The 69,744-nt window shown below is 55.0% G+C and overlaps 2 protein-coding genes across 2 annotated transcripts; both read left to right on the forward strand.

Moving 5' to 3' along the window:
* Positions 1–20,473: 20,473 nt before the first annotated feature.
* On the forward strand, positions 20,474–31,555 carry CTSD (cathepsin D). Its single transcript, XM_012456230.2, has 9 exons — positions 20,474–20,618; positions 23,007–23,166; positions 24,787–24,910; positions 25,308–25,426; positions 26,794–27,026; positions 29,289–29,411; positions 30,032–30,176; positions 30,256–30,354; positions 30,680–31,555. The coding sequence occupies exons 1-9, from the start codon at positions 20,551–20,553 to the stop codon at positions 30,845–30,847; spliced, it is 1,239 nt and encodes a 412-aa protein (XP_012311653.1). The 5' UTR covers positions 20,474–20,550; the 3' UTR covers positions 30,848–31,555.
* A 4,610-nt stretch (positions 31,556–36,165) lies between these two features.
* IFITM10 (interferon induced transmembrane protein 10) lies at positions 36,166–48,390 on the forward strand. The gene is made up of 2 exons (XM_012456043.2): positions 36,166–36,496; positions 47,744–48,390. Exons 1-2 carry the CDS (start codon positions 36,254–36,256, stop codon positions 47,891–47,893), a joined length of 393 nt encoding a protein of 130 aa, XP_012311466.2. The 5' UTR covers positions 36,166–36,253; the 3' UTR covers positions 47,894–48,390.
* Positions 48,391–69,744: the final 21,354 nt, after the last annotated feature.

Raw genomic sequence — 69,744 nt, forward strand, 5'->3', positions numbered from 1 at the left:
CCTGGATTATCTGAGTAAGCAATGTGATCACATGGTGCTTAAAAATGGAAAAAAGAGGCAGAAGAGGAGGTCAGAGTGCTGGGATGTGGGAAGGACTGGACCAGCCAATGCTGGCTTTGAAGATGGAGATGGGCCGCCAGCCAAGGAATGCAGGCAGCCTTGGGAGCTGGAGGGGTGGGGACGTGGGTTTTCCACTGGAGCCTCCAGAGAGAGCACAGTCATTTCTGTTGACACCTTGATTTTGGCTGAGTGAGACCCATTTCAGAATTCTGGCCTCCAGAATTGTAAGGTAATAGATTTGTGTGGTTTTAAGCCACTCAGTGTGTGGCAATTTGTGACAGCAGCAGGGAGAAAGTGAGCACATTGATATATGCATGACATGGATACATCTCAGAATTATTATGCAGAGTGAAACAAACCAGATAAAAACAAGCACATGCCGTCTAACTTCATCGATAGAACATTCTAGAAACGGAAACTCATCTTACAAAAAGCAGAACAGCAGTTGTCTAGAAACTGGCAGGGGTGGAGGTGAGGAGAAGAGGGGAACAAGCAGGGATGGTCAGTGTGTCACAGTGGAGGCTGTGGACGGATGTTTCTTATCTCAACCATGGAGACGGTTCATTGGTGTGCACAGGTCTCAAACCTGGTCAAATCGTACGCTTTAGGCTCGTGCGGTTTACTGTGCATCAGTTATCCAATCATTCGCCACGTAATCACAGGGAGATGTGTTCTGAGAGACGTGTCCTCAGATTTCATGGTTGTGTGAACATTACAGAGAGCACTTACACAAACCCAGATGGTGTGGCCTGCCGCACACCAGGCCACGTGGTGGAGGCTACTGCTCCCAGGTGTCAGGCCTGCTCAGCTGGGCGCCGTGCTGAATACTGCAGGCAACCGTAACACAATGCCAAGTATTTGTGCATCTAAACACAGAGAAGGCAGCTCCTTGTGCTACAGCCTTATGAGGGCTGTGACGTCACTAGGCGGTAAAAACTTTTGAACCCCGTTATAATCAAACAGAACCACCAGGGTCTAGGTGGTCCCTTATATTTCAGATGAAATGATCAAAAGGCTGGGTGCTGTGGCTTACCCCTGTAATCCTAGCACTTTGGGAGGCCGAGGCAGGAGGATTGCTTAAGACCAGGAGTTTGAGACCAACCCAGACAACTTCGTGAGACCCTGTCTGTACAAAACAGGAAAAAACTGGCCGAGCGTGTCTGCTGGTGCATGTCTGTGATCCCAGCTACTCAGGAGGCTGAGATGGGAGGATCACTGGAGCCAAGGAGGTCAAGGCTGTAGTGAACTCTGACCGCACCACTGCACCCCACCCTCGGCGATAGTGAGTCTCCAAATTTAAAAAAAGGTAAAAAACAGTTTTAACCACTGGAACATAAGCTAGCGATAGTAAAAATGGGATCAGATGGTTCAGAAGAAATGTGCTCGATGTGGATTTGGGCTGGGGGTAGACCCAGCCTCAGGGAAGGCCTGGGAGCAGCTTCTGGGCTGGATCTGTGGGTCAGTCGCAGTCAGCGGACTGGGAGGAGGCGTCCACAGACAGTGAGCTGGGCAGAGGGTCAGGCCTTGCAGGGCAGAGGCCACATGGAGGAGAGTTCCAGGGTGAGCCGAGGCCACCAAGCTCAGCAGGGGACCAAGACCACAGGGGACCCTGGGGCCCAGAACTCTGTTCCTGTAGCCAAGTGTGCTGGAAATCAGTCCTGGGGTAGAGGAATGGGATCCGATGAGCCTTTCAACAAGCCCCTCTGCTGACTGCACCATGGCGAGCAAACTGTAAGGGCCCCAGGCCTGCAGAGGAGAGGAATGGCAGGCCCAGGTGGGCACCTGCTAGGAGAAGGGATCTGGGAGGGGGCGGTGTTGAGGGTGGGGAGGGAGTTGAGTCACTGAGACGGAAAGAGCACTGAGGCCTGCCGGGCTGCCCGCGGAGGTCAGGTGAGTACAGGGAGAATCCGCTACTGGGCCTGGGCGGTGCGGGATGCAGGAATAACCCGGGCAGAGGTGCTGGGGCCCTTTCACTTGTGTTCCCCAAAATTCATGTGTTGGAGCCCCGACCCCCAAGACTTCAAATTGCCTTTTGAGGTCTTGGGGATTGGGGCTCCAACACATGAATTTTGTATTTGGGGATGGGCTTTCACAGAGGTGAATCAGTTAAAATGGGTATTCAAGGTGGGGCCTCATCCTCCAGGCCTGGTGTCCCCGTGGAGAGTGGAAATTAGGACACGGACACGCACAGAGGGGTAGCCCTGTGGGGACACGGGGAGGAGGAGGCCTTAGGAGGAGCCAGCCCTGCCCACACCTTGATCTCAGACTCCAGCCTCCAGAATGTGAAGCAATGGACGTCTGTGGTTTAACCCGCGCAGTCTGTGGTCTCTGTTCGGGCAGCTCTAAGGGAACTCCCGCACTCAGCTGCTTTTCTGAACGAACTTCTGAGAGCTAGCTGAGCCCATTGCTAAGTCCACGTATGACTCTGTGGCAGGCCCATCAGAGCTGGGGACCATGAGGACCCAGCTGAGCCTGGGCGCCTGACTGTGCTGTGGCGGATGTGGGTGGGGAGGAGGGACAGCGTGCGAGGGGACAGGCCCTGAGCAGGGCAGCTGGGAGAACTGGGGTTCATCTAGGGTAGAGCGTGGGTGGGGCCCGCAAGAACCTGCAGCATGGGACACAGGGCCACCCTCAGGCCCTGGTGGACGCTGCTTGTGTCTCTGGGCCCAGGGACAAGGCCACCTAGTCTGCTTCTGGCTGTGCTGCCCACCTCAGACTGGGATGTGTCCGGCAGCATGAGTGTGGGAGCCCACAGAGCCACCAGCCGCAGCTCTGCTCCGACCAGTGGATGGGAAGGGAGAGAAAGTCACTCTCATTTCCTCCCTAGACAGCGGGGGAGGTGGTGGAAACTCTGTGGAGAACCCTGCTGGGCATCTCAGTTCCCTCCTCTGCCACAGAGGGCAGGTGGGGCTGGGCCCCAGGCCAGGGATTCCTGCATCGCCACTTAGGGGCTCTGCTTAGTGGCCAAGCAAGGAGATGGCCTGGCGCGATGGCTCATGCCTAGAATCCCAGCACTTTGGGAGGCTGAGGCGGGTGGATCACCTGAGGTTGGGAGTTCGAGACCAGCCTGACCAACATGGAGAAACCCCTGTCTCTACTAAAAATCAACATTGGCTGGGCGTGGTGGCACATGCCTGTAATCCAAGCTACTCAGGAGGCTGAGGCAGGAGAATTGCCTGAAACCAGGAGGTGGAGGAGGTTGTGTTGCCATTGTACTCCAACCTGGGCAACAAGAGTGAAACTCCATCTCAAAAAAAAAAAGAGAGGATAAGAACAGGAGCTGGAGGGGCCTGGGAGATCCGAGGAAGAGTGGCCACCAGGGCCCAGTCAGGGATGGGGCTGTGGGGGCTGAGGGCCAGAGCAAGCTGGGAGGGGAGATGCCTGCCCACCACATCACTTGGGGTAGGGGGAATCTCAGGCTTGGGCACCAGGCTCCAGGGTGAAAATCCTGACTCTGTGACCTCATGGCTGCTGGGCCTGCCCTGCCTCCATCTTCCAGCCTGTGAAGTGGGACCCAGCTTCCACCTCTCTCAAAGGTGGAGCAGATCCCGCATCCCCAGCGCTCTCCATGAGATATTCTTTTTTTTTTTTTTTTTTCCAATTAAGACGGGGTTTCACCATGTTGGTCAGGCTGGTCTTGAACTCCCGACCTCAGGTGATCCACCAGCCTTGGCCTCCAAAGTGCTTAGATTACAGGCGTGAGCCACCACGCCCGGCCTCCGTGAGACATTCTGCCACAGGACAGGGTAGACACTTGGGGGAGGACAGAGAGTCAGGGCTTAAGGCAGGAGAGGAACAAAGAGCGGAACAAGGGGAATGACTGCTGTCCGGCCCACCTGCGGATGAGAGGGGCCGGGACTGTGGGACTTGTGGTCTGACAAGGTCAGTTGGTCACCAGACACAAGGGCTGTGTGAGTCTCTGACGAATTAACTGCTGTGGCAGATTTCCACAAACAGTGGCTTAAAACCATGCAAATCTTGTCGTTTGAGAGTTTGCAAGTCCCACAAGGTTTTCATGGAGCTAGTATCAAGCTGTCTGCAGGGCGGTTCCCTTCTGGAGCCCCTGACAATACATCCATCTCTTGCTGTGTCTCCCATTCCCGGAGGCCACCAGCATTCCCTGGCTCACGGCCCCCTCCTCTGCCTTCAAGTCCAGCAGTGGCATCTTCTGGTCTCCTGTGGCTCTGACCCTCCCCGCCTCCTATCCTGATGCTTGTGATTGCCCTGAGCCTGTCTGGACTTTCCAGAACAATCTCCCATCCCATGTGCCTTGATTTAGCTGTATCTGGAGGCCCCTTTGTCACATAGGTCCTGGTGGTTAGAACGTGGACATCTTCGAGGACCCTCTTCAGCCCAGCAAAAGAATAGAGGACCGGGTGGAGAAAGGTAAAGACGTGGAGGGGCTGTGAGCAGGGGCTGGGTACAACTGAGGGGTCCAGAGACAGGAGGATGGGCGAACGGGGGCTCCTGCCCTGTTCTCTGGTGAGGTGAGGGCCTGACTCCACTAGGTCCAGAGGGATCCCTGCTTCGCTGGGCGTTGTGGCAAGCGCCTTCTCTTTGGGGCAGGCAGTGCTGTGTGGCTGGCACCCCTGGGGCGCTGGTTTTTCCCCAGCTGAGGACACGGAAGCTCAGGAGGGGCCTCCCCAGCTCAAGTGTGAGCCGCTGTGGGGAGGGGGCTGCTAGCTAAAGGGCATTCTGCCCGTCGGGGAGTGTGGAGCGGCGACCAGATCCCTCTGTCCACTGGGACTCTGTTCGGGACCAACAACCGTGGGGAAACAGCGGGGACACTGCCTGTCACCCCAACAGAGATGTGACTTTTGCAAAACTGGAAAGGCAGCAAAAAAAAAAAAAAAAAAGCCCGACTGGGAAGTGCTACACTTTCCTTGAGCAACCTCCTCTGTGGGTGCCGGTTTCCTCATCTGGGGCAAAGGATCAAGGCCCTGCCTGCCTCTTGGGGCCCGGGGGGTGAGACGAGGCAGGGTAAGAAGGGCTTGGGGGCAGCCTGGCATGGTGGCTCACGCCTGTAATCCCAGCACTTTGGGAGGCTGAGGCGGGCGGATCAGGAGGTCAGGAGATGGAGACCATCCTGGCCATGGTGAAACCCTGTCTCTACTAAAATAAAAAAAGTTAGCTGGGCATGGTGGTGTGCACCTATAGTCCCAGCCACTCAGGAGGCTGAGGCAGGGGAATTGCTTGAATCCGGGAGACGGAGGTTGCAGTGAGCCAAGATCGCGCCATTGCACTCCAGCCTGGAGAAAGAGCAAGACTCAGTCTCAAAAAAAAAAAAAAAAAAGAAAAAGAAAGGACTTGGGGACATGAAGCCAACTGCACAGGGGAGGGGCTGGGGGCCACCACCCAGCCCCTCCCAGCCACACACCCCAAGAAAGTCAGCCTCAGACACCTGCAGGTGACACTTTGGGACCACTGCCGCCTTCTTCCTTGCTGCTGGGGCCGCACTGGGACCTCGCCTTGGCCTGCGGGTGGACTCTCCCGGCTCTGTAATGTCACCCTCCCAGGCCCTCAGCCCGAGTCCACAGTCCCACCCCCTTGGGACCTGGGCAGCTCACAGCCCCTGGGAGGTGACAGCTCCCAGCGGTGAAATATCTGTGATGGGGCTCCCTCATGCTGTCTGCACCCCAGGATGGGAGGTCCGTCCTGGCTGAGGGAGGATGCCCCTCATCGTGGTCTCAGCAGTGGAAGGACGGGCTCGGCCAGGCCCAGGAGGCAGGAGGGCACTGCCCATGTGGCAGAACCTGTACACAGAGGCCAGGCAGCCGTACAGATGGGCGGGGCCTCTGCCAAAGGGTGTGGAAGAGCCGCCATCTGCTGAGGGGCACAGGCTCTGTGGCTGAGAAGAGGGGCTGCCTGTACCAGGGTGAGGGACCGCAGAGCTGGGAATGGGCACAGCGCCCGGGCCTCAGGGCCTGGAAGCTAAGGCCAGCCTCACATGACAACCCCAGCACAGGGACGCGGGAGCCACCTCTGGAAGGGGAAGGAAGTCGCTGGCTGGCCTGCAGGCCACAGGAAGGGCCTCGCGTCATGTGCTCAGAGGTCAGCTGGACCTGGGCCTCAGCGGTCGCTGGTGCAGGACACTCAGGGAGGGAGTGAACTTTCCACTGCCCCAGGGTCTCTCTTGCAGGCCAGGGCCCAGGGTTAGCGCCCAGCAATGCTGCAGACACGCTCAGTGGCCTTGCCTCTGCCTCCCCTCGCTGACTGTGTGGCAGCCCACCTTTCCCAGTGTCACAGCTGCCACCCTTTCCCCTGCAGGGATTGCTCCCCTGTGCCAGATCCTCCCAGCAGCTTCAAGCGCATCCTAGGGCATCCTGGCCACCACGCCGATCCCCTGCCCCTTCCCAGCTGTACACCCCTAGAGAGATAGCCTCAGACGCCAGCTCCTGGTACCTCCTCTCCACATCCTTCGAACCTGAACCGCTGGGAGCTGCCTCTGCAAGCTCCTGAGTGCTGCTCACGGCCGTGTCTGGGGATCAGAGTGTGGACGAGTCCCACGCTCAGCCCCAGGACCCCGCACACATCCTCCTTTCCCCACCGGCTGCTCTGTCTCCGGCTCCGCCCCCTCTCCTTGCTCCTCTGGGTCGACCCTGACCCCTTGACATTTCCTGCCATCTCCAGGCTGGAAATCCTCTTGGGCTGAGGGGTTCCATGCACATCTCAATCAGGGCGCTCCTCTGATCCCCAGACCTGCGTCCAGCTGCCCGTTGGCCACGCATGGGGGGCTAGCGGCAAGTCACCCTCAGTGGTTCTGACCACCCTCTTCAGACAGGCTCTTCCTCAGCCTCCCCTTCTGGGAGGCATCCCTTGTTACCACCACCACCTCCACCCATCCAGCCTACCAGCAAAATCTGCCACCCCACCCTGCCTTGTTGGCCAGCACGTCCCATACAGCCACCCCCTTTCTCCTCTGCTTCTCCCACGCCCCATTACACTCCTCTCTCAACAAGCGCCAGTGGCCCTGTTGGCCTGCTGAGGTGGTCCTCACCCTCCTGCTCTCAGCCCTGCAGACGCCCCCCGGGACACTCAGGATGCAGCCCGAAGGGTCCAGCTCCCTCCTCTGTGCGCTCTGGTGCCTGCACCACTGGCCTGGGGCACTTGTGCCTGCGGGGCAGGAGCCGGCTTCCTCCCTGCCTTCAGAGGCCTTCTCCAGAGGCCTTCCCTGACCCCAGGCAGCCCCAGCAGTGGCCCCGCCCTTCCCCTCGATGGCTCTTCCAGTCACTAGTCCTGTGTTTGTTACTATGTTGCCATGTCCCCCATGTCCCCCATCCCTGACCATCCGCTCCTGGAAGGCAGGGATTTCTGTCCGTTCTGCTCATCACAGCATCCACGTCATGCGTCTGGCCACAGGGTGTGCGGCACAAACCCTTGGCACACGGAGCAGCCAATGGACCAAGGAAGCAGGGGCCTCCTCATCCTGCTGCGGCAGCTCCGTCCCGGGCCAGGCAAGGAGGGCCTGTGCTCTTGCAGACAGGACCCTGCTGGGCAGTTTCCGTGGAGACTTGGGGAGCACGGCTCAGAGCCACGGGTAGGGCTGCCTCCCGCCTGGCCCTGGTCCACCCAAGAGGACCAAGCCTACGTGCATGAGGAGCAGGGGGAGCCACGGGCCCTGAGGACCCCCTTTCCCTCTGCCCAGCTCGCACTCTCCTCTGTTAGGGGTTGCCCAGAGAGGGGCGCAGTCCCTGCACACTCAGTGGGGTGAGCGAGTGAGGAGCAATATCGTGTCCCAGGTGGGACCCAGAGAGAGGAGCCTGCTTGCCAACACTCCCAGCAGCACCCACCCAATCGCCCGAGAACAGACTCAGATGCCCTCACCATGGCATCGAGCCTCTCCCAGCCTCCCTCGACCTCCCTGTCCAGCCTCCAGGGCTGCAGCTCCGCCTCCTCCCATGCATCCTCGGTCTGGCCAAGCCAGCAGGACGGCATGCTGGCCTCCCTGCTCCTTCCTGCTTCTGGGGGCATCCTGTCCCCTGGGCCCTGCCTCCCCCAGCAGGCTCCCCACCCTTTGGCTGGCCTCCTCTTGGAAGACGTCCTTCCTGCCTTTAATGAGCTCCGAAGCCTGGTCACCATGCTTCTCCCTCTGCCTGTGTGCCCTCCATGGCCTGAGGGGCAAAGACCCCTGGGCTTTCTTATGTGGCTGCCAAGCAGTCCAGAGCCAACGGAGTGGGGCAGGTTACACGGGAGCGCCTGCCACCACGCTCCCGCCCTTCACGTTACCATCCCATTTTACAGATTGAAGACTGAGGCTCAGACAGATGAGAAGTCCAGGTGAAGCCAGACACCTGGGGGACCTCTGTCTGCCACAGAGCCATGCTTCCTGCCACCATGACAGGGGGAGGTGCAGGGCATGGTGCTGGGTAACTCGAGAAACGTGGGCTCTGCATCCGCAGCACCCCTGACGAGGCGTGGGATCCCTCCAGGACTGGAAGCGGAGGCCTCAGCATCTGCCTCTGGGTGGGGCAAGTCCCACCCTCCCTGCTCTGCCCTGCCCCCACCTCAGCAACCCCATGCAGGCTGGAAGAATCAGGGCATTGTTCTCGGGACAGAGGGGCCACCTGTCCCCGCCCACCACTCCCTGCCCTTCTGAGTCACTGCTCCAAAGAGAGGGGGTGTCACAGCCCCAGACCCGTTCGTCCAGCTGCCTGGGAGGGGCAGGGTACCACAGAGGAGCTGGCATCCCGAGAATGGGCGAGGGTTGACCGCCACCACCGGCCCACCCTGGGGAATAGTCCTCTTGGCTGTGGGTGGAGGGTAGGCGAGGGCTGCAGGAGAGTGATAAGGTCTTTTCCTTGAATGGGACCAGATCAGGCCACAGCAGAACGAGTTCTTCCAGGAGAGGAGGGAGCACCCACGCCCAGGCTCCATGGAGCTCCAGCTCTCCTCTCCCTCTGCACCCCCACGATGAGGTCACGACGGGGTCAGCGTGGCCCTAGCCTGGGGGCTGGAGCGGGACTGGGGCAGGGATGTGGTGGCACTTCCGACTTGCTGTGGCTCTGCTGCAAGGACTTATTGGGGTGGACTGAGGAGGCTTGGAGGCTAGATGGCCTGGGTTCCTTCTGGGTGTGGAAGTCAGGGCCCCTCTAGAGTGGCTGGCCCGGTATGAGGCTGTGGGGTGGTCACTGGCCCCCTCTGGGGTGGAGGTGAATGCAGATGTTTGGACAGTGCCGGAGGGCCCCTTCCTCCATCACCCTTCAGCTGCTGAGGCATGAGTCATGCCTCTGTTCTGTTGCACATTCAGATAGCCCAAGACCCCTTTGGGGAAAGCCACAGGCATTGCCCAACTCTTCCTGACACTCACAAACCCTACACCAGAAACAAGTGTCTCAGACCAACCCAGCCTGGCTGAACTGGGGCAGAACCATCAACCACCAGGACCACTCTAGCTAAACCAAGCCGCCCATCCCACCCAACCCAACACCAGTCGTCCCATCCCCCCAAATCACCATGATGGCCCCATCCCACCAACTCAGCCCCTGATGGCCCCATCCTACCAACTCAGCCCCTGATGGCCCCATCCTACCAGCTCAGCCCCCACAATCCAGTTCCACCCAGCTCAACCCCTGATGGCCCCATCCCACCGGCTCAGCCCCCACGATCCAGTCCCACCCGGCTCAGCCCCTGTGGTCCCATCCCACCAGCTCAGTCCCCGTGGTCCCATCCCACCAGCTCAGCCCCTGTGGTCCCATCCCACCAGCTCAGCCCCTGTGGTCCCATCCCACCGGCTCAGCCCCTGTGGTCCCATCCCACTGGCTCAGCCCCTGATGACCCCATCCCACCAACTCAGCCCCTGATGGCCCCATCCCACCGGCTTAGCCCCCATGGTCCCATCCCAGCAGCTCAGCCCCTGTGGTCCCATCCCACCAGCTCAGCCCCTGATGGCCCCATCCCACCCAGCCCAGCCCCAGCTCTACAACTCAGCCTTTCTCAGTGTATCCCTCTCCACCCCAAGCTTCATCACCAGACACTCCGATTCTGGAGTGAGGGGCTTCAGGATTCAGGCCCCCTGCCGTCCTTACTTCTCTCACTTACCCTTGTTTTCACACAGATGCCACCACCAGCTGGTGACTTCCAGAGCTCTGCCTGGACTCCAGCAGGCTTGCTTCTGACCTCACCCTGCAGGCCCGGGGGACATGGGGACACCTCCACAGTCCACAGGCACTGCACTCTCTCTGGGCCCCAAATTGAACTCCTCTTCCTCACCCAACATTCTCCATTTCAACAAATGGCTGCGTTGTGGGTAAAATAACGCCCCCTCCAGAGAGTCCTCGGATGGAGATGGCAGGGAAGGAAGCGGAGGAGAAGGCTATGAGAAGATGGAAGCGGGTCAGAGTGTTGCTTTGAAGATATAGGGAGGGCCCAGCCAAGGCAGCCTCGAGAAACGGGCAAATCCAAGGAGCAGGTTTGTCCTGGAGCTTCCAGAAGGAGCCGTCCCTGATGACGGCTCGGCTTCCACCCAGCGACACTGAGTCTGGACTTCGGCCTCCGGGATTGTGAGAGGATCTGTTGTTTCAGCTGCTCCCTGTGTGGGCAGCTCGGCTCCAATGGGACTCGCACTGGATCCCGGCTGCCGTCCTCATTCTAGGAGAAGCAGAGGGGAAAAAGTAAATGCTGCCTTCACCCTCTCCCTCCCCTCTCCAGCCACCTCTCCCCAGCATCTGCCATCTGCTCTTTGTCCCATTCTTAATGCCAAATCTTAGTTCACCCCCTCGAACCCAGAGGACCCCGACCCCTGGCCGCACTACAGGGGAGTGACCCCCCACGCTCAGGCCAATCACTCCTCCATCCTTCTCCTTTCCTAGTTGACCCTCACCTGCCCTGCCTCCAAAGCCAGACGATTCAGCCCCTCCCCTCCACACACCTGGGGAGGCAGGCACCACGGGCCTGTCCAGCATGGCTGCCTGGCTTTCAGACCCCGGCCGGGCAGGGCCCTCCAAAGAGACAGAACCAATGTGGTGTGATATGTATATATGTGGAGAGACAGGAATTTGTTTCCTAAGTTGGCCTGTGTAATTACAGAGGCTGCAAGTCTGAAATCTGCAGGGGAGGCTGGAGACCCAGGGAGAAGCTGACGCCACAGCGTGAGTCCCAGGTCTGTTGATGGGAGAATTCCTTCCTCAGGGGTCTCAGTCTTTTTTCTCTTAAGGCCTTCAACTGATTGGATGAGGCCCACGATGATCTGCCTGGCACATCATCGGCTCTACCCGAAGCCTACTGATTTAAGTGGGAATGGGAATCACATCTGAAAAACACCTTTACAGAAGCATCTAGCCTAGTAGCGTTTGCAAATATCTAGGTGCTGTGGCCTAGCCAAGTTGACACAGAAAATTTCATCACAGAAATTGAGTCCATGCAAATTCCCATCACTTCCTGAGTGCCAGGCTGGTCTCCCCAGTAAGCCAGGGCAGGGCAGCTCCCTCCCTGGGCCTCTCCCCTGCCTGTTCCTGGCAACCCCTCCCCCTGCCCCACACCTGTGCCTGGGCAGCCCCTCCCCCTGCCCCCCACCTGTGCCTGGGCACCCCTTCCCCCTGCCCCCACCTGTCTGGGCACCCCCTCCTCCTGCCCCCCACCTGTGCCTGGGCAGCCCCGCCCCTCGTCTGTGCTTGGGCACCTCCTCCCCCTGCCCTCCACCTGTGCCTGGACACCCCATCCCGCTGCCCTAACTGTGCCAGCCATTCACAGCCCCACCCTTCCCCCACCAGTCCCAGTCCTGTCCAAGGTCAGCTGACAAAAAAGTAATTCCCTCCCTGGCCTCCTCAACTGCTCTTTCAGAACTAAAGCTGCCTGCGGCTGGAGCCCCAGCGTGCCACACTGCCCTTTCTCTTGAGGGTCACAGTGCCCCAGCTCTGAGAGTGGGGTGACTCAGGTCTAAGAGGAGGGAGGAGCAGGGCCGGAGCAGGGGTGACTCAGCATCTCAGCTGTTCCCACTCCTACCTCATGGAGTTGGCGAGAGACTTGGGAAGAATTCACTTCCCTGCTCCTCACCCAGCAGCCTGACCCCATCCATGGAGTCTGACCTCAGGCCATCCCTTAAGCTGTAGGGCAGCAGAAGGACCCCTTGTTCCCTTCCTTTCCCTCGAGGGACAGAAATCTCTCTCTCTCTCTCTCTCTCTCTCTCTCTCTCTCTCACACACACACACACACACACACACACACACAGACACACACACGGCCCCCATGATCAACGTCTTGCATTTCTCAGCACATTATGTTAAGTGATGATCCTTGGTAGCGGTGATGCATTCACCACTGTTACCTGAAGTTCACAGTTGACAGCAGGGCGCCCTCTCTGAGTTGCACATCTGCGGGTTTTAACGAATGCATAACGTCCTGTTCTACCACTACAGTATCAGACACGGCAGTTTCACTGCCCTAAAAATGTTCTGTGCTTCACCTATTCATCTGTTCTCCCCAAACCCTGGAAGCCACTGATCCTTCTACTGTCGCTACAGCTTTTCCTTTTCTGGAACATCGTAGAGTTGGAATCAGACAGTGTGCAGCCTTTACTAATTGGCTTCTTTCACTTAGCAATATGCACTGAGGTTCCTCTATGAATTTTCATGGCTTGTAGCTTTTTTTTCTTTTTTTTTAAATTAACACCGGGTCTCTCTGTTGCCCAGGCTGGAGTGCAGTGGGGCAATTTCAGCTCATTGCAACGTCCGCCTCCCGGGCTCAAGCAGTCCTCTCACCTCAGCCTCTCCAGTAGCTGTGACTACAGGCGCCTGCCACCAGCTGGGCTGATTTTTGTATTTTTTGTGGAGATGGGGTTTCACATGATGCCCAGGCTGGTATCAAATCCCTGGGCTCAAGCAATCCATCCACCTTGGCCTCCCAAAGTGCCGGGGTTGCCTGCGTGAGCCTCATCCCCGGCCTGCTCATTTCCTTCTAGTGCTGATAATATTCTGATGTCTGGATAGACCGCAGTTCGTCCGTCCACTCACCTCTCAAAGGACACCTTGGTTGCTTCCAGTTTTTAGTGAGGGTCCATAAAACTACTATACACATTTATGTGCAGGTTTTGGTGCGAACGTAAGTTTTCAGCTCATTTAGGTACACGTTGAGGCAGAGAGTTGCTGGAGGGTGTGGTGGAAGTGCATTCAGCTTTGTGACGAACCGCCGACCGTCTTCGAAAGCGGCTGTACCCTGTTGCAGTCCCGTGCGCGTGAGACTTCTGTGGCTGCACATCCACCCAGCAGCTGGCATCGGCAGTGTTTTGGATTTGGGCCACTCTAATAGGTGTGTGGTGGTGTCTCCGTGCTGTTTCAACCGCAGCTCCTAATGACATGCCATGTACTTGCCAGCTGCATTTTTTCTTTGGTGAGGTGTCTGAGCAGACGATGTGCTCACCGTGAGGGCTGACTGAGCCACGGATGCCATGGTGACCCCCATGACCCACACGTACACCTCTGGGCGGCCTCCTGGAATCAGAAAATCTGAAGTAACCGGAAGACTATGGAAAGGGGAAGAAATGATCAGCCCCTGCTGCGGCGCCTACTTAACTCTGAGGCATTCTCTGTTGTTCCTTATTCCAGCCCAATGGATAAGGCCATTGGACTTTGTGACCAACCTTGGTCAACCTTGTAACTCCAGATCTTACAACCCTTCCCAGCTTGAAAAAATTCCCAAACCTATAAAACCAACTGTTATCTCACCGCCCTCCACCGACTGTTTATTCTGGGTGAATAAACAGCCGTGTTGCTCACACAAAGCCTGTTCGGGGGGCTCTTCATTCAGAGTGCGTGTTTTAACACTCACTTTTTCAATTGGGTTGTTTGTTTTCTTTTATTAAGCTTTGGGAGTTCTTTGACTATTTTAGAAACAGGTCCTTTGACTATTCTAGAAACAAGTCCTTTATCAAATATGTGTTTGCAAATCTTCTCCCCCAGTGTGTGGAGATCGAGACCATCCTGGTCAACATGGTGAAACCCCATCTCTACTAAAAATACAAAAAAATAGCTGGGCATGGTGGCGCATGTCTGTAATCCCAGCTACTCAGGAGGCTGAGGCAGGAGAATTGCCTGAACCCAGGAGGCGGAGGTTGCGGTGAGCCGAGATAGCGCCATTGCACTCCAGCTTGGGTAACAAGAGCGAAACTCCGTCTCAAAAAAAAAGGATTTATCATTTACATCACATCCCTAACTGATCTAAAATTGAATGTGGTGTGTGGTGTGAGGGAGGGATAGAGACCCTTCCATTCCATTGCCTGAAAAGATCAGCCTTTCCCCGCACCTGCATTTCCCACTGCATTTCCATGTCACCCTGACACTGCATACCCGAGACTCTTCCTTCCTGTCCACCCATCTGTTATCTTTGTGTCAACTGCACACCATCTTGATGATTGAATATGATAGTCATTCTGTCTTCAACTCCACGGCCACCACAACACTAAAACAGCTCTTGTCAAAGTCAAATTGTGAAATGTAGTGGCGAATGCTCAATCTTCCACAGGCTCATTGGCAGAGCCACTTAACCCAGTGGCCACTCCCTCCTTAATCCACTTTCTTCAGCCGGCTGTGTGGGCCCCACCCTCTTCTTGGCCTCTCCTGTCTCCAGATGGTCCCTCATCTCCTTTCCTGGTGCCTGCTCAATCCTCTAACCTCTTTTTTTGTTGTTGTTTGAGATGGAGTCTTGCTCTGTTGCCTGGAGTGCAGTGGCACAATCTCGACTCACTGCAACCTCCACCTTCCAAGCTCAAGTGATTCTTCTGCCTCAGCATCTCGAGTAGCTGGTAGTATAGGTCCAGCCACCACACCCGGCTAATTTTTGTATTTTTAGTAAAGACAAGGTTTCACCACATTGGCCTGGCTGGGCACGAGCTCCTGGCCTCAAGTGATCTTCCCACCTTGGCCTCCCAAAGTACTGGCATTACGGGCATGAGCCACCGTGCCCAGCCTCAAGCCTCTAACCTCTTAAAGCAGAGAGTCTCCTGGGCTCAGTCTCTAGACCTCTTCTATTCTCTAGCTACACTCAGCCATAGTGCCATCCAATCTTATCATCAAAACACACGGCACTGATGTCCATCTCACGTCCATCTCAGCTCGGACCTCTCCCCAGACTCACAACTCAAATCGCTGCTGCCATGCAAAAGAATCACCCACTGCCCCACAGGCTTCGTCTCAACCTGAAACATCCAGAATTGAGCTCCTGGCCTTCCTCCCCAAACCTCTTCCCTCTGCGTCTGCTCCCATCTCAGCCAATAAAAGGCCATCCTTCCAGGGTTTTGGGTAGACCGTGGGATGTCAGTATTGACTCCTCCATCACACACCATTCGCCTAATTTGTAATCACCCAAGGGGTTCACCTTGCCTGCTGCCTAGACAGAGCCAATTCATCAAGATGAGTATTTCAATAGAGTAATTCACACAGCCAGCTGTGTGGGAGACTGGAGTTTTATTAGTACTCAAATCAGTTTCCCCAAGCATTTGGGGACTAGAGTTTTTTTTTTTTTTAAGACAGGGTTTCATCATGTTGGTCAGGCTGGTCTTGAACTCCCGACCTCAGGTGATCCGCCCACCTTGGCCTCCAAAGTGCTTGGATTACAGGCGTGAGCCACCACACCCAACTTCGGGACTAGAGTTTTTAATGATAACTTGGTGGGTGAGGGGAAGCCAGTGAGCCAGGAGTGCTGATTGGTTAGGGATGAAATCACGGGGAGTCGGAGCCGTCTTCTGGAGCTGAGTCAGTTCCTGGGTGGGGGGCCACAAGACCGGATGAGCCAGTTTATCATCTGGGTGATGCCAGCGGACCCATCAGGTGCAGGGTCTGCAAAATATCTTAATCACTGATCTTAGGAGCAGTTTAGGGAGGGTCAGAATCCTATAGCCTCCAGCTGCATGATGCCTAAACCATCATTTCTAATCTGCGGCTAATGTTAGTCCTACAAAGGCCATCTAGACCCCAGGCAAGAAGGAGGTCTCCTTTGGGAAAGGGCTGTTACCGTCTTTGTTTAAACTATAAACTAAATTCCTCTCAAAGCTAGTTCAGCCTATGCCCAGGAATGAACAAGGACAGCTTGAGATCGGAAGGAAGATGGAGTTGATTAAGGTAGAGCTCTTTCACTAGCTCAGTCATAATTTTGCAGAGACAGTTTCAAATCCACCTGGAAATCCTCTGGCCCTACCTCAAAAGTGCATCTGGAGTCTCACCCCTTCTTACTATCTCTCTCTGACCTCAGATGGCTTTCTCTCCTCCCCACCTCCAGGCCGGCTCCCTCTGCTTTGTGGCCTCTGCTCTGTGGCCTCTGCTCTGTTTGACATCAGTGGCTCCTGGCCACGCCTTTGGTTGTTCATCACCTCCTTCAAGTCTGATTAGAAGGCTGGGCACAGGGCCGGGCGCGGTGGCTCACACCTGTAATCCCAGCACTTTGGGAGGCCGAAGCGGGTGGATCACGAGATCGAGAGATTGAGACCATCCTGGTTAACATGGTGAAACCCCGTCTCTACTGAAAATACAAAAAATTAGCTGGGCATGGTGGCGCGTGCCTGTAATCCCAGCTACCCAGGAGGCTGAGGCAGGAGAATTGCCTGAACCCAGGAGGCGGAGGTTGCGGTGAGCCGAGATCGCGCCATTGCACTCCAGCCTGGGTAATAAGAGCGAAACTCCGTCTCATAAAAAAAAAAAAAAAAAAAGAACACTGGGCACAGTAGCTCATGCCTGTAATCCCAGCGCCTTGGGAGGCCAAGTCAGGTGGATCACCTGAGGTCAGGAGTTCGAGACCAGCCTGGCCAACACGGCAAAATCCCATGTCTACTAAAAATACAAAAATTAGCCAGGTGTGATGGCGGGCGCCAGCTACTTGGGAGGCTGAGGCTGGAGAATCGCTTGAACCTGGGAGGCAGAGGTGGCAGTGAGCGCAGATGGCGCCACTGCACTCTAGCCTGGGCAATGGAATGAAACTCCATCTCAAAAAAAAAAAAATCTGATTAGAAGAGGTCTCTCTTCTCGCAGCAACGTCCTCTGTCACTCCCTGTGCCCTGCAGCAGCCTCCTCCTTGGCACGAGCCACCCTCCAAGCCCTGTGTGGGCCACCCACTTCATTTTGACGTCTGCCCCTCCACACACCTCCCCACCCCACGCGTGCCTAGATATGAACACACGAGGGCGGGAATTTCTCTGTTGTTCGCTCGTGGTAGGTGCCCGAGACTCACATGTGGAATGTGTGTGAAGATGCTCAGGGCCCCCGAGGGACTGAGCCGCCCAGCAGACCCTTCTCAGTGTGGGACTCAGCTCTCCCCGTGGAGATGCGACCTCCAGCCCCTGCCTGCCCCTGCTAGGAGGTGTCAGAACGCAGCGGGCACCCAGCAAGTCCAGCTCCTTCTCTGCCCTTTCTCTCTTGGACACTTTGCCATCCTCTGATTCCCTGACTCTCCAAACAGCCAGGAGGGAGCCGGAGTGGTCACGACCCCCGACCTGTGGCTGGTTCCCCAGAGGGAAGCTTGGACCCCCTCCCTGGTGGGAGGCTCAAAGGGCGGGGATAACAGAGGCTGGCTGCAGCCCGGGCCTGGCCCCCACCTCCACCGCCTCTCTCCGGGTGGGCTTGCACCCCACAGACAGGGCCCATGTCCCTGCGGCCTGCGGTCAGCGTGAGGGTGCGAAAGATCTGAAGAAGGGTCTCTTCCCCGCACTCTGCCAGAGGGTAAGGCTGGCTGTCTGCTCAGGCTTAGAACCCCCTCAGGTGAGACGCTGTAAATGGGAGGAAGGGCCCAGGCGTGCGTCAAGCTGACCAGGCTTGCGAGGTTCTGCAGGGGCCAGGGGCCTGGTAGATTTGGTTACAGAAAAGGTGGGAATTCCAATCCCGCCCGCTGAGAGCCACAGAACCCGCGGCCTCAGTAAAGCGGGTGGGGCCCGGCTACCTCACAGGGAGCTGGGAGGAGAAAACGCACCCCGAGGGGGAGCCCCGGGAAGCACCCTTCATTTGGATCTAGGGGCCTTCCTGCCGCCTCCTTGGAGGGGCCTTCCTGCCGAGGTCACTGTTTAGCACATCCCCTAGCTCCATTTTCTTTGCGACTGGGACATGTCTGAAATTTGTCCCAATATCCCTTCCCTACTTACAGCGGCCCTGCCTCCTGCCAGGCTGTGTGCTCCAGAGCATCTGGGGAATGACCGGGCCCTCCCCTCCAACAGGCCTAACTCAGGCCTAATTCGGTCCCCCACGCCACGCAGGGCACAGGAGAAAGGTGAGGTCCTAGGGCAGCTGTCACCATGGACTCCACAGGCTCAGTGTTGGGAGATCCAGCTTCTGACCTGGTTCCACTGCACTGCTTTGAGGTCGGGGCCTAGAGGGACAGTACCAAGTTGGAGATAGGCTTCGAGGGTCAGTGCCATGTTGGAGACGGGGCTGGAGGGACAGTGCCATGCATGTTGGAGACCGGGTTCTAGGGACAGTGCCTCATTACAGATGGGCCTCCAGGGACAGTGCCACGTTGGAGACGGGCCTCCAGGGACAGTGCCACGTTGGAGACGGGCCTCCAGGGACAGTGCCACGTTGGAGACAGGGTTCCAGGGATAGTGCCACGTTGGAGTCAGGATTCCAGGAATAGTGCCACGTTGGAGTCGGGATTCCAGGGACAGTGCCACGTTGGAGACGGGCCTCCAGGGACAGTGCCACGTTGGAGACGGGCCTCCAGGGACAGTGCCACGTTGGAGACGGGCCTCCAGGGACAGTGCCATGTTGAAGATGGAGCTGGAGGGACAGTGCCACGTTGGAGATGGGCAAGTCTGGACCAAGGGAAGAGGGCTCAGGGTGGTCAAGGCAGGGTGCAATGAGGTGCTGCTTGGGCAGGGGCACTTGAGAGCAAGGATGAGTTCCATCTGGGTACCCTGGGTATAGGGAGTGTTGATGAAAAAAAACCAAACACTCTAAAATATTTGAAGATACTTATTCTGAGCAAACGTGAGGACCATGACCTGTGAGACCGCCTCAGGAGGTTCTGAGAATATGTGACCAAGGTGGGTGGGGAACAGCTTGCTTTTATACATTTTTTAAAATTTTTCAATTTTTTTTTGGTAGACAGGGTCCTGCCATGTTGCCCAGGCTGACCTCAAACTTCGGCTCAAGTGATCCTCCCCTGTTGTCCTCTGAATATGCAGGGATTATAGGCAAGAGTCACCATGCCTGGCCTGGTTTTATTTATTTTATGGAAACATGTTACAGACCAAAACCATAAGTCAACAGAGTCTGGGAGACATTGGTTCAGCCTGGAAACAGGGTTGGCAGGGGTGGCTTCCAGGTCATAGGGGATTCAAAGATTTCCTGACTGGCAAGTGGCTGAAAGAAAGCTATAAAGCATTAAAGTCGGCCAGGCACAGTGGCTCACACCTGTAATCACAGCACTTTGGGAGGCCAAGGCAGGAGGATTACCTGAGGTCAGGAGTTTGAGACCAGTAGAGATGTGAAACCCCATCTCTACTAAAAATACAAAAAAAAAAAAAAAAAAAAAAAAAATTAGCCTTGTGGGGTAGCGCGCACCTGTAATCCGAGCTACTTGGGCGGCCGATGCGTAGAATCGCTTGAAACCCAAGGAGATAGAGGTAGCAGTGAACCGAGATTGCGCCACTGCACTCCAGACTGGGCAACAGAGCGAGACTCTGTCTCACATTAAAAAAAAAAAAAAAAAAAAGTTGGAGTGGATAAAAGGCGCAGGGAAGGAGTTTCTCTAGAGTATGCAAATTTTGCCCCCTCAAGAGACAGCTGTGCAGGGCCATATCAAACCACGTGAAAGTAATGTATTTTGGGGTGGAATCCTCTGCCTGCCTTCGGGGCCTGCCGTCCGCCACGCGAGGCGGGGTGAGGCTGGAATTCGCGATCTGGCGGCTGCTGCACAGCCTCCGGGGAGGCCTGAGTCTCTAAGCCCAGCGCCCAGGGGGAGGGGGCGGGGCCCGCGCCTGTCTTCCAGGTTTCTCTGGAAGCCCTCTGGAGGAGCGGGGGTCCATTCGGTGGGCAGAGGACTTAGAATTTAACTTTGGCTTCCCAGAAGTAGGTAAAGTAATTTAAAAAAATAAAATAATTTAACTTTGGTTTGCAAGAGGCTTTCAGAGCGGGGGCCTGGGAGCGTCTCGGAGCGGGACAAGGGGGCGCCGGGAGGAGCAGGTGCCGGGGCCCGGAGCACAGCACCCCGTGCAGGCCTGGACGCGCCGCGGCGGCCGGGACAGGGGTCACCCCGCGGGGCCCTCCAGGGCGGGCCGCCCCACGCCCCCGGGCCAGGCGGAAACGGGAATCCTCCAGTCTCCAGAAGTTGGGCCGGGTTGACCCCACTTGCGCGGGTTGGGGGGCAGTGGGCGTGGCAGGCCCGCTCCCGGGCGCTGTGCGCGTGCGCAGGGGGTCGCCCCGCCCAGGCCCCGCCCCACGCACGCCGGTCGCGCCCACGTGACCGGCCCGGGTGCAAACACGCGGGTCACCTGACCCGGCCCAACTGCGCTGTCATCCCGGGTATAAGCGCGCGGCCTCGGCCACCCGCTCCGACCCCGCCGCCGCCGCCGCCGCCGCCATGCAGTCCCCTTGCTTCCTGCTGCTCGCCCTCGGCCTGCTGGCTGCACCCGCCGTCGCGGTCGTCAGGTGAAACCTCACGGGCGGGGCTCAGAGGATGGGCAGGAGGCGCGGCGTCGAGGTCCCGGGGCCTGTGGTGACTCCTGCGCTCCCCTGGGACCCCCCCCGCGGCCCCGCGGCCCCGCGCTGGAATGCACCTGTGCCCCTGCGCGGCATCCTGCACTACCCACCCGCCTGTGGGGCGCCGGGCTCCGAAGGTGCAGGGGACCCCGGGCAGAGGCGCCAGACGCCTCTACCGCGTGCCACCCTGGGGTGTACCTTGAGGGGCCTGGGGAAGCGTGAGGACGGCAGACTGACCGCAGCCTCCCCCGGGACGGGGCGAGGGGAGGTAGTGCTCATTCGGGATAGGTGGAATTCGGGTCTGTCCTGAGCGCCCTTGTTGCTGGAGAGCTAGATTCAGGTCCCCGAGTCTGGACGAGTCCATTTCCTTAGGAACCTCTTTACCATCTGTGAACTGGGGGCTTTAAAAGTTTGCTTCAGCGGCTCTTATCACAGGCCCTGGCCTGGGAGGCCCCTCAGGACTTTAGGAACCCCCATGTCCCTGGGAGAGGAGGAGGCATGGGGAGTGGGCCGGCTCCCCTATCCCGGGCCTGGGGCTGTGCTGCTGTGAGGCCCACACCCTCCTCAGGCCGAGCCCCTGTGCCAGGTGAGGCCTCGGACTGGGCCTGGATGGCATGGGGCCCTGGCATGCCTACTGGCTGGACAGAGGAGGGCTATGCTGCGGTCTGCTTCAATTGACTCCTTCCCCAGCCCTTGCAAGGCAGCCTGCATTCCCAGCAGGGGTATGGTGACCCACCCCACTGGACACCTGCCCCACCGTTGCTCTGCGCCTTTGTGGGAGACGTGGGATCTGTGGTGGGTCCCCTGCCCCTGGGCAGGTGGGTGAGGTCAGAAGGCTTCAGGGTCTGGAGCTGGTTGGGCCAGCAGGAGCAGGGGGCTGGGTAGGACTGAGCCTCACCAAAGTCTGTGGGGAACGGCTCGGGGGCGGGTAGCCCCAATTAAAGTCATTGTTGGGGAGCAGCCACAAGCCTGAGTCTGCCCTGACCTTGCCAGCCCTATCTACACACCTCCCCTCTCCAAGGAGGGCAGACAGCAGTGGAGAAAGAAACCTGGGGCTTCTTGAGGGCGGGATAGCTGAATCCAAGCCCCTGACTTGATCCCAACTCCTGTGCAACTGATACTATTACACCTGCTTCCCGGGTCCCTGGAGGGCGTGTCCCTCCCCCAGGAGAGAACCTGGGGCTCTTCCAGCCCACTGCTCTTAGGCAATAATCCCATCTTCCTGGACCTCGCCCTTGGCCTGCCAGGAAAAGCCAGCTTTGACCTTGGGCTCCCAAGTCCCTGGGGCAGGAGAGAGGTTTTATCCAAGTGATTAAAAGCCCAGAGGGGCTTCCTTGGAACAAGGAGTAGGTTCACACAAAGGGGAAGGCCAGGGAGCCCTCACTCTGCTCTTCACTTCCTGGGTATAGAACTTAGGACCCCTGACCTCAGTCTGGAGCTCCCTCCTGCACGCTGGCCAGCGGTGTGCCAGGTGGCAGGGCTCTGGAGAGGTACCCTGAGTGCAGCTGTCGGGGGAGCCGGGGTGGTGGGTGGGAGAGCAAGGAAGCCTCTAAGGCCTCAGGTACAGTCCTGGACCTCGTGCAGCCACATGGGGTGAGGAGAGGGGCAGATGCACAGAAATGGGTGTGGGATGAGGGCCCTGGGCAGCCACAGGGTCCAGGTGGAAGAGGACAGGTAGTCAAGGAGGGCTTCTGGAGGTGGCTTGGAGGGCCCATCTGATGGCCAGAGGCGGCCACATGGGAGGTCAGGCAGAGCTGTCAGTGCCAGCCTGGAGGTGAAACCACGTCAGTTTGGGTATGTGGGTGGAGAGCAGGTGTGATGGGGCTGGGTACAGTGGGCTGCCTCAGAGCCCTTTGGGCAGGAGCGACAGGTTCCTGCCAACACTCTGAGCATCCACGCTGGCCCCCATCCTGGAAGAGACCAGCACAGGTGCAGAGGGAGGACAGGAGCCCCTTGGGGTCTTTGGAGCCTCTGGAATGGCTGAGGAGAGGAGGGGTAGGCACACTGGCCCCCAGATTGGGTGTGTGGGCTGGGATGGGTGGCAGGTGACCACGTAGGACTGTGGCCTGTGCAACCTGTGGGGGTGACGGGCAGCTGTTCACTGACTTGGGAGCCGGGCCAGCAGGTTCCAGGTGACAGGCAGGAGTTTGGTTTTGGCTGTGGAGACTTTGAGATCCCCAGGGGCCTCTGGGTGGACGTGCAGTGTGGTGGCCTCGGCTGCAGGCAGGAGGGCCTCCCTGATATGCCCTGACCCCTGGTTTGGGTGGACGTGCAGTGTGGTGGCCTCGGCTGCAGGCAGGACGGCCTCCCTGATACGCCCTGACCCCTGGTTGACAGAATCCCACTGCACAAGTTCACGTCCATCCGCCGGACCATGTCGGAGATGGGGGGCCCCGTGGAGGACCTGATCCTTAAGGGCCCCATCTCAAAGTACTCCCAGGCGATGCCGACCGTGCCCGGGGGGCCCGTTCCCGAGATACTCAAGAACTACATGGACGTGAGTATGGAAGCTTAGCCCTGCGGGAAGCGGAGCTGCGCTCGGGACAGCCCCGTGGGAGGGTGGGAGCCACTTCTCCTGTTCTCAGCAGTGCAGCTTGAGTGGGCGGGGTGGTGTACCGGCTCAGCCGCACTCCTCTCTGCCCCATCCTGGAACCTCTTGCCCTGGTCCCTGTCCTTTCAGGGTCTTGGGCCCTGCTTCGGGCTGGGAGGGTGGTTAGGGGAGCCCTCTGCCCTCGGTGCTAGCTCGCCCACAGGGTCCTTGGGCTTGCCTGGGTGTGGCCGGTTGCCCTGGAGGCTGTCTTTACTGCCGTCCGGCCAGAAGGCATATGGTGACTTGGGGCCCTTCCCCAGCCTGTCACCATCTTCATCCCCTAGCAGCAGCCCCTACTGTGCCCACTGCTCCTTGAGGGGGAACCAGGGTCCAAGCTGGGTGGCTTCCAGGTGGAGCACTCTGGAAGCCACCTAGCAAGCTGGGGCTTGGTCAGCCTCATCCCAGCTCTGTGGGGTCAGTTCGGGGCCAGGGCCTGTTGTCCAGCCTCGGGGCTCTGGCCCACTGTGGGGGGCCTTGCCCTCTCTCCCAGTTGGCCCGAGTCCTGGCTGTGACAGGAATCCCAAGACTCACAGGCATGTGACTGGGTGGGGGGGCCCTCAGGGGAGCTGGGGACTGTGTGCCTGGGCCCGACTGGTCAGTTCCTGATCGCCCTAGCATGTGAGCAAGCAGATGCATGCACACACACGCACATACGGAGAATTGCTGAGTCCCCCCAACCCCCACCGGCCCGTGGTCACTTCTGTGGGGCCATGAGTCAGCAGCTGCTGCCACTCCGGGAAGCCAGGCAGTTGGAGAAACGCTGGGCAGGGCTGGTGCCAGGAATCTGGTGGCTCACGGTGGCCCAGGCACCACTCCTGGGGGACGTGGGTGCCCAGGCGACCCTCCTTCTCTCTGCTCCCTGAGAGGCTCAGCGGACATGGGACCCCTTGTATTTGCATGATCCCTGGGTCAGCACCCCCAGCTGCCCCTGCTTTCCCCGTGTACACATGGGGAAACTGAGGCCCTGGGCTGTGAAGGCAGGGTTGCTGGGTAGGAAGTGACTCCAAGGCTTGCCTTCTCCCCTTGGCCAGCTGAAACCCTCCGCCTGGAAGCCCTCCAGGCTTGGGGTTGGCCCTGGAAGGCAGGGCAGGCACTGAGGCACCCAGAATCAGACCCTGACATGGCCCCAACCTGGAGAGGAAGTCACTTCCCGTCTTGGGCCCTGGACCCCGGGACACCAGAGGAGTCTTCAGGCATGCCTTTCCTGCACCCAGGGCTCAGGCCGAGGCCACATCTGTCCTTCTTTTCCGTGGGGAAGTCCTCAACCTCAGCATGTATTGGGCAGGGATAGGGGTCTGGAGACCCCATGGGCCTGTGGGCATTAGGACCTAGGGCTGAGGACCTGGCCTGTCTTCCCTGCAGGCTGAGCAGGTGGGAGTGGGTGGCTGTTGGCAGGTGTGGAACCTGTGATCCCTCCCTCCAGCATGGGCCTTCAGGGCCTGGCTCTGGGGACAGCCAGGTCTTCTGAGGCCCTGTGGGGAGATGGGGCCCCCTCCACCATCCCTGACAGACCCTGTACCCTGTCAGGCCCAGTACTACGGGGAAATTGGCATCGGGACTCCCCCGCAGTGCTTCACGGTCGTCTTCGACACGGGCTCCTCCAATCTGTGGGTCCCCTCCATCCACTGCAAACTGCTGGACATTGCTTGCTGTGAGTCACCCACCTGGCCCCATCTCCTTTGCCCTTCCGGGATGTCACCTCAGGGATGCCTCAGGAGTCACTTGGGCAAGCACTTCTCCTGCCTCTCGGCCCCCTGAGCCAGGCCAGCCCCCTACCCCGACCCAGGCACTGGCTTTCTGGGTGAACCACCAGCCATGGTCTTGCTGTCAGCAGCGCTGGGGCCAGGGCGGCCGCAGAGGGAGCCAGCTGTGGCTGGGAGGGAGGCCCGGGGTCACAGCCTGCAGTCCTGAGGCTCTGGCATCCCCTCCACATCCCACCCTGAGGGTGCAGCTCATTGGGGCGGATTCCATGGTAGGTTGAGGGGATGGAGGGCTGTGGCTGTGGCATGGCTGCAGGGTGACCGGCGGCCCCTTCTCGCCCGGGGCAGGGATCCACCACAAGTATAACAGTGCCAAGTCCAGCACCTACGTGAAGAATGGCACCTCCTTCGACATCCACTACGGTTCGGGCAGCCTCTCCGGGTACCTGAGCCAGGACACCGTGTTGGTGAGTCCCTCTGGGGCCTCTCCCGGGACTTGAGGGTGCCAAGGTGTGGTATGATTGAAAGGGAGGGCTCTCAGCAGGTGGCCGGGGCGGTCAGCAGGGTGAGGAGGGGGAAGGAGGTGGCTGTTGGCCAGCAGGAGGGCAGGAGTGGGGAGAAGTGCGTGAGGAGGAGCCTGGAATGGTCTGGTCGAGTGCAGGCTGGACGGACAGCCTTGAACCCGGGGTGAGGGGTGCGGGGCCAGGTGTCCCAGAGTCAGGCCACAGCGAGTGGGAGGGAGGCCAGGGCGGATTGACTGGGCTTTTTGGCACATTGGGTTTGAGATGCCAGCAGATGTTGAGGGCGGGGGCTGGGGCTGAGGGGATGGGAGGCTCGGGGGTGGGGGGATGTGCCAGGAACCCACTGTGGGCTGCTGGCAGAGAGGCACCTGCAGGCGCCTGGGAAGGAATGGGAGGCTGAGCAGCAGTGGCTGTTGGGGGCCCCGCCTGCCATCTGCTGTCCCCAGGGCTTAGGGCAGAGGGACTCCCTGCCCAGGAAGAGGGCAACCTGGCCCCTGACGCCCTGCCTGGGCCTCAGTGAGTTCTCACCTCGGAGCTGCCTACTGGGGTGGGCAGGCCGCAGGGGTTCAGGAGTTCTGGGACGGTGACACAGGCCCCAGCTCTGGAGCAGGCCAGGAGGGCTGCAGAGCTCCCCTTCAGGGCCAGGGCCCGAGAAGAGGGGCCGTTCCTCCAGCTGGACCTGCTCCTAGCAGTCCCTATGGGACTGGGGTCCAGGTCTGTCCTGGGGGCTCCTCGGGCCCCTCTCTTCCCTGGGCCCTGCTCAGCCTGAGCCGGAAGTTCCCCTGTCTGCCCCCTTCTGCCCCCTCCGCCTGGTGTCAGCCTCCAGCAGCTGCTCCCTTCCCACATCCTGCTGCGGCCGCGTTCTGTCTGCAGCCCCATCCAGGGCTGGGGGAGGGGACAGGCAGAGAAGGGGACAGACACAGTCAGCGTGACCGAGTCTGGACTGGGGTCGGCGGGTTCCCCGTCTCTCAGGCTTCTAGCCCAGGCTGTCTCTTGTTCTCAAGGCTGAGGGCAGGAGCAGAGCAGGACCTGCCCGGCATTGGTGGTGGGAACAGGGAGCAGAGCGAGGGGCCTGCCCATCTGTGCTCCCACCTGTTCCCATCTCGTTAAAACCAAGCCTGCCGCACCCCGTGTCCCCATCCCCAGCTGTGTGCAGCTCAGGGTTCCCAGCCCTTTCTTCTGGGCCCTTGGGCCCCAGTGTGTGTGAGACGAGGGGCATCCGTTGAGCTGGGTTTTGCAGCACAGCCTCAAGCCCAGGGAGGCGTGCAGGGCTCAGCCTGTCTGCGGCCCACTGACCCTGCCCTGGCCTGCAGGTGCCCTGCCGTTTATCGTCGTCAGCCTCTGCCCTGGGCGGTGTCAAGGTGGAGAGGCAGGTCTTTGGGGAGGCCACCAAGCAGCCGGGCATCACCTTCATCGCAGCCAAGTTTGACGGCATCCTGGGCATGGCCTATCCCCGCATCTCCGTCAATAACGTGCTGCCGGTCTTCGACAACCTCATGCAGCAGAAGCTGGTGGACCAGAACGTCTTCTCCTTCTACCTGAACAGGTGGCCTGTGGGTTCCCTCTTGCCTCCTGCTCACCTCGCTGGGCATGGCTGGGAGCCTCCTGGGCACCCCCACTCAGCGCTGCTCCCTTCCTGCTGCTATGGCCACAGCTCCTGACATCTGACCTCAGAGCATCCGGGAGGCAGGGGTGCTGCCCTTCTGCAGAGGAGTCAGCAGCATCACAGAGAATGCTGCTTGGCCCGAGTCTCCCAGTGGGAGGGGCTTGGGCCGGGCTGTGGGTCCTCGGCCCTTGGCTGCTGGGGCTTCCCTCCTGTGAGAACAGACCCAGGGCAGGGGCGTGGCAGTTCCGCTTGGTTCAGTGCCTGGTGCTCCCCGGACCTGGTGATGGGCACATGTGATCCTGGTCCCGGGGTTGCTGATGGTGGAGAGGGGGCATGGTGCCCAGGGGCCTGGGGCTGTCTGGGGAGGTGACCTTGGGTGGGCACGGGTCCCCAGCACCTTTGTAGCGGGCAGCTCTGTAGGCGTCCCAGCGGGTGCTGGCTGCCCTCTAGGGAGCATAGGGGGCCCTTACTTCTGGGATAAGGGTCCGCAGGCCCCCTACCTGCATCCGCTGCTCCAGCGTTTGTCACCCATGGTCAGGTGACCTTGGGAAGGGGACCTCAGCCTCGGTTAGTTTCCTCCTCTCGGGCAGACTTGAGTGGGGGTTCCCTGTAGGAGGGGTGACTGGGGGTTGGAGACTTTTGCTTTGGGGGTGGGCAGCCTGTTAGCCAGCGGCCTCCCACCCTGAGCTGTGCCTGGTCACTGCCCCACTCTGCAGGGCTGACGTGGGCAGTTCACCTCACGTGGCTCACTTGGCACTTGGAGTCTCTGGGCCTGACTGCTGACCTTGGTGCACTTCCAGCAGAATTCCGGCCGTCATCCTGGCCTGGCTCTTTGCTCTGTCCCTTGCCTGGGCAGTGAATGCTCCATAGCAACACCCGGGGCAAAGCTGGTTGCTAGAGGCCAGGACACAGGTGAACCGGCTGGGTCATTTCTCCAGGAGTCTTGGGGCACAGGAGAGGCGGCGAAGTGAAGAGTGGTACCCTCAGGAAAGGAGGGCACGCAGGCATGAGTGACCATGACGGGGAGGGGGTAGACGGCGTGAGTGTCCAGGTGGGGGAGGGGCACTCAGGCATGAATGCCCGCATGAGTGCGAGAGTGGGGAAAGGGACACAGGGTGAGTGCCCAAGTAGGGGAGGGCACATGGGGTGAGTGTCCACGTGGGGAGGGGGCACACGGGTGTGAGTGCCCAGGTGGGAGGGACACAGTGTGAGTGGGTAGGGGAGGGACACACAGGTGTGAGTGCCCAGGTGTGGTCCCAAGGCAGTGGCTGGGGCAGGAAGTAAAGCCAGGCAGGGGTGAGGGTCTGAGGGCTTGGAAAAGCAGTTTTGGCTGCGGGGAGCGTGGGGTGAAAAGCTGGATAGGAGGCGCTGATCAGGTTTCCACACTTGGGATTGCAGAGGTGCTGACAGGACGCGCAGGCGGAGGAGGGCGGAGTCCTGAGGGTATTGGGAGGACTGGGTCAGGCCTGGTGCTGCCTCGTGGGGACGGGCAGCGGGATGGTGGCCAGCTTAGCTGCAGATGCCCTGGTGGAATGGAAGAGCTTCTCTAACGGGACTGGCAGGATTCGCTGCATTGAAAGCTCATACTCGATCAGTGTTTAAAAACAAATCCCAGCGACACTGGCTGCAGGTCCCAGGAAGTGCGGTGCACTCCCGCCCAGGAGCGCCTTGCTGGCCATCAGTGGTCTGGATGAGGGGAGATGAGCCCACGTGGCTCGGGTTTGTGGGTGGAGGACGTTCCCAGGAGCAGAGGATGCAGAGGCCCTGGGGCCAGAACGAGCCATCCCAGCTTCCCGGGTTGTACCTTCTCCCCCTCCTGGAAGCCTCCCTTGTTTTTTCTTTCAGACAGACAGACAGACAGACAGACAGGGTCCTTCCCGTTGGGCTCTGGGCATTCACTTCCTTGTCTGCTGCCCCCAAGCTTTGCTCCTGAGCAGACCAGGAGAACCTGAGGGTTGAGGAAAATCTTTTCTGGGGCAGGCTGGGCTCACACAGAACGGCCCACCAGGATATGGGGCAAAGCCCCACCCCGGGAAGAAGGGAGTCCATCTCTCCTGCCTTCTAGGCCTTTCCATCCCTGCAGGTCCAGGAAGACCCCTCCTTCAGGAAGCTCTCTCTGATTGCCACATTCACCCCCTTCCTCCTGACCTAGCACTCTGGGGGCTGCAGCGGCAGCTGACTCTCCCTTCCTTTTCCTCTCAGGGACCCAGATGCACAGCCTGGGGGTGAGCTGATGCTGGGTGGCACAGACTCCAAGTATTACAAGGGTTCCCTGTCCTACCTGAACGTCACCCGCAAGGCCTACTGGCAGGTCCACATGGACCAGTGAGTAGTGGCAGTCAGCCCCCCTGGGTTCTGTGGGTGGGGGCGGTGTGCAGGGACCCTGGAGGACCCCAGTTCTGCAGGTGGGGTTGCATGTGGGGGCGTGGTAGAGCTGGGCAAGAAAGAGATGGGGTTGGATCAGCCTCCAGGCCTCCATCTCCTCCGTGACTGCTTCATGCCTTCCGTCCCTCTGTGACTCCATGACCCTTGGCTGCTGGGGCTTCCCTCCTGTGAGAACATGACCCTCCATCCCTCTGTCCCTCCATGACCTCCATGCACCTCCATCCCTTCCATGCTCCTCCATTCCTCCGCTTCTCTGTGACCCTCCATGCCCCTCCATCCCTCTATCTCTGTCTCTTCTATCCCCTCCATCCCTCCATCTCCTCGGTCCCTTCCATGCCCTCCATGCCCCCCATGCCCCTCACCACCACCTGAGGGTCTCCCACCCTCTCTCCCACTCTGCGTCTCTTCTCCCACCCCTCACCCTGGAGGGCCTACAGCCCCCTGTGCATACAGCAGCCCAGAGAGGAGGAGAGTGCTAGGGAGGGGCTCCTGGGGAGGGGCACTGGGGCCTCAGTGCACATTGTGATTGGGCATGGGCCTCACACCTTGACTTCCGGCAGGGTGGAGGTAGCCAGTGGGCTGACCCTGTGCAAGGGGGGCTGTGAGGCCATTGTGGACACGGGCACGTCCCTCATGGTGGGCCCCGTGGACGAGGTGCGTGAGCTGCAGAAGGCCATTGGGGCCGTGCCGCTGATCCAGGGCGAGGTGAGCACTGGGGCTGGGGCTGCTGGGGTGGAGCCCCACAGCCACCGCTGGCACCCTGACACTGCTTGGCCCCTCTCAGTACATGATCCCCTGTGAGAAGGTGTCCACCCTGCCCACGATCACGCTGAAGCTGGGAGGCAAAGACTACAAGCTGTCCCCGGAGGACTACACACTCAAGGTGGGCAGGCCATGGGGGCCGCGTGCCCCAGGTGAGCGGGTGGAAGGGGGAAGGTGTTCCGCAGGTGAGCCGGCAGTGGGGGAAGGCACACCCCAGGTGAGCGGGTGTTGGCGGGAGGGGAGACACCCCAGGTGAGCGGGTGGTGGGGGGAGGGGAGACACCCCAGGTGAGTGGGCAGGGTGGGGGTGCATGCTCCAGGTGAGCGGGCAGTTGGGATGGCATACTCCAGGTGAGTGGGCAACAGACGGGGTGCCCGTGGCCTGGATGCCCAGGGCAGGTTGCGGGTGGTGCCAGGCCTGGGTGCTGACCACCAGCCCTGTCCCAGGTGTCGCAGGCCGGGAAGACCATCTGCCTGAGCGGCTTCATGGGCATGGACATCCCGCCGCCCAGCGGGCCACTGTGGATCCTGGGCGACGTCTTCATCGGCCGTTACTACACCGTGTTTGACCGAGACAACAACAGGGTGGGCTTCGCCCAGGCCACCCGCGTCTAGCCCCCGAGCCATCCACCCGCCCGCACAGAGACGGAGGAGGGCCCCCAGCCCCCCCACATTCTCACACCCACACACTCGCCCGCCCGTCACCCGGGCGCCCTGGAGACTGGTGGCCCAAGCCCAACCTGGTTGTGTGGTTTCCCGTCCCTGGGTTCAGAAACTCTGCCTGCCTGTCCGTCTGTCCGTCTGTCTGGAGGGGTGGAGCTGGTCCGGAGCACAGATTTGTTTCACGCACCTGGAAGACCTCGGCCAAGCTTGGCAGCTGAGCGTGTACATCCTGGGGCTCCCTTCATCTCCAGGGAGTCCCCTCCCCAGCTCTACCAGCGGCCGCTGGGCCGAGCCCCCACCCCGCACCAGGCCATCCTCCTCGACCCTCCCTTGGAAACCTGCCCTGCCCAAGGGCCTCTCTGCCCAGCTTGGGCCCAGCCGGGCTCTGCCACCCCTACCTGTCTGATGTTTTCGGGCCTGTTGAGGATGAGGCCAGTGGAGGCCTAGGATGAGCTGGAAGGAGTGAGGGGGACAGCCCATCTCGTGGTGGCTACAGGGTGGTTCTGGGACTCAGGCCGTCCCAGGGCCGTTCGGTGGCCTGGAGGTCAGGCTGGGACACGGGACTGGCGCCTGCCTTCCTCTGCAGCTCACCCCTGCTGTCCTCCCCTTGGGCGGCCGAGAGCCCAGTCTGACCTGGAAATACAGTTGTTGGCCTCCCTCTGGGCTGCTGTGCTCTGTACTTGGTGAGGGGTGGCTCCAGCTTGAGATGGGGAAAGGGGGTGGGTAGTGCATAGCCGCCACGTCAGGGCTGACTTGGCAGCTCTGAGACAAGCATCTGGGGTGCCCTGGGCCTATGGCCCCCTGCCCATGGGCTCCGGGGCTATGGCCAGCTGTCCAGCCTGGTCGGCTAGCAGAGCTGGAGCTGTGGCCAGCAGGATGTGGCCTTGGCCAGCGCTGCAGGGTGGGGCCGACAAGGTTTCCAGCGTGAGTGCCAGCCTTTAGAAGTAACTTCAGGGAAGTGGTCCAGCCAGGCAGCCACACCACTTTAACAGAGGATGTCTCTACGCTGGGGAGCATCAGAGCAGGCCCTCCGGTCACTCTCCACACCCTTTGGGCCCTCGGTGGCGTGGCCATCTGGCCTAGCTAGGCCTTCTTGCCTGCCAGACCCTGGTAGCAGCCTGTGTGTGGTGAGCCGAGCTGGTGCAGAGCAAGCCTGCCCAGGGTCACTGGTTACAGGGATTGGACTCACAAGTCCCCTCCAGCCACAACTGCTGCAGGCATGGATGCCCAGGCTGATTAACATGGTGCACTTGTTCCACTGGGAGGGGAGGGGTTGGGAGCATGTCTCCGGATGCGGTGGCAGCAGCCCATGGGGGTTTTAAGGGATATGTAGGAGTTTGTGGGCATGTGGTGGTAGGGAGCAGAGTTTTTTGGGATCAGTAGCTCTGGAGTCACCTGGACCCTCAAGCCCCATCCCAACAGGTTAGAAGGTGAGGCAAATGTGACATTTTCTATCCTGATGCCTCAGTCCACCCCATTCGGGGGTGGACTCCTGGAGCAAGAACGTTTACCCAGGGTGGCACAGAGGCTTGGAAGCACATGCCCAGCGTTCTGCGTGTCTGAAACCTGAGCAGAGCCAGGCAGAGTTCTGCAGGGCCTGGCAGGACTTCTGGCAAGACAAATGTCCTGTCATCAGATGCTCTGTGCACTGAGAGGCCCAGGAGGGCAGAGTGTGCAAGGAGGCAGCTGTGCCCTGTTGCCCCCGCCCCGTCCTGCTCCCCCCGTCTCCCTTCCCCTACAGCCTATCTGCTCCTCCTAGCTCCCATCTCCATGGCTGCTGCCCTGGGGTTGCTCCAAGGGTTCCCTCTAGCCAGTCAGATTCTCGGGGCCCTGGGGTCTGACTCCAGACTCAAGTTCAGGCTCCTCTGTGGTTTTCTAGCTGGGTGACTGGACCCTGAGCCTAGAGTTCCCCCTGTCTAGACTGTGAGTTGGACCAGACACCCCTAGCAGAGGGAATGCTGGATCCCAGGACCTTGGGGAGCCCAGAACAGTCACATGAATGCTGGCTGGGCCCTGGCTCTGCCCTGCACCCCCAGCTCCCTCTCAGCAGTGTTTCCTGGCCTCGGAGTGAGGCAGCTCCAAGGTGGCCTGAGGCCAGGAGTGGGCCCTGGCTCCCCTCTCACCTACCCAGTTGACCCGTGGCAGGCCCTGGCTCCTCGGGCCCAGCAACCCTCTCCTCCTGCTGCTGGGGCCTCCTCACTGCCTGAGGCCTCCAGGGGAGACTGGGACAGCACTGGGCTGAGGCTCTGTTGCAGGCCAGGGTCTCCCAGAAGGTGGTGGCTGGCCAGGTAGGCCCAGCTCAGATGCTGGGGACACCGGGGCATGGCATGCAGGCCACACACACCCTGGGAGGCCCCCAGGGGAGGTCCCACTTGAGCATGCCGGGTCCGGGTTTTCCTTGGGCAGGAGGCAGGGGAGCTGGGAAGGGAGAACAGAACCCTGCTTCCCTGGCAGGCCACATCTACCCATGGCCTGTGGGCTCCCGGGAAGGCATGGCTGGGGTGCCCAAGGAGACAGGGAGGAGGCTCGCTCATGCCTGGGGATCCTCCCACTCGATAGGGTTTATCGTCATTTAAGATCAGCCTTGTGCTGTGGGTTCCTGGCATGCCATGGATAATGCTGTGCCAGGGGTCCACCCAGGCATGAAGGGCGGGGACTAGGCTGGAAAAGGGAGGGGCTTGCAGAAGGCCAGGCTATTCCACGGGATCAGGGTTCAGAGAAGGGCTCAGGGCTCAGAGCACAGAGGTTTGGGGAGAGAAAGGGTTCAGAGATGACCTGGGGTTCAGGCACAGGTGGGCAGACAGGAGGCATCCGCCGGCAGGACCAGGCTTCCAATCAGGAAAGCGGGTCTCAGGGACACAGGGGGCCGACCAAGAGTGGCAGAGGAGAAGGGAGTTTCATAGGAGGAAGGAGCTTGGGGAGAGATGAGGAAGGGAACGGGAGTCACCATGCATCCTCAGCTTCCAGGGGACTTTGGAGGGGGTCAGGGCTCAGTGGAAGCCGGAGGTTGGTGAAGAGGACCCAGCTCAGGGCACCTGCGTGGTGAAGTGGGGAGCCAGGAGGGAGAAAGGGAAGGCTGGGGTTTTCTCCATGGGGAGGGACTCGTGGGGACTGTTACGGGGATGGAAGATCCGCTGGGGTCAAGGGTACTGAGAGAGTGAGGACATGGTGGGGAAGCTGAGGCACTGGTTAGGAGAAATGATTTGCAGGGGACGGGGGGCAAAGCATCCTCAGGGGACCAGGCCCAGAAGGGCTGGTCAGGATCCCAGAGAGGCTGTGGGCAGGTGAGTGAACCAATCTCCAGGGAGACAAGGACCTCAGCAGCATGGGGACCAGAGTTCGAAACGGGACACTTTGCCCTGCAAGCAGAGGGAGCATGCTGGGGTCTGTACAGGAGAGATCACATGCTCCCCGAAATCTGGGAGTGACCTGGAGTGGGGCCCCTGGCTGGGTGAAGTCAAACTCCAGGAAAGGGGGCAGGAGCTCCGGTGGGCAGTAGTGGGCTCAACAAGGAAAGAACAGAGTAGGGGACCCTGTAACTTCACAGAGGGCCTGGACTCGGTAGGCTAAGGAAGGAAGGGACTAGAGGGTGGCCTTGAGGGCCTTGGGGACAGGACTGGGCAGAGATGGGCACTCAGGTAGGGGGCCTGCTGGGGCTCAGGGCACTGGGGTTTCTTAAGGAGGGGGCTGAGCTGCTGGCACTGAGCCAAGGGGGCCCGGGAGGCAGCAGGGCTCTGGCGCTGGGGTGGAGCACGATGGGGAGACCGGGGAGAGAAAGGGGTCTCTCTTGGGGAGGTAAATGGGGAAGGTTCAGGGAGCGGTCCATCTTCCACGGGGTTGGGGGATCCACGAAAGGGATAGGGTCGGGTGGGGCGGGGAGGAAGGCTCACTGGGTCCGGGGAGATGGAGGTAGCGTGGGCACCCTGGTCAGGCGTTGTAGGGGTCCCATCCCTGAGGAACCTTGCAACTCCCCTGGGTCGCGGCTTCTGGCCGGGCCCGCGGCCCCCACCCTCCCAGCAGGAGGAGACGGGAGGCGGGGAGGTGGCTGCGCCCGCCGCCACCGCCGCCGCCGTGAGTCAGGCTCTGGGCTGCAGCCGCGCGGCCGGTCTGGCGCTGCGGAGGGAGCGCAGGCGGCGGGGGAGGCAGCGGCGCCGCCGCCGAGCCCCGCGCGCTCCCCACCCCCTCAAGGTTGGGCCGCTGGGACCCGGATCCGTGGACAGACAGCAGCCCGCGGGACGGCGGAAGGACGCGCACCGAGGCGCAGAGGTCCAGCCGCCCGCTCGCCGAGGAGTCGCCTGTAGGTGAGGAGGCGCCGTCCGAGTGGCTGCGGCAGACCTGGGTCGGGCTGGGGGCCGCAGAGCCTTGGCCGCAGACCCCCCGGCGCGCGCCGCACGGGCGCTGGGCAAGCGGCTGGCGCAGGGCGCGGGCGACTGGGTGCCTCGTTGGAGAACGAGGTGTCTGTGGCCCGGTGGCGCGTGGCTCCGGGCGAGTGTGCGCGCTCGGGGTCCGTAGGTTGGAGGTGGGGGACAGTGCGCGCGAGTGGGAGACCCCGCACCTGTGCCGGCTCTCGGCGCTCGTGGCTAAGCCTGCGTCGCCCAGCGTGGGGAATTGTTTACTCGGCAGCGGAGGCTCTGAGCGCCCGCGGGTGCTCCCGGGGTCTGGAGAGCCCGCGGTGGAGCGGGTGGCGGGATCAGGTGTCCACGGGCGCCGTGTGCGGGTGCTTTGGCCTCGCGGCTCGCTCTGCCGGTTGGCGGCCGAAGCAGCGGTGCTGTGGGTCCGGCACCCGCCCGTGCGGGGCTATTTGGGGAACCAGGGCGCGCGCTGTGTTTTGCAAGTGTCGGTCCCAGCGTCGGTGTGCTTCTGGGGGGGGGGGTGCTGGTGTGCGTGTCAGTGGGTGAGTGTTTGTGCGCAGATGGCAAAGGGATGAAAGCCCCAGGTCCCTGCCAAGGCTGCTGCGAAGGGCTTTGGCATCGTCAGTGACCGCCGCTGCCCGGGGCGGGTGGGGGAGGCAGGTGGCAGGCTGGCAGCTGGCGGCCCCCGTAGGGATTTCCGTCTCCACTGGGGCTGTTCTCGGGGCTGCCGGGCGTGAGGGTAGGTGCTGGCCGGTGGGCCAGGCCCAGCTGGTTCTCACTGTCTCCTTCCCTCCAGGCCCAGGGCCCCGGCAAGTGCCCAGCCCCGCTGGGAGCCCCGGCCAGCACCACGGACGGCGCCCAGGAAGCCCGAGTCCCCCTGGACGGGGCCTTCTGGATCCCGAGGCCCCCGGCAGGTTCGCCCAAGGGCTGCTTCGCTTGCGTGTCCAAGCCCCCCGCCCTGCAGGCTCCAGCGGCCCCTGCCCCTGAGCCCTCTGCCTCTCCCCCGATGGCGCCCACACTGTTCCCCATGGAGTCCAAGAGCAGCAAGACCGACAGCGTTCGGGCTGCCGGTGCCCCCCCGGCCTGCAAGCACCTCGCCGAGAAGAAGACGATGACCAACCCCACGACCGTCATCGAGGTCTACCCGGACACCACCGAGGTGAACGACTATTACCTGTGGTCCATCTTCAACTTCGTCTACCTCAACTTCTGCTGCCTGGGCTTCATCGCCTTGGCCTACTCTCTCAAAGTGAGCCTGGGCGGCGGCGGCAGGGGCAAGGGCGGGCTGGAGAGGTGGGGTGACGCTCCCTGGCTGGGGATGCTCGACCTCTCTCCCTCTCAGAGGAGCCCACGGGTAGAGCAGGAGCAGTTGAGGGGCCGAGGGATCAAAGGACAGTGACGGGTCCTGATGGTGCGTTCCAGAGAGGTGGGAGCGCTGGCTAGGTCTGGGAAGGCAGGGGTCTGCCCTTCCCTCTCCTGATCCTTTAGGGCCTAGCTTTCTGCTCAGCCAGCTCAGCGGAACCTGTAGGAGGGGCGGGTAGGGATTCGGGCTCAGGGGACATGGGACGGACCTGGAGAGCAGCCACCGCTTGGCGTACAGGGATGGGGCCAGCATGGGGCTGAAGAGGGCTTGGAGTCCTCTCCCTGCGGAAAGGAAGAGAAGCCACCTTCTTATCCAGCTCCTCACCCGGGAGCCCAAGGATGGGTACTTAGGCAGCTCAGCCCAGCCCTCCGTGGAAGCCAGTGCTGGGTGGCCAGGGCGGCCCAGGGAAGCAGGTGTCAACATATCTCGCACCTCCCCAGCCCCCACCTTGAGAGGGCATGGCTTCCAGAAGCCCCTCTGTGCTGCGAGAATAACTGGCTGGGAGCAGAGCAGGTGCTGGGCAGACATGACCCTGCCCCGCCGAGGGCAGGTGGAGCGAAAGGGACTGAGATGGTGGGAGGGCAGCTGAGATGGGCTCACACTGAGGGGGCAGCCCTGTGTAAGTGTGTCCAGTGCTGGAGTCCTTCCTGGGGGAGGGAGCGTGAAGGTGAGGGCAGGCCGGTGCCCTCCTCCCCACCCTGATGCACCGGAAGGAAGGGTTTGGCTCACGTTTAGCCCGATCATCATATTTCCCCAGCCCAGACTTGAGTGGCCAAGGCCAGATGTATTCCACTGATGCAGCTGCCCTGCAGGGTGGGGGAGAAGACAGGGGATGTGGGGAGGGAAGAGGCTGGGCAGAGGCTGGCTGGGAGGAAGGATGCCTGGCCAGCTTCACTTCTGCTCCATCCTTGAGCTCAGCCCCACCCCACCTGGCATCGCAACTGCCCCCAGCTTTCCCGTCCTGCTCCTGACTCATCATCATTGCCAGACCCAGCGTTGCCCATTGGCACGTGCCTTCCTCCCCTCGGGCCTGAGGACCCATCCCTGGGCTCTACCACAGGGGCCTGTGTGTGAGCATGTGCCAACGTGCATGTACTCGCGAGGGTGAAATTGCATAAATGGGCATGTACTGAGTGTAACTGTGTGTGTGCATGTGAATGCATGGTGTGCATGAGTGTGTACATATATTTTGTGCATTGTGTGCATGTGTATGAATGTGTGTAGGCATGAGTGTATTTGCATATGTGTGTGCACATGTGCATGTATATGTGTGCATGTGTGCAATCACACGAGTGTGCATGGTTTGTGTAAATGTGTGTGCATAGTATGTGTGCATCTGTGGTGTGTGTATCTGAGTGTGTGTGCATGTGTGTAATTGCATGCGAGTGTGCATGGTATGTGTAAATGTGTGCACATGTGTGAGGGCATATGTGATGTGTACCTTTGTGCATGTGTGTAACCACACTTGATGTGCTTGGTGTGTGTAAATGTGTGTGCACACGTGTGTGAGGGCATGTGTGATGTGTACCTTTGTGCATGTGTGTGTAACCGCATAAGCATGCATGGTGTGTGTAAATGTGTGTGCACAAGTGCGTGAGGGTATGTGATGTGTACCTTTATGCGTGTGTGTAACTGCATGAGTGTGCATGGTGTGTGTAAATGTGTGTGCACAAATGTGTGCGTGTGGTGTATGTACCTGAGTTTGGGCATGTGTGTGCAATCACGAGGGTGCATGGCAAATAAATGTGTGTGCACAAGTATGTGAGGATGTGTGCGTGTGCTGTATGTACCTGAGTGTGCATGTGTGTAATCGCATGAGTGTGCATGCTGTGTGTAAATGTGTGTGCTTGTGTGGTGTGTGTATGTATCTGTGTGCATGTGTGTAATTGCATGAGTGTGTGTATTATGTGTAAATGTATGTGCACAGTGTGTGAGGATGTGTGCGTGTGGTGTATGTACCTGAGTGTGCGTGTGTGTGTAATCTCGAGTGTGCATGCTGTGTGTAAATGTGTGTGCTTGTGTGGTGTGTGTATGTATCTCTGTGTGCATGTGTGTCATTGCATGAGTGTGCGTGTTATGTGTAAATGTGTGTGCACAGCATGTGAGGATGTGTGTGGTGTATGTACCTGATTGTGCATGTGTGTGATCACACGAGTGTGTATGGTGCATGTAAATGTGTGTGCACAAGTGTGAGAGCATGTGTGTGTGGTGAGTGTATGTTCCTGCATGCACACGTGCGTGTGGAGAAGCAACAAAGGAAAGGGGCCCCTGGAACTAGGGGTCATGCCTCTGACTAGCTCCAGCTCTGGCTCCCCAGACCGATCCTGAGCAGAGAGCTCCATTGCCGGGGGGCTGAAGCCGCAGTTGGTGGAGCTCTGCCTCCCCTCTCTGTGCCCTGCCAGCAGCCTGCGGACATGGGTCTGGCTGCCTGGACTCCCGTCCGGAAGCTGTCCCTCCTCCCCCTTGGCTCAGGCTGTGGCTGGCCGACTGGCATGGGGCAGGCCCATCTGGCTCGGGTTGTAGGTAGGTCAGGGATTTCTGGATGGTGCCAGGTTTCTGCAGGGGTTGGGGGTGCTGTGAGGTTGACTCTTCTGAGGGGCAGGGACTGCTCATTACACCTTCTCCTGGGGCTGCTCCTCGTGTGTCCTTCCTGCCAGGGGCGGGGGCAACAAGTGCAGAGAGGTTTTGGGGCACACCTGGGAGTGGTTGCAAGGTGAGCTGCCTCCATCCTGGGCAGAAGGGAGGATGGAACTGGTTGGCTGTGGAGCCCACACCTGAGAATGCATCCATCTGGTCACCCAGCTGCAGGTCTCCTGACCAGCACCCTACACCAAGGGCATGGGGCAGACTCAGGGTCAGAAGGTCTTGGCTAAAATCTGAGCTCTTGGGACAGACAAGCCATCTTACCCCTCTGAGCCCCTGTTCCCTCATCTGTTCACAAAACAAATAGAAACAAAACAACATTCAAGCCAACTCGTGAGCTGGGTGAAGGCCGGCATGCAGTGGTGTGAAATAAACACTGTGTCCTTGCCTGCCCCCACGTGTCCATCCACCCATCGAGCCATCCATCCACCCCCCACCCACATGGGCCAATTCAGCTCAACGCAGGCTGGATCTGCAGAGCGGAGATTGAAGCCTTATTTTGCACAGCCTGGTATCCAGGGGAGGCAGAAATACAGAAAGTCAATTCTCCACTCGTGCCACCTGCACAAGCCACCTGCTGATGGCCAGTGGCTCCCGTGGTCAGCTGGATGATGGCCACGTGTCTCATCTCACTATTCAAGCCCCATTTTTAACCCTTCTGGCCTCAGCAGTTCCCTGCCCTGGTCACTTGGCAAATGTGACACAAACGATGTGCACAGCCTGTTTTGCATATGCACATTCTCTGCCTGGAGAGCTTTTGTGAGATCTGGGTCTCTCTTCCACAAAGCCTCCAGAGACAGTCCTGCCCCAGCCACATCTGCTCACCCATGCCGACCTGTGCCCAAGGCAGAGCTGGCCAACAGATGGGTCAAGACCTGCTGGTCGAATGGGTGGGTAGACGGAGGGCACATGATGAGATGGAAGAAGACCACAGTGTTTCAGAAAAGGAATACTTGATTTCCAGTTTGGGGTGAGGCTGGGAGACTTCTAGGAGAAGGCAGCATTTTCACTGGGCCTTGAAGGATGGCGAGGGGAAAGGTGTTTCAGGCGGGGAAAGAGACACATAGGTGTAGCAGCCTGGGGGGTGGGCAAGGCTCCTGTCCTCCCTGGGAAATGGAAGACAGTCCTGGAAGAGTGTCTGAGGCAGTGCAGTGAGGAGTTTAGAAACCTCGTGAGGGGCTGGGCTCTCATCTGTGGGAGACATGAAAGAGAGGGATACGATCAGTGCCATGAAATCTGCAACCAGTATAGGGGAAGGGGACAAGGGAAAGGCCTCGAGGCAGAGGGTTCAAGTCCTGGTGTGGTGGTCCAGGTGGGAGAGCATGTGAGTTGGGAATGGGGGTGGGAGAGGAGGAACGGGTGTGGCTAGGACACAGCAGCTGCTAGATGTGAGCCCAGGAGGCTGTGAGACCTCCCAGCGACCCGACAGTGAGAGAGAATAGGTGTGTGGGTTTTGCACTGGGTTTTGGATGTACACACTCGCCCACTCCTTTCTGAATGTCAGCATCATGCATTCATCTTTCCCATCCTCCATTCATTCATCATTCTTCCATTCACTCATCTTCCATCCATCCATCCTCCATCTGTCCATCCATCCAAACCATCCATCCATCTATCCATCCTCCATCCATTTATCCATCCATCCTCCATCTGTCCATCTTCCATCCATCCATCCATCCATGCATCCTCCATCTGTCTGTCCTCCATCCATCCATCCTCCATCTGCCCATCCAAACCATCTATCCATCTATCCATCCTCCATCCATTCATCCATCCATCCTCCATTTGTCCATCCTCCATCCACTCATCCATCCATCCTCCATCTGTCCATCCTCCATCCATTCATCCATCCATCCTCCATTTGTCCATCCTCCATCCACTCATCCATCCATCCTCCATCTGTCCATCCTCCATCCATTCATCCATCCATCCTCCATTTGTCCATCCTCCATCCACTCATCCATCCATCCTCCATCTGTCCATCCAAACCATCCATCCATCTATCCATCCTCCACCCATTTATCATCCATCCTCCATCTGTCCATCCTCCATCCATTCATCCATCCATCCTCCATTTGTCCATCCTCCATCCACTCATCCATCCATCCTCCATCCAAACTTATACTCAATCCATCCTCCCACGTTCCCTTCAACTCCTCCTAATAGCCACCCAGCCTTCCATCCATCTGTCTTCACACATGATCATTCAGGCTTCTCCCTCCTTCCCCTGCTTTCCCGTCCTGTCTGCACCAACCTTATGTGTCAACCCACTAAACTATCCATCCAGGCTCACTTTCTCAGTAATTGCCAACTTTCCTTCCCAACCCTACCTGTCAGTTGACCCAATCATTCCTCCATCCTGTGACCTCATATGGCAGCCCATCTATTCACCCTTCAAGCCATCCACCTGCCCTTCCCCCAGCTGAGTCACACTCACCCATTCATGGAGTGCCTCCTTCCTACTCAGCATGCCTCAACTCACCCCGTCTGTCAGCACAATCCATCCACTGTCACTTTCTCTGTTCCCTCCCTTCATCCATCCTGTCTCTAACGGTTCATGCTTCCATTTCTTACATTCTTCTTTTCCCACTCATTTTTCCTTTTCTTCCCTTTCACCCAATTCCCAGCCATCAGCCTGTTCTCTCTCCCACTCTCCTCCTCCCTCTCTTCTACCCGCTCAGCACCATCCATCGTCCCTGCACCTGTATGGCTGCCCCACAGTCCACGTCCCACCTCTGCTTCTGGAACTTTTCAGCCCTTTCCGCCATCCAGCACCCTTGCGCACCCTTTGCCTTCCCTGCTTCTTTGCCCACTCTCCTCCGGCCCCTTTCCTGATTGCTTTTGACTCCCTAACCTCTGACACTGCAGGGCTCCAAGCCTCAGCCCTCGGTCCTCTCCTTCCTTCACATTCACTCCCTTGGTACCCCATCCAGTCTCATGGCTTTGGTATTCGGCCATTCTTGCACAGCTGTAAAGAAATACCTGAGAGTGAGTAATTGATAGCGGAGGGCATCAATTCCAATCATGGCGGAGGGCAAAGTGGGAGCAGGCATCTCACCTGGCGAGAGTCAGAGCAAGGGGGAGAGAAGGGGCAGGTGCCTCACGCTTTTAAGCAGCCAGCTCTCAGGCACTCACTCACTATGGCGAGGACAGCATCAAGCCATGAGGTCTACACACATGACCGAAACACCTCCCACCAGGTCCCCTCCACCACTGAGGATCACTTCAACATGAGGTTCTGCGGGGACATATATTCAAACTGTATCAGCTTTAAATACCATCTTTCTGCTGATGCCTCTCAAATTTCTATCTCTGCCCTAGACCTCATCTCTGAACTCCAGACTCACAAAAATTGCTAAGGCAAATGTCTACTATGTCTAAAAGGCATTCCTAACTTGACATGTCAGAAATCGAACTGCTAAGCGAGTCTTCCTTTTGCAGTCTTCTACAGCTCCCTGTTGAGTTGATCAAAACCCTGAAACCTTGAGACCATATCAGTTTCCATGCTTTGTATCACACGCCACACCTGATCCCAGCAAACACCATCAGCTGTACCTTCAGCGCACATCCAGGCGCTGGCCAGGTCTCACTACCTTCAGCACGGCTGCCCTGGTCCCAGCCACCCTCACACTCCCCTGGACCATTCAGCTCACCTCTCTCTGCCTGTTCTGCCATCTGCTCTTAGCACAGTGGCCGGCACCGTCTCATTCACATACGTCAGATCATGCTCATCTTTTTGGTTCCAAATGACTAAAAGCACCACAGAGCCTGCGCCATGCTCCTGGCTGGTCTTCTCTGACCGGACGTCCTCCCCTTCCCTCTCTGTGATCTGCTGCCCCCACTCTGCAGCTGGTCCTCGGAAGCACTGGGTCCCCCATAGACAGCTCTGTGCTCCCAGGACACGCCTCCCTGAAATGAACACATGGCCGAGTCTGTCACATTCTTCTGGTCTTTCCTCAAGTATCTCCCCGGCCAGTGAGCTAGACTTCTACTGCACTCCGTTCCCCGTAGCCGCTTCGGGTTTCTTTTTAGAACATTGAGCATATTACATTATTTTACTTATTTATCGTGTTTATTTTCTGTACCTTCTCCCTACAATGTGAGCTGTGTGAGGCCAGGGACTCTGTTTTATATCTTGTGATATAGGCAAGATGTAGAGCAGCAACTATGCAGAGCAGGCACTAACTATTGATCGATGATTGATTGATTAATGAATCGATCCATCTACCATCCATTGGTCTACACTATATTTATTTGTCAACAACTCTCCTTCCTTTCCACTTAACCACCAGTCTTACCCATCCGTCACACATAATAAATCTGTTTATCTACCTGTCTCTGTCCCAGCCATCCAGCGTGCATTCAGAAACCCTTCTATGCACCTGCCCCTCCAGTCTGGCGTCCGTTCCTGTATTCCTGTAACCACCTGTCCATTCATTCAAATCACATGAATTTCCCTTCTTTTTATCACATGCAAACCTGATCCCAGCAAACACTGTCAGCTCCACCTTCAACACATGTCCAGAAGTTGGCCAGGTCTCACCACCTTCACTGCCGCTGCCCTGGTCCAAGCCACCATAAACACATGAGCACACGTTCTTGCGTATTCACCTATTTGCCTGTCCTGCCCACTGAACATGCTCTCACATAGCCACACATCACCTCCCACCCAGCAGCTATTCACTTACCCACTTACCCAGCTGCCCCGCCTATATGGCATGTGTTTGCATATCCATCTGTCCACTTGGACATACATTCATAGGTTCATCTATGCACTTGTTCCCCCATCCAGCATATCCAGATGGTTTCCATCTTTTCATGGTTTGACATACAATTTTTCAACTTCACAATGGCTGGAAAGCCATAGGCATTCAGTATGCTCCTCAGCTTACCAGGCTTGTGAAAAATGCATCATATGAAAATGCACTTTGAGCTTACAATGCTTTAAACTTATGATGGGTTTATTGGACTGTAGCCCCATTGTACATCAAGAAGCATCGTATTCATAAATTCAGCTACCCTCCTGTTCCACTCATCCAATGTACATTCATATATTCATCCAGCCCTCCTCCCTACCTATCACAAGTTTCTATGTCCATTTCTCTGTCCCATACACCCAGCCTCCATCTGTATAACCCCTCAGCTCCATCCACCCACCTTGCGGATCATGGGATCACTCCCCCATCCTCCTCTTCCCTATCTTCTTTAGTTCTGGCTGCCATTCCTAGGCACCCAGTACCCCAGCTGCCTCAGCCTCCTGCCCTCCACTCCATCCACTTTTGATACTCAAAAGTGTATTTCACTGTCCCTATGCCACATCATTCCAAATATCCAACAAAGAAATCATGACCAAAAGTTTGTTTTAGGAATTCAGAGTTGTCTTGGTATAAGAAAATCAATGAATATAATCTACTATATTAATGAATTAGAGAAGAAAACAATATGTTTATCTTCTGGAAATTTTAATGCAATCATAGATTTCTAATAGTAAGATGAGCAGTATCCTTCCTGGTACGTTGAGGTCAAGAATGAGACTCAGATGCTTGTCATCATCGCTGCCATCTGGGATCGCTCTGGAATCTTCTTTGCCTTTATGAGAGGAGCTCACTTTGGCCCAGGCACTGTAGTGGAGCTTCACATCCATCAACTCATTAAGCCTTTTCCACAACCCTGGGAGGCAACACTGTTGTCATCTTCATGTTACAGATGAGGAAGTGAGGAAGGGAAGAGTGAGTTGTTAGCCTGCCTAAGGCTGCACAGTCTGTGACCCGCAGAATCAGGATTGAAATCCAGTCAGTGTTTCTCCATCTGTACTTTAACCTCTGTTGTGCTGTCTTAGGAATAGACTGCAAGGAGGAAACAGAACTACCAGTATTTGCTGTAGATGTGAGTTATTACAAAGAACATGTGGTCAATTAGTACAGTACGATAGTTTAGCTGGATACAAAATCAGTTAGACATGCAATTTTGAAATATACTTTTACATTATAATAAAAGCCAAAATAAATAGATTAAGACTAAATGTAACAAAAGATGTAATAGCTCTTTCTGGAGAAAGTTATACAACTTAATTTTTAAAAAGCCATCAAATAAGACCTAAATAAGTGGGTGACACATTCAGTCCTTAGAAAGGAATGCAAATTTCAATGCGGATGTCAGTTTCCTCCAAAACCACTAGCATAAGGACCCAATGGAGCATAGACTTTCTGCCTCCTTCTCTACCCTGATTCCTCAAGTCCTGCTTCTTCCCATCTTTGATCTCTCCATTTTGGTTGCACATTCTGTACAATGTATCTTCCAAGTTGCCCACTTGCCCATTTGCCCTTGTTCCCTTCCTTTTCTTCTCCCTCCAACTTTTCTACCAGCTCCACTCCATTGACTCCACTCCATCTATTCAACCACTCCACTCCATCCACTCCATCCATTCCATTCACTCCACTCCATCCATTCCTTTTATTCCACTCCATCCATTCCATCCCCTCCACTCCATTCACTCTATCGATTCCTTTCATTCCATGTCATCCAGTCCATCCATTCTATTCACTCCACTTCATCCATTCCATCCACTCCATCCATTGTATCCACTCCACTCTGTCCACTCCATCCATTCCATCCACTCCACTCCATTCACTCTGTCCATTCTATTCACTCCACTCCATCCAAGCCATCCTACTCTACTATTCCACTCCATCCGCTTCACTCCACTCCATCCATTCCATCCACTCTCTCCATCCACTCCATCCATTCCATTCACTCCACTCTATCCAAGCCATTGTACTCCATCCATTCCACCCCATCCACTCCACTCCAGTCTATCTATTCCATCCACTGCGCTCTATCCACTCCACTATCCACTCTGTCTATTCAATCCATTCCATTCACTCCACTCCACCCACTTCACTCCATCCATTCCATCCACTGCACTCCATTCACTCCATCCACTTCACTTCACTCCACCCACTCCACTCCATTCACTCCACCCACTCCACTCCATTCATTCCACCCCATTCACTCCACTCCATCCATTCACTCTATCCACTCCACTGGATTCACTCCACTCCATCCATCCACTCCATCCACTCCACTCCATCCACTCCACTCCATCCACTTCACTTCACTCCACCCACTCCACTCCATTCATTCCACCCCATCCACTCCACCACTCCACTCCATCCATCCACTCCATCCACACCACTCCATCCACTTCACTTCACTCCACCCACTCCACTCTATTCATTCCACCCCATCCACTCCATCCATCCACTCCACCCACCCCACTCCATTCACTTCATCTACTTCACTTCACTCCACTCCATCCACTCCACACTATTTCGCTTCACTGCATTTACTGCACTCCACCCCATGCCATTCCACTGCACTGAATTGCATTCTCTCTTTCCCTTCCCCACTCCCTCCATTCTCTGCTGCATATCCATCTCTTCATCCTTTTTCTCTCCTCTCCCTTGGTTCCTTCCACTAGTCTGCCTGCATCCATCCACCCACAGGCCAACCCACCCATGCTTCCCTTCTTCCACTCAGTTATGCACCCATTGCCCTGACCACCCATCTATCCGCTGACCCTCCACTCTTCCTCCCTGGGTCACCTGTCCATCTGCCTAACCTGCACACTGAGGGATCCAGGCATTAGCCCCAGTATCTATCTGCCCACCTTCTTTTTTCGGCCCAGCCCCAATCTACTAAAGCAAAGACTTCTTGCCCCTTCCTCTCTTTCTCTTTTTCCATTCTCCTTCCTTTCTTCATCCTAGAACTTGGTTTCTTCTTACAGCAAACTCACGCACATATCTGGATGTGATAAGAGGAAACAGTGCTGAGGAGGGAGGCCCTATAACTCATCCTGAATGACAGTTGCATCTTGGAAATGAGTCCAGCTCAGTCCACGGCCTCCCCAAGACTTCCTGGGCTCCAGCCCCCTCCCTTCACCTTAGTATCCCTCCCCAAAGGCCCCGGGGACCCCTGCCTCTTCTGCCAATGCACACGTCCGTTCTCAGGGCATCCCAGTTAATTTTAAACTAGGCAGAAGCAATCAAATTAGGGGATACTTGTGTCGCCCCGTCCTCCAGTTATATTCTCTGAGGCCAACTTCTTTTATTTTAATCATTTAAGACTTGCAAAAAAGAAAACAACAAAATAAGACATTTCTTCATATCCTTCACCCAGATGTCCCAAATGTTAACATTTTACTGTATTTGCTCTTCTCTCTCTGTATAAATACATCTTCCTTATTTGATAGACCAGTTGAGGGTTGGGAGTAGGTTTCAGACATGACACCCCCGTGCCCTGAGTTCATCAGTGCACAGTACCCCAGAGCAGGGACACGTTCCTCCAGAACCGTAGTTCACTCGTCAGCACTCGGAAACCAGGCTCCGAGACTGTGCTGTGCGCTGTGGCACCGGCCCTGCTGGGCTCCTGGCTGCTCCGAGGCCCCGCTCCCTGGCTGACCACCCATTTCCTCTCCTCCTCCGGCTTCAGGTGCGAGACAAGAAGCTTCTCAATGACCTGAATGGAGCCGTGGAGGATGCAAAGACCGCCCGGCTGTTCAACATCACCAGCTCTGCCCTGGCAGCTTCCTGCATCATCCTCATCTTCATCTTCCTGCGGTACCCACTCACCGACTACTAAGGGCCACCAGGCACGGCTGCTGGTGGACACGAGCACTGAGATGTGTTAATTTTCATGGCCCTTGAAACGCAGGATCCCATGAAGTCGGGGTGGGGCAGGGATTCTAGTCCTGGGGCCCCCTTGAGCTGTGAACCATGCAGGAAGGCCATCAGAAGCTGAGTACGGCAAGGAGGCAGTGAGCTTGGCCCTCAGCCCACCCCCTCTGCCTCCTGGGCTCCACCCTGCCTATGTCTGGGGGCTGGGGGCTTCTCCCCACGCTGCTGCACCCCGGCTTCCAGTGGCTCTGTCCCTGCCCTCATGTGCCCCTTCCCAGGCTCCTGGGGCCCCATGGACCTGATACCCAGCAGGAAGGGCTTATGCAGAAGTGTCCTAGAATGGGAGGGCTGCCAGCATCTGAGGACACGCTCTGTGCTCCCTGACCCCACCTCCTCCATGCTGTGACCCTGCTCAAAGCCCTTGTATCTGTGAACTTTCAATGAAATACCCATGCCGCTCCAGCCCAGCCTTCCACTTCATGTCCCCAGCAGGGGCTGGAAAAGTCTGGAAGCTTTGTGAGCTTCCTTCAGGGACTGCCTGATGGTCGGAGCCCCTGGTTGACAGTTTGCCCCATCACAGCTTTGCCAGGCAGTGAATGGGGGGGCGTTTGGTGGAGGTACCCCAAACTCGAGTCCCTTAGAGGGTCAGGCAGCCTCCTGGGGGGATGGAAAGGGGTGGGGCACAGCCTCAGCTGTGCACGTTGACCAAATCAGAGCAAAGGAAACCACAGATTCACTCAGAAGGAAGCAGCAGGCAGTGACGACAGACCCCTGGCCAACTCCTGTCCCTCCTGGAGGGCTCTGGGACCTGGGCAGGCCCCTTTACCTCTCTCGTGCCCATCTCCTTAGCTGTAAAATCGGAAAATGGCCTTTCACTTCTACAATCACTGTGAAAATCAACTGAAGATGCCGTTCAAAAGCCGAGGCCAGTGCCCTGCCGGCCCACAGCGTGTGCAGTCCTCCATGTGGGACGCGGGATGCAGGAAAGCGCTCTGGCCCCTGGGAGCTCAGGCACAGTCGTGGGATGCCAGTCAGCCCTAAAGACAAGTGTGATGAGTGTGCACTAGGAAGAGCACAGGGCATCCAGGTGCACGGAGGAGGTGGGAGGTGAAGAAGGAGAATAAGCCGAGGCAGCCGCCGTGCGTGCAGAGCCTCGTGCCCTGGGGGCCCAGCTGGTCTGGGAAACCCCAGGAAATTCTGCAGCTCAGGTGCACAACGGGAAGGACTCGGTATTCCACAGGAAGGCAGGCGACCTTTCCCAGGGAAGGGGCGTGGCCGTGTGCTTCGTGTTTTGGGAAGATGGTGTCCTCTGGGACAGCTAGACCAGCCTGGAGGGGATCCCAGTGGACAGAGGCGGATGCGGGTGGAGGGGGCTGAGCCAGGGCAGGGGCCGGTGGCAGAGGACCAGATAGCAGGCATCTGGCAGCTGCGCAGGCGGTGGGGTTGACTGGTTTGGGAGGTAAGGTGGGGGAGAAGCCCAAAGGGTTCCTGTGCCTTGACTCGGACAGCCCCGTGTGTAGAGAGGGCTGTGTACCAAGAGCAGGGAACCAGGGAGAAGATGTTGACTTTGAGACGCCAAGCAGAGAAGGGAAGAGCCTTCTGGGCTGGAGGTGTGGGGTGCCTTTGAAGGAAGGCCCTGGAGCTAGCAGCAGATGCGACAGCCGCAGGGGTCAGGGCACAGCCGTGGCAGGAGTGCAGTGAGCAAGACTCTGGTCACAGGTCTGACCCAGAAACCTGCAAAGGAAGGGAGGGTGGCCAGCACCAGCCCTCAGACCTGGGCTGCAGCCCAGGAGGAGGTGGGGGAAATGCTCAGAGAAGAGGGGAGGGGTGTGACCTCAAAACAGGAGGGCATGAGGGTCAGGGTCAGAAGAGGAGATGGGGTGGGGACCATGTGGAACCCTTGGACACTGACCCTTGACCCTGGGCAGTGGTGGGATGGGAGGGCAGGAGGCCGCGGGCCGTGAGGCTGCTGCACGGCTGCCTGGAGCTGTCCCTGCACCTCTTGGAGGGTGGTGGGAGAAGGGCCAAGGGTGGCTGCATGCCTCACTGAGCCTGTGGCAGCCTGGCTGTGGCACTTCGGATGCTTGCACCATTAGACCCAGAGGCTTCCTGGACGAGTCTGGGCTGGAAGATGACGGCAGAGGCTGCAGGGCCTGGGAAGAGGATCCCGGCTTCTAGATCCCGGGTCACGCAGGGAAGACCGGGGTCCTGGGACATGAGGTCAGCTAAGGCCCACCCCAGTGTCCGGGTTTCTTCCCTGTTATGCCCGGGAGGGAAGAAAGTAGAGGGACAAATGCCTTCTCTGCCTGTTTTCCTTAAGCCTTCGATGCCAGGGCTGGTGTGCCTGGGACCGGGGCCAGGAGGAAGCACACCTATGTTAGGGAAGGCTTCAGCCAGCTTTTCCCTGAGATGTGCCTGTGCCTGGCTGAAGCTTTCTGAGTTCACGCGGGGAAATGGAATGACCACTTTCCAGCCAGTAAAAGCACCCCTAGCTCTTGGGATGTTTGTATCCAACCCCGGGCAACGCAGGGCTACAGAGGTCCCCGGCTTCCACACCTGGGGACCGGGAGAGGGCTGGCGCTCCTACAGCGGGCGTCCACGGTGAGGTGGGGCCACCACAGCAGGTGCATTCTCACCCTCAGCAGGCAGGCAAGCAGGCAGCGGCTCCGGCGCTGGTCTCCGGCTTCGAAGTCTGTGTCTTCGCCTGTCCGCACTCATCCCTGACCTGCTGGCGCTCCCTGCCCACCGCACTCCTCCCACCTCATTTTTATGTGGGTTTGCACAGTGCCTGGCAAGCATCTGACATTCAATAAACATTGTACGAATGAAAGAATGAATCGCCCTCTCACTCTCTCTGTTCTTCTCCTTATGTGCCTTCATACTTTTCTATATCTTTTGGGAGTCAGGTGACTTTCCCTGCCCTCCCCTTTCCCCGTGCTGTCCTAGTCACTGACCTTAGGACCCCAACCCGACAGCCCAGTTTAAGAGGGTTGGGGCTGGGCACAGTGGCTCATGGTTATAATCTCAGCACTTTGGGAGATTGCCATGATTGCATCACTGCACTCCAGCCTGTGGGAACAGAGTGAGACCCTGTCTCAATCAATGAATCAATCAATCAATCAATAATCAGGACTGAGGAGGCAAATGGAGGGGAAGTCTAAAGGCTGAGCCTCATTGTGCATCTGTGTACGTGTGTGAGACTGTGTGCATGTGTGTTGCATGTTCCTGTGACTGTGCATGTGTGTAACTGTGTGCACATATGTTCGTGTGTGTGTAGTGTGTGTGCGTACTTTCATCTGTGACTGTGTGTATGTGATGCATGTGTGTGTGACTGCATATGTGTGACTGCATGTGCACATGCTATATGTGCATGTTTGTGACTGTGCATGTGACTGTGCGCATGCATGTTTGCATTGTGTGTGCATGTTTGTGACTGTACGTGTGTGTTGTGTTCAAGTGTGTGCATGTGTGTATGTATTGACTGTGTGCTTGTGTATATATGCTGTGTGACTGTGTGCATGTGTTTGCATGTGTGACTGCATGTGTGTACATGCTGTGTGTGTGGTGTGCATGTGACTATACAAGTATGTGTTGTGTGTGTTGTGTATACAAGTGTGTGCAAGTGACTGTGCTGGTGTGTGTGTATGTGTGCTGTGTGTGACTGTATGTGTGACTGCAAGTGTATGCATGTATATGTGTTGTGTGTACATGTGTATGCATGTGTGTGTTGTATGTACATGTTTGTAACTGTGTGTGACTGTGCATGTGTGTGCACTGTTTACATGTGTGCATACATGTGACTGTGCACGTATGTGTATATATGTGTGTGACTGCATGTGTGGGACTATGTGCATGTGTGTATATGTGTGCATGCATGTGACTGCAAGTATGTGTGTATGTGCTGTGTGTAGCTGTGTGTATGTGTGTGACTGCGTGTGAGAGTGTGCATGTGTGTATAGGTGTGTGTGGCTGTGTGTACGTGTGCATGTGTGTGACTGCATTTGTGTGTATATGTGATGTGTGTAGCTGTGTGTATGTGTGTGACTGTGTGTGAGACTGTGCATGTGTGTATAGGTGTGTGTGGCTGTGTGTATGTGTGTGACTGTGTGTGTGAGACTGTGCATGTGTGTATAGGTGTGTGTGGCTGTGTGTACATGTGTGCGTGTGTGTGACTGCCTGTGTGTGTATATGTGATGTGTGTAGCTGTGTGTATGTGTGTGTGGCTGTATGTGTGTGATTGTGTGTGAGACTGTGCATGTGTGTATATGTGTGTGTGGCTGTGTGTACGTGTGCATGTGTGTGACTGCATATGTGTGTATATGTGATGTGTGTAACTGTGTGTATGTGTGTGACTGTGTGTGTGAGACTGTGCATGTGTGTATATGTGTGTGTGTGGCTGTGTGTATGTGTGTGACTGTGTGTGTGAGACTGTGCATGTGTGTATAGGTGTGTGTGGCTGTGTGTATGTGTGCATGTGTGTGACTGCATATGTGTGTGTATATGTGATGTGTGTAGCTGTGTGTATGTGTGTGACTGTGTGTGAGACTGTGCATGTGTGTATATGTGTGTGTGGCTGTGTGTATGTGTGTGAGACTGTGCATGTGTGCGACTGTGCATGTATGTGTGTATCTGTACTGTGTGTGACTGTGCGCATGTGTAAGATGTGTGTGCATTGGGGACAAGGTGCCATAGGGTCATCCCTCCACCTCCCTTCCTATGACCACAGTGGCCCAGAGCTCTCCAGGCTCCTCTGCACTTGCCAAGCCGCCACCCATTCCAGCAGGTGGGGAGCTTGATGCCTCTTCTCCAGACATCGAAATCCACATAACGTTCTTTCTTAATTGCATGTGCTCAGCTGTCCCACAGGAGCTTCAGAGACAGGAATATGTGCTCCCTGGCTCCTCCTGCTCCCAGAGCGTGCAGTTGACTAGCTCAGATGGATGGGGGCACAAGGGGATGGGGAAGTCTCTGACCCCACCAAACCACAGGGCCCACTGAGGCGAGCTCCATCGCACTCAACTTTGGGATGAGAGGACCAGCCCTTGACAGGCACTGGGCAGAGAGGAGACTATTCTGAGACAGAAAAGGGACAGGGACCTCCTCCCTACCCCCACTCTACATCCACCTGCTGAGCTGGAGGCGCCACGTGGCTGGTGAGGGGCGGCTTGCAGCCAGGGCAAGAGATGTGCCCCTGGAAGACTGGCCAGGGAGGCTGTGGTGGCGGAAGAGGAAGTAGTCGCTGTAGAAACAGCATCTGAAAACGGCCCACAGTGGATAAGCTACGTCAACCCGCCGATTCAAGATGACCAGTGAAGTCCACACAACAGGAAGAAGATTAGACCCCAGTTCAGCACATCATGGTGAAACTGCACAGCATCAGATGCAAAGAGAAAAATGCCTTCGAAACAACCAGAGAAAATTCATGATGTTCGAAGTAGCAATGATGACTTTTCACCAAAAGTAATGGCTGTTCATGACCTACGGGAAGAAAGTACTTCTTTAAACAAAAACTTCTTAAATGTGAAATATAACACATGGAATCGTGCCCAAAGTCAATTAAAAGTAATTTTTTTTAAAAAAAAGTACAGCTTGATGAATTTTCACAAAATTAATCACCCATCAATTTAGCCATAAAATGTCAAGAAGGAGCACTTCGTCCAGACCCCTGGAAGCCCCCGGGGGCTCCTTCTGACCCTTTCCTTCCCAGCTGGGACCCAGCACCCTGACTGATCAACACCCAGCAAGCAATTCCAAGCTCCTGTGTGCATTTTGATGACCTAAGAGTGCGTCCCTTAGTGCCATCATTGTTAAACAGGCTCCTGAGTTTTGGAACTTTTTATGAATGGAACCAGGCCATGCTCTCTTTTGTGCCCGTTTTTTTTTTTCCTGCTGAATACCGCCCCCCGCCGGGATTCACTGAGGTGCTTGTGATTTTCATTGCAGCCCGACATCCATTGCACCACGTACCACAGCGCACACATCCACTGTACCATCGACAAACACTTGGGTGGTTCCCGTCTTGGCATTTAGGGGCAGCACTGCTGCGAGTCCCCCGTGCGTGCTGCTTGGGGCACGCAGCACCCATTCCTCTTGGGCAGATTCTTAGTGGTGGGATTGCCCAATTATGAGGTTCGTGGATCCTCCAGCAGGCTATGCCCGACCTCCGAGGTGGCCGTGCTGCCCCCCAGCAGCATGCGCTCCCACCGTTTCACCTCCTCCCCAGCACACCTGCTGTTAGTCTTTTTTTGTTGTTGTTAAATGGAGTTTTGCTCTTGTCACCCAGGCTGGAGTTCAATGGCACGATCTCGGCTCACTGCAACCTCCATCTCCCGGGTTCAAGTGACTCCTCTGCTGCAGCCTCCTCAGTAGCTGGAATTACAGGCAACTGCCACCACGCCCAGCTAATTTTTTTTTTTTTTAGACAGAGTCTCCCTCTGTTGCCCAGGCTGGAGTTCAATGGCATGATCTCGGCTCACTGCAACCTCCGCCTCCCGGGTTCAAGTCATTCTTGCCTCAGCCTCTCGAATAGCTGGGATTACAGGTGTGCACCACTATGACCATCTAATTTTTGTATTTTTAGTAGAGACCAGGTTTCACCATGTTGGCCAGACTAGTCTCGAACTCCTGACCTCAGATGATCCACCCACCTCAGCCTCCCAAAGTGCTGGGATTACAGGCGTGAGGCCCCGAGCCCAGCCCGTCAGCCTTTCTTTAATTTCAGCCGCTCATGTGGTAGTATCTCGCGGGGGTTTCGGTTTGTGCTTCTCAGGCGGGTGATGAAGTCGAGCATGTTTTCTGTACGTTAACCGGCCATTTGGTTTTCCTCTTTGTGAAATGCCTCTCTCAGTGTCTTGACCATTTCTTTCTTACCAGGCCGTCCATTTCTCCGTGAGGCCAGGGGTTCTCTCAGGACAGCATGTACATGTCCTCTGACGGTTCTAAGCACTGCAGATCATTTCTTCTGCTCTGAGGCTTTCCTCTTCACTCTCTTAGCGGCATCTTTTTATAAACAGAAGTTTCCAATTTTAATATAGTCGCAGTTACCAACATCTTCCGGTTGGTTACTGCTTTTCTCTGCAAGACACAAATAGAGTGATCATAATGACAAACGTTGATGCATTGACAAATCTGAGCACAGGTGCGGGAGCTTCTGGGATGCTGGGAAGGTTCCGTTTCCTGATGCTGGTGGTGGTTGCATGAGTATTTGCTTCATAAAAGTCATTAAGTTGTACATTTATTCTTAACGTAGTTTTCTGTACAATATTTATGTCTTTTTATATATTGCAGTATTATTCATAAATGCCATCAACGGAAAATAACTCAAATGTCTATTGACACATTTTCATAGGCATATGAAAATAAAATAAATAAATATGCACATCTTTGGGTTCAAGTAATTTCCATGAGAGAAATTGTCCTATTTATTCATAAATAATTCCAATGCATAGAATAGAATATCTCCGGAAGAAAACTGGCTCTGGGAAGGGAAACTGAGCAGCAGTGATTAGTAATTTTTATTATGAACTGAGATGCACAGAGAGGAGAATGAGGGGGCGTCCCTGTGGGGAAGGCGCTGGAGGAGGAGGGCAGGAGCCTGGGCACGGAGAGGAGGGGCCGCAAGGAGGGGGCCGGAGCCAAGCGTGGTGAGAAGGGCGTCTGCAGGGAGGTGGGCAGTGGCGATGGGAGGGAGGTGATTACATACAAGGGGTCGATGAAGAAGTAAAGACATTAAAGGTAACCAGAGTCTGCTTTCTCACTCTGGGCGAAGAGAGCCTCAAACACCGAAAAGCACGAAACTAGAGCACAGCCTGCAGGGTTGGAATGAAGTTGGAGAAATCCGTTTATTCTCCAGCTCCTTCCTCTAAGAGGCTCTGGAAGCAGCAACCCCCTGTCGCAGTAAACTCACCTGGCATCCAGACCCTGGCCCCTAAATACCACTCACCGCCAACAGGACCCGGGGCTCCCTGGGGAAGCAGCTGATTCCAGGCTGAGAGAGGTCAGGGGCAGTTGGAGCCAGGGCGAGGATGTGCAGAAAACACGCAGGAGTTGCCTCCCACCAGCCATGCCACAGACAACTTGAGCATCACAACCAATCGTGTCAGTCAAGATTCCAGTCCACTGAATAAAATAGGAACCCTGAGCTTAATACACCGAGACTAATACATCAATACACTGGAAGCTGAACAACCACGGGGATCTTTAGCTCCAAAGAAACTTCCTGAAGAGTCATCGCAATTACAAAGAGTACCTTTATGACTTTACGCCTTCAGAGGTAACTTCACAGTCAGGGAAACCCGGCAGGCATCACCTTGATCAAATGATCAAAGTGAATGTCATCAATAACAAATAAATAACAAATCGAAACTATTCACCACCTGATGGGATGCAATGAGAAGAATAGAGTCGTTTCCATGATGTTTCTGCCACTTGAGGACTGAATGTTTGTGTCACCTCCAATGTGGTGGCATTTGGAAGCTGATCAGGGTTAGATGAGGTCATGGAGATGGGGCCCCCATGATGGGGTCAGTGTCCTTATGAGAAGAGACACCAGAGGGCTTGTTCTCTCTCCCCTAGCCTGTGAAGACACAGTGAGAAGGCGGCTGTTTGCAAGCCAGAAAGAGAGCCCTCACTGGGACCCAAATCTGCCAGCACCTTGATCTCAGCCTTCCAGCCTCCGGAACTGCGAGAGAATAAATTCCTTTTGTTTCAGCCACGCAGTCTGTCATATTAGCTGTGGAAGCCTGAGCTGAGTAATATCCTGCCAAAAACGCACAGCCAAACAGCAGACAGACCCAAACTGAGGGGTCATGAGAACAGGTCTGGCTTGCAGTCAGAAGTGTCAAGGTGGTGAACGTCACAGAAAGACGGAGGTGCCGTTGCAGACAAATGAAGTTATGCACACTCGCACTGTCGTAATGTCGTATTCTGATGACTAGTTACTTTTAATTAAATTCCATTTATAATTTTTATCTTGTATCATGATGTTTTTCATGTCCTGTTAATTTTTTTTCTTCCTTTTCTTTTTAATTATTATTATTTTTAATAGAGACAGGGTTTCACCATGTCGGCCAGGATGGTCTCGATCTCTTGACCTCGTGATCCCCCCACCTCGGCCTCCCAAAGTGCTGGGATTACAGGTGTGAGCCACCGCACCCGGCCTGTTCTGTTAATTTAATTTAATTTTATTTTCTCATGAAGGTTTTCTCTTAATAACTTTATTCTTCTGCCTTTCGGATCGAGGTCTGTGCTCTGCCTTGGATGAGTTTTTGTGTATGATGTGAGTTGGGAGGTAGGGGGAGCCGAAGACACCATAGGTCCTCCATCCCGGTCCCCTTGGGCCATACCACTGTTTCTCTGTGCCCCAGCCTCAGCCTCAGTGTGTATCTGTCTCCAAGAACCCACGGCTGAGATGGTTCTTGGGAAGACCCTGTATCTGGATTTTATATCCCTTTTCACGGCCTTTAGTACCTGCTCTTTCCGGCTGGAGTTCCAGAGCCACGCTCCCCCGTCTGCGTCAGGATAAACTTGTGATCTGTGATCAAGAGTTCCCATTAATAAGCAGAAGCTGGGCCTGCCCAGAAACCCCACTCTCCTGAAATCTTCCCACGTTTTCCTAGGAGCGTGTCCTCTGTAAATTTCAGACACATGGATCTTCTCAATTCAGGAAAACCTGAGAACCTGAACCAACTCAGGGACGAGGTTAGTCTTTTTATTCTTCCCATACAGACATCCCAAGGCTGCCATGTCACTCATGGAAAAGGAGAAGACCACCTTTCCGGCACGAAGTTGCAGGGTCCCTCGGCGGTTGGTCGGGTGATCACGGAGACGTGGCGTGTGCGTTTCCGGACTTCAGTCTGTACTACTGGCAATTTTCCAACTTTGCAGCAGCATCGGACTGTCTTCATTACTGTGGCTTCGTCTGTAGTAAGTCTTCATAACTGGTATTTTGTTTTTTTGAGATGGAGTTTCACTCTTGTTGCCCAGGCTGGAGTGTAGTGGCATGATCTCAGTTCACTTCAGCCTCTGCCACCCGGGTTGAAGCGATTCTCCTGCCTCAGCCTCCTGAGTAGCTGAGATTACAAGCACTCTCCACCATGCCTGGCTCATTTTTGTATCTTTAGTAGAGACGGGGTTTCACCATGTTGGCCAGGCTGGTCTTCAACCCCTCACCTCAGGTGATCCACCTGCCTCAGCCTCCCAAAGTGCTGGGATTACAGGTGTGAGCCACTGTGCCGAGCCCATAACTGGTAATGTTTTTCTGGAAATTTTTCCATTTCATTGAAGTTGCCAAGCATATTGACATAGGGTTGCTCATCGTCTATTTTTATTATATTTTGGGTGTCTGTAGGTTCTGAAGTGATGCCCACATTTTCATTCTGATCATCATAATTCACATTCTCGACATTTTATGCTCTTTATTCTTGGTCAGTCTTTTAGATAATGATCAATATACTTTTTTTTCCAAAAAAACACATTTGCCTGTTGATCTTTCTATTGCGTTTCTGCTTTTCATTTCATTAATTTTTGTTCCTAACTTTATTATTCTCTTTCTTGTAATTTCTTTGGGTTTAAATTGCTCTTTCTCCCCCCAGCCTCTTTGGAAATTAATTTTTTGGACTTTTCTTCTTTCATAATATAATGATTTAAACCCATAAATATCCCACAAGTTTTGATATTGTATGTTTTATCATCATTTGTTTCAATATAGTTTCTGAGCTCTATTCTGGTTTCTTCTTTGAATCTTTAATTGCATAGAAACTTGTTAATTAATTTGCAGACATTCAGATTTTGGTAGTTATCTTTCTTTCTTTCTTTCTTTCTTTTTTTTTTTTTTTGGAACAGAGTCTCCTCGCTCTGTGGCCCAGGCCAGAGTGCAATGGCATGATCTCAGCTCACTGCAACTTCCGCCTTCTCGGTTCAAGCGATTCTCCTGCCTCAGCCTCCCGAGTGGCTGGGGTCACAGGCGTGCAACCACCATGCCCAGCTAATTTTTGTATTTTTAGTAGAGGTGGGGTTTCGCCATGTTGGCAAGGCAGTATTTATTTATTTTTGAGACTGGGTCTCACTCTGTCACCCAGGCTGGAGTGCAGTGGCACAATCACGGCTCACCGTAGCCTCGACTTCCCGGGCTTTAGCGATCCTCCCACCTCAGCCTCCTGAGTAGCCGGGAACACAGACTTACACCTGGCTGATTTTTTTCTTTTTGTTAGAGATGGGGTCTTTCCATGTTGCTTAGGCTGGTCTTGAACTCCTGACCTCAAGCGGTCCACCCGCCTCAGCCTCCCAAAGTGTTGAGCCACTGTGTTCAGCTGTAAACTTTTTTTTTTTTAAAGCTGGATTGACTAATTTGACTTTTAACTGCAGCGATTATCCACTTATTGTAACATTGAATATAATTACTGATATAGTTAGATTTAAATCTACCTCTGTTTTGCAATGTTTTTCCCCCTTTTTATTTCTTTTCTGCCTTTTGTTAGATGAATCAAATGTTTTTATTTCATTTTATCTCCATTAGGTTTTTAGGGATATACTTTTGTATTAATCTCTTAGGAGTTATAACATTGCTGCCGGCGTTACTGGCTTGTTACAGTCTAAACAAAGTTGTTACTTTTACCACTTACCAAACACTACAGGCATTTTACAGAAATGTAGTCACGTCCACCTCCTCCTGCCCTGTGTGCTTCTGTCATTTTATATTTTATTTCTGTATATGTAATAAACATCTGTAATCTCATTGTTTGAAACCCCCAGTCTCTCTCTCTCGCTCTCTCTCTCTTTTTTCCATGTACTGACTTGCACACTCACTCAGCCTCGCTGGAGCCCTGTGTTCTGTTTTGAAGTTCTGCATTCTATCTGGGACAATTTGTTTTCAGCACAAAGCTCTCCCTTAAGGGTTTCCTATAACAGCCTGGCTGGTCTAAAATGGTCTTTGCTTCTATTTTGAGCCACCGAGATTTACCTAGACTTAAAAGATATCACCAGCTGGGCGCGGTGGCTCACACCTGTAATCCCAGCACTTTGGGAGGCCAAGGTGGGCAGATCACCTGAGGTCAGGAGTTCGAGACCAGCCTGGCCAACATGGTGAAACTCCATCTCTACTAAAAATACAAAACGTAGCTGGGCATGGTGGCACATACTTGTTATCCCAGCTACTCGGGAGGCTGAGGCAGGTGAATCGCTTGAACCCTGAGGTGGAGGTTGCAGTGAGCGGAGATCACACCACTGCACTCCGGCCTGGGTGACGAGCGAAACTCCCTCTCAAGAATAATAATAATATAATACAAGATTCCATCCTTGATTACCTTCTAGGGTCTTGTTAGGTTGTTTTTCATATTCAGATTTATAACCCACCTGCATATGGAGACAAGTACAGGTGAGTTCCACCTCTGTAGTGTTTTGAAAACCCATCCTCTCTTGCTCTGCAACACTTCGTTAGCTAGACATCATGTGGTCCTGGACGCAGGGAGCTGGTTCTCACGCCAGATCCTCTTACTCCCGAGCTGTAGAATCAGCCCACACGTCTACTCTGCCCTCACACTGTCCTTCTCCAAGAGTTGCTTGACTATTTTACTTTAGATTTACACTGAATTTTAAAGCAAGTTTACTCAAATGTTTTCTTTCAAAAGCCTATTGAAATTGTAATTAAATCTATAGATCACTTTATCCAAATTTTTTTAAAAGCTCATCGGAATTTTGATTAAATCTATAGATATATTTTGGTTGGTGAAAAAGTAATTGCAGTTTTTACCATTAAAAGTATGCCTTGTATCATGCTTGGAGATTTGGAAAACCCTTACATATAAAAATATGTAAAGAAAAACTCTTACACATTATAAAAATGTAAATTCTCCCCAAATATTTGGCTGGTCCAAAAGTAATTGCGGTTTTTGCTATTCATGAATTTAAATTTTTGTAATATGTAAGTTTTTATTTACATATTTTTATAATATGCAAAGGTTTTCTAAGTCTCCAAGCTGCTGAATCCCTCCATTTATGTAAGGCTTCTTTAATTTCTCCAAAAAATAATCGCTTTAGAGTTCTCTGTGTAGTCTTACCCAGAGTTTGTTAAATTTATTTCTAGATATTTGATTTTTTATGCCACTGTAAATGTCACACCGTTGGAAACATTTTCTTTTCTAAGTTTTTATTACTGATGTTAAGAAATATAATTGACTATTAAAGAGTAATCATAGAGCCAGGATCCTCACTAAATGTATTTTTTATTTTAATAATGTTTTGTAATTTTATCTGGATTTTTTATACATACAATTGTAGCACCTTATCTTGTGAATAATTAGTTTTATTTCTTCTTTTCTAATTCACATACATTTTATGTGTTTCGCTTGATTAACTGCCTTTTCTAGGACCTCAATTTCAATGTAAAACAGTGGGTGATAGCAGGCTTTTCTTTTATAATCCTTATCTCAAAGGTAAATCTTTGAAGGTTGTGGGACTTGTGTGATATTTGTTCTAGATATTTGCAGACATCCTCTATTAACTTAAGGAACTTCCCTGTCATTCATAATATGCTAATCTTGACATTTTTGCTAGAGTGCCATAAATATGGAAGACTTTTTATTCTGCAAAAGAAAGCATGGACTAAAACTTAACGGAGCTGATGGAAAACAGGTTAGAGCGGCAGTTTTACTCCAGAGCTGCGTAATTTTGGACCGGAGTAAATGACAAACATTAGCAAGGTCCAGTGGCCACCATCATGTCCCCCGGCACCTGCCAGCTGCCCCTTCTCAGCCTTCAATCCTATCTCAGGACTCTCATTTCAACAAGGAGGGCCTGAAAGACACTCATTTCAGATTTTCTTAAATTCAAACGTGTGCTTCAGATTGCAGGCATTTTCATGATTTTTTTCACCATGGGTGAAATGTCTTCTCAGCTTTTCATTTTTATTTTTTATTTTTTGAGACAGAGTCTCACTCTGTCACCCAGGCTGGAGTGCAGTGGCACGACCTCCGCTCACTGCAACCTCTGCCTCCCAGGTTCAAGCGATTCTCATGCCTCAGCCTTCCAAGTAGCTGGGATTACAGGCACCCGCCACCACGCCCGGTTAATTTTTGTATTTTCAGTAGAAACAGGGTTTCAACATGTTGACCAGGCTGGTCTTGAACTCCTGACCTCAAGGGATCCACCCGCCTCAGCCTCCCAAAGTTCTGGGACGACAGGTGTGACCCACTGCGTGTGGCCTTGCTCAGCCTTTCCATGTGTGCTCCCAGCTTCTTGAGATGGTTCATCGGGGCGGGTGCAGCAGCAGTCCCTGTGGACACTAAGCCAGCCATGGCCCGCACAGAGAGAAACGCCTGTCTTAATTGTGAAAATGCTTACTCAGTCCTTCTACATCATTACTATGCTGGGGAAATGTGTCTAAATGAGAATAATTCTGGGCCACACTGATATTTCTTTATTTGCCAATTGCTTTTGAGCTACTTCACATTTTACGCAATGCGTTCTGGCAGAAACAACCCAATTTTATTAAATTCCTATGAAATATTGTGGAACAATGTTTCTACATCTTTTAATTTATGCAGTTTTGTTTCCCGTATTCCAGTAAGGTAATGTAACAAATGGCATCCTTGGACATTTTTTCTTTTTTTTGAGATGGAGTCTCCCTCTGTCACCAGGCTGGAGTGCAGTGGTGCAATTTCAGCTCACTGCAACCTCCACCTCCTGGGTTCAAGCAATTCTCCTGCCTCAGCCTCTGGAGTAGCTGGGACTACAGGCGTGTGCCACCACACCAGGATAATTTTTGTATTTTTAGTAAAGATGAAGTTTCATTATGTTGGCCAGGCTGGTCTCGATCTCTTGACCTTGTGATCCACCTGCCTTGACCTCCCAAAGTGTTGGGATTACAGGCATCAGCCACATGTCCGGTCTGTGGACGTTTTTTCTTTTTCTTTTTTTTTTTTTTTTTGAGATGGAGTCTTGCTCTGTCACCAGGCTGGAGTGCAGTGGCGCAATCTCGGCTCACTGCAAACTCCGCCTCCTGGGTTCAGGTGATTCTTCCACCTCAGCCTCCCGAGTAGCTGGGACTACGGGCGCGTGCCACCACACCCAGCTAGTTTTTGTATTTTTAGTAGAGACAGGGTTTCATCGTGGCCAGGATGGTCTCGATCTCTTGACCTCATGATCCGCCCACCTCGGCCTCCCAAAGTGCTGGGATTATAGGCGTGAGCCATCACGCGCAGCTGTGGACATTTTTTCTAATGTTAAAACAGCCTTGCGTGTCTGGACTGAGACTAAAACGTTCATTGTGTATTTGTGTTTTTAAGCGCTGCTGTTTTTGTGGTGCCTCTTTGTTCCAGAGGCGAGCGTGCGCTGCCTTCCTTGTGTGTACGCTGCCACGCTGGGGCTTGGGGGCCAAGATTCTGCTGCTTGGCCTTGAGTTGCTTAAGAGCGTTTTTGCCTCTGTGTTTTATATTTGGTGCAGCAGCTGGTGAGGCCACGTCACCCTGGAGCTTTCTTTGTAGGAAGATTTTAATTTAGTTTGAATCCCTTTAATAGTTATTGCTTTATTTGCTATCCTATTTATGTCTTTCTAGCTCCAATAACTGAATGCTTAATTCATTAATTTTTTTTTTTGAGACAGGGTCTCACTCTGTTGTCCAGGCTGGAGTACAGCAGCCACGATCTCAGCTCACTGTAACCTCCACCTCCCAGGCTCAAGCGATTCTTGTGCCTCAGCTTCCTGAGTAGCTGGGGAAAAAATAACTTGTTTGTTTGTTTGTTTACAGTCTGAATTATGCGCCATATTCCAGTGATCCTCAGATGTTTTGACTGGTGCACACAGCAAGCAGGAGGCCCACAGAGGCACCATTTTCTCCAGCTCTTTGATCTAGTATATATCTGTGTAAGACTGCTATGATGATGAGCTTCGATTTTTCCCTTCAGATGTTTTTCTGTAATTTTATTTTTGAGTGTAGTTTGATTGCAAGATAGCTGTGGTAAATTGGTGACAAATTGGTTGGTTGACAAATGGGTGAAGAAAATGAAAAAAAAGAAGGGGTAGGCTGGGTGCAGTGGCTCATGCCTGTAATCCCAGTACTTTGGGAGGCCGAGATGGGTGGATCACCTTACGTCAGGAGTTTGAGACCAGCCTGACCAGCATAGTGAAACCCCATCCTATTAAAAATACAAAATTAGCTGGGCGTGGTGATACACATCTGTAATCCCACCTACTCAGGAGGCTGAGGCAGAATAGCTTAAATCCGGGAGGTGAAGGTTGCAGTGAGCTGAGATGGTGCCATTGCACTCCAGCCTAGGCAACAAGAGCAAAACTCCGTCTCAAAGAAAAAGGGGGGTAAAATGAACCCTTGTTAAAACATTTTAATTAATTTTTTTTTATTTTGATTTTTGTTTTTAGAGACAGGGTCTCACTCTGTCATCCAGGCTGGAGCTCAGAGGTGTGATCATCATTCTCTGCAGCCTCAAGTTCTGAGCTCAAGCCAGCTTCCCACTCAGCCTCTGGAGTAGCTGGGAATATAGGTGTATACCACTACACCAGGTTAATTTTTGTATATGTATATTTGTGTGTGCGTGTATATATTATAAGGCCGGTTGCCTCGCCAGGAGCTTGGACACAACCCCCCCGCCCCCGCTTTTGTCCGAAAGCTCGGACATGCTCGGGCATGTTCCCTTTTCCCCTTCTCGAACAGCCTGGCTTTCCCTTAAAGAACCCAGTATGCAAGCGGGGTCTTGCAATTCTAGCCAATAGCAGCCAAGTCTTTCTAACCAATAGCAGCGGAGTCTTTCTAACCAATAGCTGCGGAGTCTTTCTAGCCAATAGCAGCTGAGTCTTTCTAGCCAATAGCAGCCGAGTAATTCTAACCAATAGCAGCCAAGTCCTGTATGCAAACAAAGGCTTGTAACCTTACCCAATAGCAGTCCTGCTCTCCCACAACCAATTGAGCTCCTCCACTCCCTATAAAACCCCACGTCTGAGAGGAATCTGTGCGACTTCTCCGGCCACTTCTGTCGGACCGGAGAACCTTGCCCGGGAGCCTGAATAAACCCTTCATATTGGATCTTCTTGTGTTGGCCTCAGTTTCTTCCTTTTAAACTCAGCAAGAACCCAAGAACAAACCTTACATATATATGTGTATATATATATGTGTGTGTGTGTGTGTGTATATATATGTATTTGTAGAGATGGAATCTTTCTGTATTGCCCAGGCTGGTCTCCTGGCCTCAAGTGGCATAGGCACAACCTTGGCTCACTGCAACCTCGGCCTCCGAGGTTCAAGCCATTCTCCTGCCTCAGCCTCCCAAGCAGCTGGTACTATAAGTGTGTGCTGCCGTGTCTGGCTATTTTTTTATTTTTAGTAGAGATGGGGTTTCACCATGTTGGCCAGGCTGGTCTCAAACTCCTGACCTCAGGCGATCTGCCCGCCTTGGCCAACCAAAGTGCTGGGATTACAGGAGTGAGCCACAGCTCCCGACCCAGAATTTTCTATTTAAATTTTATTCATGGAGTGGTAGCATAATTGCAGAGAATACTCACCATACGATTTCAGCCTTTTAAAATTTTCAGTACTTACCTTATGGTTATTCTTCTGTGAATGCATCACATGTCCTTGAGAAAAAATATTTACTTTTCAGGGTTGGTGCTGGATTCCTTAGAGGACTTGCAGGTCGGGTGTTCACCGTGACGTTCCGCTCTTTTGAAAACGAATTGACTTCGCGGTGGGGAGACGTTTGTCCGAGGCCCCAGCGGCCGAACTCTGAAATCCAACACCGCATTTACCCCAAAGCCACGGGCGGCTTCCGGAGAGAGACTGGGGTGCTACGCAGGCTTGCTCCTGGGAGAGCAGAGGCTCCTCTGCTGAAAGACGTTGGCGTAGGGGGTCCCTGGAGGCCTCGTCCGGTGTTTCTTTGATAGCCTGGGGGTCTCCCATGCTGCCTCCCCACCTCCTTCCCTCTGGGTCAGACTTGCAGTGAGGCCCTTATGACGTCTCCCCATTTCCTCCACCTATACATTTCCCTGGTGAAATCCGCGGCCGTCGGTCCCGTCCTGCTCCTTAGGAAGTAGTGCTGAGCATGGTCTGAGAAGGTGGTGCTGGGGTGGCACTTGGGACAGGCCCACCTACTGCTCAGGAGGCCAAGGAGCCACCTCCTGGCTGTTCGGTGGGGCACGGACAGTCTTTGACAGGAGGCGGAGACTCCATTGTTAAAATCTTGCAGATGATGATTTACTGGGAAGCCCCAGGTGGAGGAGAGCCCTGTGGCAGGACGTTGACGATGACGCAGGCGTTTGGAAAGCATAAGGGACAATGCCAGCAAGGTGAGCGGGGTTGGACGGCTGGCTGAGCTGCACGGAGGCCCGACCCAATGGATGGCTGCCGGTGAAGAGTCCAGGGCTAAGCATGCAGCCAGGGGCCTCGGTGCCCGCTCACAAAGGAGCCCCTGCTCCCTCGGTGGGAGGCAGACCCAGCTGAGTGGCAGACTGAGGACCTGATTGTGATGGTCCCAGAGTCACAGAGAGGTTGGCCTGCTCAGCCAAGAAAGACCTGGGACATGAAGTCAGAGTCCTGAAAACAGAGACAATCACGAGGATGCGTGTCCCCAAGGAGGTCAACTCTGCCACCCACCTGGACTCTCAGAATTTAGGGGGTGGCCAACACTTCCCAGGCAGAGCTAACATCCTGTCATGTTTGAGCAAGCTGCTGAAACCTTTCTCACACAGGGCAGCAGGTGCCCCTCATGTTTTCACCTGACTTCCAGGTAACTGGGGTTAGATACCAGCCTAACCTGGCCAGCGACAGATGGGACCTGGTGAGGTGAGAAAGACATGACACACCTGAAGACTCCCAAGGAGCCAACTGGCAGGGACCAGGAGGGGCCAGAGACATACTTGGGACTGGATTTATTTCCCCTATTAAACAATGGGCCGGGTGTGGTGGCTTAAACCTGTAATCCCAGCACTTTGGGAGGCTGAGGCAGCCAGATCATTGGAGGTCAGGAGTTTGAGACAAGCCTGGCCAAATGATGAAACCCCGTCTCTACTAAAAATATAAAAATGCAAAAAAATTAGCTGGGCATGGTGGCAGGCACCTGTAATCTCAGCTACTCAGGAGGCTGAGGCAGGAGAATTGCTTGAACCCCAGTGAGATGGAGGTTGTAGTGAGCTGAGATCGAGCCACTGCACTCCAGCCTGGGTGACAGAGCGAGACTCCATCTCAAAATTAATAATAATAATAGGGGAACATTCACAGCTCTATGATTTTTTTTTTTCTTTGATACGGAGTCTCCGTCTATTGCCCAGGCTGGAGTGCAGTGGTGCGATCTCGGCTCACTGCAACCTCTGCCTCCTGGGTTCAAGCAAGTATCCTGCCTCAGCCTCCCAAGTAGCTGGGACTGCAGGCATGCACCACCACACCCAGCTAGTTTTTTTGTATTTTTAGTAGAGACGGGGTTTCACCATACTGGCCAGGCTGGTCTTGAACTCCTGACCTTGTGATCTGCCTGCTTCAGCCTCCCAAAGTGCTGGGATTACAGATGTGAGGGACCACACCTGGCCCCATTTGCCCATTTTTAATGTGAATCAGTACAACCTCTAAGGGAAACAGTATGGCGATTTCTTAAAGAGCTAAAAGTAGCCCTACCATTCAATCCAGCAATCTCACTCCTGGGTGTCTACCCAGAGGAGAAGTCATTCTGTGAAAAGACCCAGCACAGATTTGTTTATTGTAGCGCAATTCATGATTGCAAAGATCTGGAACCAACCTCAGTGCCCATTGACTAATGCAGCATAGGTACACCGTGGAGTACTGTCAGCCACAAAAAAGGAGCAAAATAATGCCTTTTGCATCAACTTAGATGGAGCTGGAGGCCATCATTCTAAGCAAAGTAACACAGGAGTGGAAAATCAAAAAGCGTCTGTTCTCACTTTTAAGTAGGACCTGAGCTATGAGTATGCGAAGGCACGTAGAGTGATGCAATGGACTTTAGAGACCTGGATGAGGGAGGGTAAGAGGGGGCTGGAGATTCTAAAAATGACACTTTAGGTACAGTGTTCACTACTCCGGTGACGCGTGCGCTAAAATCTCAGAATGCACCACCATAGAATTCATCAATGTAACAAAAATATCACTTGTACCCCAAAAGCTATTGAAATAAAAATTAATAATATAAATAACAGATTAAATAAATAATAAATCTTTTGCCTATTTTTGATACTTTGTGGTTTTCTGATTATTGCTTTTTGTTTTTTTTTTGAGACAGGGTCTTTCTGTCGCCCAGGCTGCAGTGTGGAGGCGTGATCTCAGCTCACTGCAACCTCTACCTCCTGGGTTCAAGTGATTCTCTCACCTCAGCCTCTTGAATAGCTGAAAATACAGGCATGCGCCAGCACACCCAGCTAATTTTTGCATTTTTTGGCAGAGATAGGTTTTCACCATGTTGTCCAGGCTAGTCTCGAACTCCTGACCTCAAGTGACCCACCCACCTACACCTCCCAAAATGCTGGGATTACAGGTATGAGCCACTGTGCCCAGTTGTGGTTTTTAGGAATTCTTTTTTTAACTTTCTTTTTTTAAACAAAATGAGATGGGGTCTCGCTATGTTGCCCAGGCTGGTCTCAAAGACCTGGGTTCAATAGATCCTCCTGGCTCGACCTTTCAAATTGCTGGGATTACAGGCATGAGCCACTTTGCCCAGCCAGCCTTTTAAGAATTCCTTAAAGACTGATACACGTCTTTTATCAGATGATATGTTTTCAAATGTTTTCTCTCCGTCTGCGGCTTGTGTTTCATTCTCCTAACAGTGCCTTTCCAAGCAAGGAATTTCTTAATTGTGATGAAGAAATTGTGATGATGAATTTTTTCATTGTGATTCGTCACTTATTTTATGAAGAGTGCTTTTGGCCTCACGTCTAAGACATGCTTGCCCAGCACAGGGTCACAAAGACTTTCTCCTGTGTTTGAATGTAAACCTGTGATTTGTTTCGAGGCAGTGTTCTGGGGGTGATGTGTACACTGAAGTTCTCTTTTTGCATCTGGATAGGCAGTTATTCCAGCACCGTTTTGTTACAGAGTCAGGAGCTGTCCATTTATGTGCGGATCTGTTTCCAAACTATTCTGTTTCACTTATTTATCTCGTGGTTTCTCAATCTTGACGTTAGCAGCATTTGGGGCCAGACCATTGGTGTGGGGTCGTCCTGTGCAGCGTAAGGTATTTAGCACATCTCTGGCCACTGCCCACCCAATGCCAGCAGCACCCTCCCCACAAGTTTAACAGACAAAACATTTTGAGACCTTGCTGCCTCAGTCAGCAAGGGGCTGCTGGAACGATGCACCACAGGCTGAGTGACTTACATAGCAGAAATGGAATTTCTCACAGTTCTAGAGTTCCAAAGTCTGAGATCCCAAAGTGCTGGGATTACAGGCGTGAGCCACCGTGCCCAGTCAAACTTTTGCATTTTTAGTAGAGATGGGGTTTCACTGTGCTGAGCAGGCTGGTCTCAAACTCCTGGCCTCAAGCAGTCTGCCCACCTTGGTCTCCCACAGTGCTGGGATCACAGGCATGAGCCAAACACACCCGGCCAGATTTACATGTTTTAAAATCAAGTAGGGTAAGACTTTTCCTTTTTCAATTTTGACTATTCTTTTTCATTTCCGTGCATATTTTAGAATGAGTTGGAAATATTCTTTCCTCTTCAATGTTCTGAAAACATTAGTGTAGAATTGGTGCTGTGTTTTCTTTGCATGTTTGATGGAATTTGCCCGTAAATCCACCCGGGCCGAGAGTTTTCTTTGTGGGAAGTTTTTGTTTGTTTTTTCCAAATTTAACTTATCAAATAAATACAGGGCT

The sequence above is a fragment of the Aotus nancymaae genome, unplaced genomic scaffold, assembly GCF_030222135.1.
Source record: "Aotus nancymaae isolate 86718 unplaced genomic scaffold, 86718_ANA_hifiasm-v0.15.2.pri h1tg000106l, whole genome shotgun sequence".
Classification (NCBI taxonomy): Eukaryota; Metazoa; Chordata; class Mammalia; order Primates; family Aotidae; genus Aotus; species Aotus nancymaae.

What these genes read in the sequence shown, in the direction of transcription:
- CTSD (XM_012456230.2), top strand. Translation starts at nt 20,551, where the DNA reads ATGCAGTCCCCTTGCTTCCTGCTGCTCGCCCTCGGCCTGCTGGCTGCA. An exon ending in ACTGCTGGACATTGCTTGCT is followed by an intron (nt 24,911 to 25,307) that starts GTGAGTCACCCA and finishes CGCCCGGGGCAG; the next exon opens with GGATCCACCACAAGTATAAC. An exon ending in TGGCAGGTCCACATGGACCA is followed by an intron (nt 29,412 to 30,031) that starts GTGAGTAGTGGC and finishes GACTTCCGGCAG; the next exon opens with GGTGGAGGTAGCCAGTGGGC.
- IFITM10 (XM_012456043.2), top strand. Translation starts at nt 36,254, where the DNA reads ATGGCGCCCACACTGTTCCCCATGGAGTCCAAGAGCAGCAAGACCGAC. An exon ending in CCTTGGCCTACTCTCTCAAA is followed by an intron (nt 36,497 to 47,743) that starts GTGAGCCTGGGC and finishes CTCCGGCTTCAG; the next exon opens with GTGCGAGACAAGAAGCTTCT.